Below are 70,743 nucleotides of genomic sequence, written 5' to 3'. Positions count from 1 at the left end.
AATTACCATGCAAGCAACAATGTTAATTAGATTGTGGTTTTGTGGCTAGTTTGCATGTCCTGATCTTTGCTGTGAATGGTCAAAACACTATAAACAATTTCCCGAGATATTTCGAGTGTTCGCCTTTTTCCTAGTTGCAGTGTAAGACAGCGTTTAGAAAAACATTTACTGTTTGCAGTCCTCATAATATGCATTAATAAAAAAGACTAATACTAGTTACCTTCAGCTGAGAAAAATCAACCAAAGGCAAGAAAGCCTCCAAGTAATCAGAGTCTGTTATCATTCTGGAAGACAAAAGAAAAACATCCATTTCGATAATGTGACTTCCAAAATTTGTTGCAGACAAATGTTTTCAGGTCATGTTTTTGCACAATTATTACGATAATCATATTTATAACAATAAAAAATCAATGTTGGGGAATAAGATATTGTTCATCATGGATTCTGTATGATAGGGCTTATTTTAGCACTTTTGTCATGATAATCATTTTTAACATTCACGCCATTTCATAAGTGTACTACTGGTCTTCATCAGTTGATGCTGTCAATTTGCTGTTCTGAATTGCTGTGCTGGACTTTTAATAACACCATCGTTGCTGGTGCATTTCCAACCCCACTAGTGGTTGGTCAATTCCAATCCTTAGTATTGTTAGTGTTAAATCTGTTCTGTGCACAGTGTACAATGGTACAAACTGTACTGGTTGTCTGATTGCAGGCAGCTTCACTCCTGGAAAATAATTTCTACTGTGTAAACTAATATTCATGTATAGGATGCTGCATTAGCAGATCAAGAAACATACTTGGGTCATATAATTTTCTCAACATGCAAATATGCATAAGACCAAACACTGTGCATGTTGGGATGAGTTCAACTCAATTTCAAGACCCTCAAGGGGAAAAAGATTATCAAATTAAGACCTCACCCAAACATGATAAATATTGTACATCTACAGTGTATATACTTATTATAAAGCTTACTTAGCAAAGTAAAGACTTCATGTTTTATTTACCTGATGAAGTCATTTGATTTTTGCTGCAAATATTCACTTGCTTGAGGTCTCACAAGGCTGTTCCCAAACAACTCAAGGAAAAGCTCAGTTTTTTCTAAACATTACAAACATGAATAAAGTATTATTGTGAAAGCAATAATATTAACATTATTCTGTGGTATTTTAGCATCTACATGTATACTTAGTACTTGGATACACAGACATCTTTCATAAATATAGCACTTATCGCTCCAACAGCACCCACATTTAGTATTTTTATCTCCACTGGACTGATAAGTCATCCTGGCCCCATGCTATTAGACAGCAGATTGTTTTTACTTTTAGTTCTTTTATAGAACTAAATCCAAAGGTAATGGAAACTATGCACAATAATAAATTACATCAAAAACATCTTGTAGGAGTACACATGTATATAAGTGAACACATTGAAGTTTAAAGTTTCAAAGAAAACATGGTCTATGTTGAAAAATGAAAAGTGTTAACTAAGGTAAACTTCATGGAACAATATTCATAAATATTTTATTATTATTTGCTTAAAAACTGTCTCACAGTTTCTAAAGAGTGTAAAAATTTCCTCCACATCCCACCATTTCTTCCTCATTGACATCACTTCAAAGCTAACCTTGCAAACCCAATCTGTCTTTGGGTTCAAGTGCAATAGAAAGAAGAAGGAGGTCTCTTCCATAAATCTCAAGATTATTCTCAACAACATATATCTGCAACAATAAAAATGATAAGAATGAATAAGGCAAACCCTGGCTTTGACTCTAGACCTAAGAAAGTCAGCCTTTTTCACTGGGCTTACTGTTTTTTTAAACATGTACATGTACATGTATAGACAGTGCACCATTTTAGAAATGTACAGGAAGTAAATATACATGGCCATTGCTACTTGCAGTATCTCTAAACAAATCACCAAGGAATGCATGTACCATTTTCCCCCTAAACCAAAGGGTCCATCACATAGGGTTCTTACTAAGTCACAGTGGCTGGGGAGTTCCCTAGGCTACTATGAGCAAGACTGCTTCTACTACTTCACAGAAAACGAGAGGAAAGGTAAATCAAAAGAACTGTAAAGTTTGTCAATTCCCTGCCTACTAACTATGTACATGTATATGTCACATGTCAAAATTAAATTCAAGTTAATTTTTTTTAACATACAGGTGTAGGTTGATTCTCAATTTCCTTTGTTTCCTAGTATTCATGAATAATTAGGGCTCTGAGACAAAGAAAATTAAGAATCGACCTAGGCTTAAATATTTTAACCTGTTTCATTATTAATATACATGTGTATCCAGCAACTTAAAGTCTTACTGATAGCCATGATCATAGGAGGGCCAGTATAGTAATGTTCCTGTAACATAACAGTCTTTCTGTGATCCTCCTGCATATGTTGCCAGTAGTCACGTACAGTAAATCCTCTATTAAGCCTCCCTTTCTCTACTGAGCCCCTCTTCAAATGTGATTGAAAAAAAATAAGCCTTAAACACTAATCCATCAAGTCTCAGTTTACTTTCTCTATTATTACTCTAACAAAACTCACATTCAATGTTTTCTTAGAATGTCTCCAAGTATGTGCAATGGTCTTCAAAATGTGCCGGCAGTCTCCAGCCCCAATTATAAGGATGTTATACTTTCCTAAACAAAATTATAAATGAAATGATGAATATATGAATTTTATATATTGAAATCAATGAATAAAAAAAATGCAAAGAATATCATCACCATAACAGACACAACTTATAATATGCAGTTGCAAAAAGGAATTTGCATGTGGATATTAGGGCTTAAAGGGTTAAATTAGTTCATAATATACACAGGACAAGGGTTCATAATATACACAAGACAAAATAATATAGAGATTACTTCATGGAAAGTGCGTGCGTACGGGATTTTCACACGAGTTGGTGAAGTATCTGAAATCGAACGAGTGAGCACAGCGAACGAGTGAGATTTCTGATACAAAACCAACAAGTGTGAAAATCCCGTACAAAGCGCTTTCCATGCTGTAATTTGTTTATTTTATACATACTGAGATTTTTTTATTTATCCATTTTTAATTGGTTCTCTAAAATAATTACAAAACTCCTGTATTAACCCATTCGCTCCTGGAGATTTTGCCGAAAAACGCGTTTTGAAGCTAGTCGAGTGGTTTTCTGGTCACTGTCGTGCTTTAAAGAGCTAAAACTTACCACAAACTGGTTTACAGGTCGAACACTTCGCGGCCTTCTGATCCAGATGCAAAATATCAGCTTGTGAAGTTCGGGCATGCGCAGAAAGCAAAATTTCGACATAGTTTTTGGGTTTAAAAGTGACACAGCAGTCTTGACTTTTACTTTTCGCTTTCTCTCCTCCCTTCTTTTTTTGCTTTTCTTGCCTCATTTTTTTTTTCTCTTGCTGGGCATTTAGTAGGCTTGATTTTGGTGGGAAGAGTTTTTAGGAAAGCTTTTAGGATCTTAGGATTAGACGAAAGGAAAGGTAGGTGGGTAATGGAACAAGATTTTCATGGAGATTTTCAGGTCAATGTCACGTGGTTTTTTGCTTGTTTCTCCGGTGTCCTTGACTGAATTGTGCTCATTCTGGTATGGTTTGAAAGATCTCTTCACTCTGCACAAGTTAGTGAAGAAAGTTGTCCTTGACCGTTAAAACTGATGACGTCACAATGGGTAGAAAGGACCTGGATCCGCACGGGCGGTTACGGGCGGTTCAGGGGCGAATGGGTTAAATTCTCTTCGAAAAATTAAGTTTTTACTAAAATCGACATGTGAAAATATCACCAATCAAAAATCATAACTGGTGCAAAGGATAGCAAACATTTCAATTCTTAATTAAATAAGGAAATAATGAAAGAAACAAAGCCAAGTCAAGTTTGTCACTGCGTAGGGCTGTCTTCGTCTGATGATTCAAACACGCGCTTGATACATTTGAAGCTTCGTGTAATCCAAGAACTATAAGTAATCTTAACTGTTTGTTCTCAATGCACAATTGAAAATGAGTGAATTTGAGTAAAATAGCCAGTTTCAATTATAAGCTTAAGCTTAAATGGTTAAATGAAAGGCAATGTAGCTCCAACAAAAAGCACAACAAAAGCTTACGTCTCGTTCTGTTTATCCCTTTCCGCTGTTGTTTCGCCGGTTCTTGTTTTTTTGGTCTTCGATAAACTTGTCTATAGGTTTGTCTAGAGACACAAACCTTCTTGATTGTTCAGCCATCCTCAAAAATACCTCCTAGCTATTGATAAGTTTGAATTACGAACAACTCGAGTACACCGAAAATATTATCTTGTCAAAGCTGCCCGACAAAGCTCCCCGCTTTACCCGAAACATCAAATTGACTGGGACTATCCCTTTAGTGATTAGAGTGAGGCTCTTATTTTATCAGTGGCGTGCGGAAATTACCAAATTGTTACCTTGCTCTGTAGTTTTCTTCTCTTCAGAGAGCTTCAAATTTTCCAACTGTGATGTCAATACTGTAAACAATAAGGTTAAGGTTAAGGTTGCACTTATTCGATTGTAGGTTTACCTCTTAAAGTGCTCACTTCATACTACAATACTTGTTTGGAGGAAAAAGGTTCTCAAGTGTACAAAAAATAATGCTCTGTGAAAAAAAAATGCGAAAAAAAAGTAAACAAACATTCGAACACCTGGCACATTCTGTCTAGTAGCTAGTCAGTGTGCGACAAATGCAGACTCAGACTGCAGACTGGCAGGTAAACAAGGTAAACATTGTTGTGAAATGCTCTAACAGATTACCTATCCCTAAACTAGACTTTTAGAAGACTTAAAGTTTAGGGATAGAGTATCTGTTAAAGCATTTCACAACAATGCTTACCTCGTTTACCTGCCAGTCTGCAAGTCTGCAGCCTGAGTTTGTCGCACACCGCTAGTAGCTACATGTAGCAAAGCGCGCGTAAAAAATGGAAGACGCTAACCAACTGTAAGTGCAGAGTAAAAGCAGGTAAAAGACAGTAAGCATAGCCAAAGTGGCTGAATTTGCACTTACATTGGCAGCTCTCCTGCAAGTCTAGAGCGGGACTAAATCCCCACCAGGTTATTGCTCCAAATCCGTCCGCCATGTCGGTACTAACCAACTAAAAACATTCAAATCTCTTTCATCCGGATGAGTCCGCCATTTTACTTTTTCGGACAGAGGGGACTTGGTGCTGGTCATGCGCAATAAACTCATGTTTTCCAACATGGCCGCCCTGAGAGTGAAGATGATGAGCTCGGGGAATGTACGACAAATCGCTCTGGTGAGGAATTCATCAAACGTGAAAGTTTTTCCGTTCTCACAGCTAATCATAGTTTAATTGTTTCGTTCTTTGGGTATGTAATCATGTCCGGTAGCGCTGAGAAGGTAACAGGTCGTTTCGATACAAAGTCGTTTCGATACCTACGAACTCTGGCAAAATGGTACAAAAATTTCGATTACTTTAATCTTTAATGATTATACTCCTAAAACAGTTTTAATCGGCAATGTTTCCGTATAACCCCAGACATTAATTATGCATACATCAATTGTTAGAAGAAAACAAAAGAAAGAACAATATCAAGCCTTTGGGATTTCAGTATCATAAAAATGTTTGAGCCATTACAGCGTGCACTGTCTCAGTTGGAAAATTATTGTAATATTTAAAATAACTGGAACCAAATTAAAACAATTTGAGAAAAGAAAAGTCCATGTGAATGATCGGCTTTCCCCAAATTGTCTTGTTTTAGTAAGGAAGGTCACAAGAGATGAGGTCGTATTCCTTTGTGTTCCCACGTTCATGTCGGACAGAACTCTTCGGAGTATCTTTGGAATGTCCTCGGAGATATTCAGATATTATGAGAATCCTACGAAAAATCCTGGCACTCTCAGCATAAAAATGCCACACCTATAAATTTAAAATAGTTGGCAGGTATAATATCTAGCCAGAGTTTTTGAAAACAGGCTTCAAAAAAGGCCCAGAATATTGGCACGGTTTCTGGTGACTGCAGTGAGAATTTTCATTGGGGGCTTGCCATCTTGGTTAATCTCATTATCAAGCTCAGTCCCGAGCTAGCTTGCCATGGGGTGGGAAGGGGTCTCCATGTCAATCCCTAACAGGAGGAGGGTGCTATAAAAGTGTGGTATGGCTAGTTAGTCTGTCTGGAGAATCTGTTCATTGATCATGTATCTGCTTTAACTTTGTCATGCCAAATTCGTCAAATGCTTCAAGCCAATAGGCCAATGAAAGGATTTCCCTCACTGATGTGCTCGGCTGGGAGGCTGTGTCAGGTCAGTGGGGGTGATGTGGCCTTGAATTCTTTGATTAGAGATGTGGCCTTGAACCTCAAGCTGCCCCTGTCATATAGGACCTTAAAACAACTAGAGTGCATGGCCAAGTTGAGAGTGTCCTTTTTATAGACTTGAATATTTCTTTGCTAATCTCCAAGAAGAGAGTCACCTTAGAAGGCTTATGGGTAAGCAGGGACCGCGGAGGGGGAGGGGCTGGTAGGGCCGCAGCCCCACCACTTTTTTGCGCCCCCGCCCCCACTTTTGGAAAATCAAATACTATGATTTTATTCTTTTTTTCAATTTTCAATATGAAAAAATTATTTTCAATCGTCAGCCCTCCCACTTTTCACCTTGTTCCGCGGTCCCTGGTAAGGGCTGAATTTCTTTATAATATTGGTCATTGGCCCTTTATTTAAGTCAAGTCAAGCTGTGTGGCCTAGAGTTGTCAGCTGGTGCGGTTTTCATACATTTGGCTAGGTATATACAAACACAAATGAGCACACAATTAAATGGCCTCATAAAAGGAATATGAATAAAATATAAAAATACAATACTTCAAGTATACTTTGCTTGTGAACAAGAAAAACATTTTGAGCAACAATTCTTAAAGCCAAGTACATAACACTATTTACAACTTGACTGAATAAACTTGTATTGAAACGACTTGTATCAAAACTACTGTGTATCACAACGACCAGTAACTGTTGAAAATTGTTAAATCAGGAATCTAATCAAGATCGGAGTGTGTCTCCTGGCCCTAATCCCCAACTTTTTTCACATAATGTACCCAAAAGTAGAGAAAGTCAGTCTGCTGGACACTGAGTATTTTGATAGTTTTGTCCGACTGACCCCCTATCAATGCCGGACATGGACACACTTTGTTACTTACAACTCAAGGTGAAGGGTGCTTATTTAATAAAATAGGTGTCAGATGATGTACTCTTTGGGTTGCATCAGCTGGCTAAAGGCCAAGATGGAAACTATATAATCATTGATTGGTTCCAGAAAAAATTAGATGCCAGTGATAAGTGTTCCTCTTCCCCCCATGAATCATAGACAAGCCAGACCACTCAACTCAGTTCAAGGTCCCCCACTCTTTTTGAACAGTGGGGATTCTCTTGTGTTTCCTTTGAATAAGGAGGAATTATTATTAAGAAAGGATGAGGGAGAGAAGGCCAATGGCTAAACGTAATCACCCAATGAAGGGCGTGGGCCCAGTTCCTCAAAGGATGGTTAAGTTTAACCGAAGATTAAGCCAAATTTGAAGCACAGTTTTCTTGTCTAAGAGTGTGTATCTCAAGCCTACAAAAGACTGTTTAGCCTTTACTCTGACATACAGTAATAATAATATAAAATGCTGCTCTACGCAAGGAACAGAGGGTAAATACAAAATAGTGGAACAAAATTTGAGTCCTGGATTAGTGCTAACAGCCTTTCAAAAACCAGGCCCTGGTTGGTAGTCTAGCCAGTGTTCAAACCCAGTCAGCAAAAACCAGCAGTTTTAACCAGGGGCAGTTCAATGCTGCTTGTGCAATACCTCAGAGAATATCATCACTCTTAATACGGCATTTATACCTAGAAAATCTACTTTCCTTTGGCTACAATTTATTACAGGTACAATACTCTTTCTGTCTATTATTTCACAGAGAATACCACCAGTAATATGTAGATTTATGTCTAATGGCTCTGCAGCAGGAGGAGGTGATCCTCAGAAGCCAACTTCTTCAATTTCATCACAGGATACTGGTGAGTTTTATAAATGCCAGGAAAAAACGATGAAGATGCATTTTGTTTTTTGAAGTGCTTCACAAGTTTCCCTGTCAACAATAGTTATTGTGACATTTACCCTTGGAGCAGAGGCTACATTTTTTGTGAACTGTGATGGGAAAAGTAGCCTAGCCTTCATTTGTATGCAAGTTCACGCAAAGAAAGTTGTCTCCAATAGCCCAGGACTAGTGGATTTTTTCAGGCTAGCAAATTCTTTTCCTAGCTTGTCCAAAAGGCAAGTGAAGTTTTTTTTTTTGAGGAATCCAAAGTATAGAACTACTGTAGTCAGTCCTGCTAATCTAAATATTGTTTTTGGGCGAGTTAAAATGACTCTTGGGGTTCCCCGATGGGCAAGCTAAAACTGACTTCATGCACCCTGAATATCTGACATTTTGTATCTCACCCCAGAAAGATTTATCTCTCAATCTATGACTGCTCAATGTTAGCAGAGGTAATATACTTTGTCTTGATTTGAAGTAGCAGGAGCATCTGGACTGATAGGTTCACTTTTGCTGAGACTTACTGGAAATAGTGAATAAGCAAAAATGCTTTCACAGGTCAAGAATATAGTCCAGTGATGATTGAACAGTGACGTTTCTCAGCACCAGCTTCTGGCAATGTTCTGCTTCGGGGAAAAGAATAATCTCCCAGGGGGAATTTTTTGAGGACGTTTTGGGTGGGGATATACGACTGGGTCCCAGATAACCTTAGCCTATACCAGGTCTTGTTCAGCTAAATTTTGATACTCCCTATTAGACTAAAATCTTTAAGTGCCTCCCTATCTTCGAGTTGCTATTTTCCAGAAGCTGCTAATTAAGTTGAAATGTTCTTTGCCAACTCCACTCTTGAGTGTTAATTCCCAGTTTTCCTAGTGCTTGAATTCCCTAAACTACTTCTTATAAGTCCTGGGCTTATGCATCTTCATAAGGGGTTTTAGGAAGGCTTATAAAATTAATGGAGGAGGGGGCTTATAACCAGAATAGAAAAAAGACTTTGAAACAAGCTCCAAGAGTGCTGATCAAAATAGGTTTTACATTTACTGGTTCTTAAATAAGCTTCAAAAGGTCATAATGAATGTAATTCATTTCAATACAAGCTAGAGTGGGGCGGGGGAGGGGGGGGGGCTTTTAATTGGATGTACTTTTTGTTTACAAGTAAATGGGCCTATAACTAGGGAAACTTATAAGCAGCAGTTTCAGGATTAGTTCATTGACCTGAAAGAAGATTCGACCCTCGAAAGGTACTACCATATTTTGTTTTTTTCCTGACGTCATAATGAAAGTGATTTAATTCAATACAAGCGAGATGGGGGGAGGGGCTTTTCATTAGATGTTTTTTTTGTTTACTGGTAGATGGGCCTATAACTAGGGGGGCTTATAAGTGGGGAGACAGGGTTATAAGTAGGGGGACAGGGTTTTAAGTGGTAGTTTCCAGGATTAGTTCATTGACCTGAAAACCGATTTGACCTACAACGGCTACAACTAAACCAAATATTTTTTCCTTTTTTTGACCAACAGCACCCAAGCCAGAATCCTTGGAGAAAAGCACTTACAAGGTTCAGGAGTATTATTCATACAACGATTATTCATTCTATGATTTGGAAAATGTGATAGACTCCTCAGGACGGAGACAAATCCAGCCTGACCCAAGACAGCGTTATAATCATACAGATCCGTGGTCCAAGAAAGAGTCAAGTACAGCCTAGCTCCAGGAAGGAAATGCTGGTCATAAGACCACTTTTTCTCTGACTCTTGTTTCTTGTAAATTTCAGGAGATGGTTTTTGTATATTAAAAAGGTCACTAGTTTTATGTGGATATAAACGGTTGCAATCACAAGTATTGTTAAGGGTAAAATGTATACTTGACTTGAATTGTTTAATAAACATTAGAATAAATTATGCTGTTCTTGGGCTGTTCATTTGGCTTCCCTTCATCAACCTCATTCCCAGGGTCCTCTCCTACTCGCTTGTCTCTCACTGGGAACGAGGTTGTTTGTCCGACCGCTGTCATTGGGTTTGATTTTAATTTTTGTTAAGGTCGCTCAACCCAGTTTTTTTGTAGGTACACTTTCCATCTTCGAATCTCATAGACTTCAAAAACAAATTTATCTTTATTTTAAAACCATTATAACACATGTATTACACATAGATTAAACTTTATTGTGATATCATTTTTTTGTATCGATCGGAATAAATATCACGTGACAGTGACATCATAATAGTTTTAAATGTAAATCGAATGCCGCCATATTTGCCGTAGTTTTGCTTTCTAATAAACGAGACGCCTATTCCTGATCTTGTCTGCGTTTTTGTACATCAGAGTGAAATTATTTGTTCTCGTTTCACTGCAGAGTGATTAGAGAACAACGGATGTTTCCATTTACATGGGCAAACCGGTCAGTCCATGGTTTAGGTATATGGTACGCAAAATTCAGGACTGGTAAATTTAATTCCGGAATCGCGTTTACCACTTGTACCAATCAGTACATTTCCACTTACTGAAAAATAACCGCGAAGACCTGAAATTGGTATCAAAGATGACTGCTTTAAAGAAATGGAACACGAATACATGTATTCCATCCAAAAAAAAAAAACAAGACTATCTTTTCAGATGTTCAGTTGCTCCTGGAAATTTTCCGCTAGATCGAACCAAAAACGCGCGTTTCCGATTTACTTTCCATTCGGATTTCGTGAAACCTTTTGGTAAATGGTAAAAAACCAACAACTTTACACGAGCAGAACTCTTTTCTGTACATTTATTGGCCGTCACTGCACGGCCAGTACGAAGTGAAAGCACCAAAAGTCTTGTATATTGGAAAACATAATCACGCGACGAAGAAAGGTGCTTTCTTTCTGAAATTGCATATGGTTCTTAGTAATTTAATACCGGAGCGTTGAACACTGGTAGAACCCGAATTCCTTTTGTAAGCGACGCCCGTATTCCCCGTTGTTTGCGCTCTCGGATTTTAAGGGGAGATTCTGGTTAAAAAAAATGCAATACAATACAATGAACTTTATTTGAGTGTCAATGTATTTGACACGAAAGTACGTAATTGAAGACACTATTCTTACGTCTCCTACTGCAGGCTAATTGGTACATGTGTTAGGGTTTTTCTACCTTTATTTCTTCCATTTTCAATTTAACCCCATCCCCTCACCCGGAAAAAAAAATAAAACAGACTACCGCCTTGAGGTCGGTCCCTTATACTCGTCGATGAAGTGACTGGACTAAAATGACAATCGTTTATTGACCATTCTGCAACTGATACTATAATATCCAAAGGTTTCACAAACATTTAACCTTAAACATGTAATTGATTTTACTAACTGTAACACCGTTGTTTTTAAAACTAATTATTTCGAAATATTTCTCATTTTAATTAAAAGCGTTTCACAACGCTAATTAATAACAATAAACTGTCCCCTCTATAAATGTAAGAATTAATAAAGACTTTACAACGAGAAAGTGATTAACATTTGTTGAAACATTATGCTAAAAATATTCATAAAAATGACTACGATTATGAAACTTGCAAACGTCAATGCAAAAGACAGCATCATTCTGCAACTGGTAGTATCAATCCAAAATGTTTAACAAACATGTAACCTTCAACATGTAAAATATTTAACTGTTACACTGTTGTTTGTTGTTTTTAAAACTAATTAACTAATTATTTCAAAATAACTTAACCTTAAACATGTAATTGATTTAACTGTATAACACCGTTATTGTTACAGTAAAACTAATAATTTTCAAATAATTCTCATTATTATTATTAGAGTTTCACAACCCTGATTAATAACAGTAAACTGGAGGCAAGATTTCATTCTGACTTTACAACGAGAAAGCGATTAACATTTGTTAAAAGCATTATGCTAAAAATATTCATAACAATCAGCGAGCACTAAGACCAAATTAAAACGGAACAATTACATTTGAAACTTGCCAAAAATATGCCCTATTTTAACAGGTAAAAATTTACTTTAACAGGGGTCGATTAGTAAGTGTTTCAGAAACGTTGAACAATATTGAAATAACTTGAACCGTTGATGCTTTGTTCATTTGCTGGCCATGTCCATAAGAATCTGCGCAGCTGTATGAAGCCCACAGTACTGAAATTCCGGATTCCAGAGGATTGGTGTAAGCGCAACCACAGGTGCTGAGAAGAATTGGCTTCCAATAGCTGTAGAATGACTGCAAAGAAGCAGAACAAGGAATGGGTAATTTCAAGTTCTTCAGTTTTCTTCGGTGGCCTCTTTATTGAAGGCGTTAGGTCGGTAGACCAGAAATACTTAATTCTACCTTTTTGGAGGAACAGGAACAGGAAGAAAATTTAACGCAACCAGATATCGGGCTGGGGAGTAGTGTGTGTCTGTGTTTCATGTATGGTGTATGATCGAATATGACACCAGCCGAATTCTACGTTTAGGACAGGACACAATTTTGAGAGTTAGGACTTGATCAGAGTTTAGATCAAGTAAGTGGTGGCCTAAAAAGTTTAGCAAAGGCTGTTGATAAGTGAGGCAAAGAATACACTAAATAGAGAGAAGAAGTCGTTACGTCACGTTGCCACGGTAGCAAAATTTCTGGATGACAACAAACCAAAACGTCACTTAAAGAGTGGATTCGCACTGTTTCACTGAAAAATTTATCGATCTTATTCAATTTCATTTAATTTGTCAAATGTTGGCGAAATTTTCAGGGTCAAATCTGAAGAGACCGTACTTAAGTTAAGAAAAAGAAAAAAAAAAACATTTTTGTGTTGTGTTTACCTACTCCATCAGTGCCGGCGGGCGAGTGAAATTAGGAAGTTTCGGTCGTGCAACAACGGCTAAGAAATGTACAAAGAGCGTGATGCCTGTGCTAAGTTTTTCTTTTGCCAATCTAAACCTATTGCTTAAATTTTGCTGTTCGCGTCGCCGTTGCAACAACTCCCTGTTGTTGTGATCCACAAATTTTGCTACTGTGGTAACGTGACGCCACACTTCTGCTCTCTAATGTTAGAATTAAAAAATCCCCTAGCACTCAAATGAGAAGAAGGAGGAGGAGGAGGAGAAGCCGGAGAAGGCCGTCAGTTAGAGTGTAGTATTTCATTTATCCACATGCCAGTAAACTACTGGAAACGTTACGATACAGCATCAGTACTTTACCTTGATGGCAGCCAGTCCGGCATGAACGTCCGGTCACACATCCCTGGCCAGTGGTTCGATGAATTTGAACCTGTAACAGCTATACATCAAATTGGAAAACTCGCATTTAAATACTCTGGTCAATAATATGATTTATTTTATTTACTTTGAATCTACCTAGACCTCCTACGTATAAATCTGGCATTCCGCTTTCATACTGTACCACGTAAAGTTTAGGGCAAAAACCGAAGGTAAATTTAACCACAGGGGCAAATATTCCGATTACGTTTCGCATTCTGTTCGTTGCTTCTACAAAAAAGGTTGTAGTGTCGGGGTAGTCTTATCAATATCACAGCGGTAAAGTGAAAATATCCAGACTCGTAGTCATACTTACCCAGGGATGGTGCTGCAATGTTCGCGCCTGAGAATGGTTTGAACGCTGATGTAGACGCGGTTGAAGGAACTAAAGGTACTTGCTTATTCCACGGCTGAGGACTGATATAGAAATGCGTCAGTACGGCTTAAAACAACAATCCTGATCAAAACGTTTGCGACACTTTGCGTTTTAGGTGAGGAAAATGTAAGCCAAGTTGACCCCCCTCCCCCCGGTGAACAGTGTTGGGTGTTACAAGTCAAACACCTTTTACATATCTTGTTCACTTTATGGACCTCAACTTTGTTTAGGGGGGGTGGGGAAAAATCTTGTTGAGGCCGAGTTTATGAGTGTGTAACGCAGGTTAGCTGCAAATTCCATACAAAACCAAGTGAAAAAGGGGAGGTGTCTCAACACCTTTTTGCCAGGATTGAAGGTTGGCAATAGTAAGTTGTTTCCTCCCCGTTACCTAAACATAAGTTATGAAGTTGATTGAGGGGCAAAGACTGCCGGAGGTGGAAGCCTGTTGTGAGCTAACCTGAGATCACGCTCTATTTTCGTTTCGCTTTATAAATTAAATTTCGGCGGGCAAGGCGGAAGTTTAGCGCGACCACGTAAGAGAGAATTTATGAGAACTGCTAAAATTGGGCCTGATCTCAGGTCACTTGCAAGCCTGCCACTTGAATCTTTGGAATCGCGTGTGAAAAGTTCTACGCAAGCACGTACGCAGCAATAATTTTTTTCTTACGTATATTTTCCTTATTATTTTTGTCAAGAACCAGATTCGATTTTCAAGCCGGATCATCTACAAAGAATATAAGTCCCAGTCCAAGCTTACAGGACTTTAAGGCTTGGACTGTTTGCTCCACTGCTTTTTATACATTTTCAGTTCACTTTTCTTATTGTTAGTTAGTCCTTGCATAAAACACAACACCGATGATGTAACTCACCTTTAAATTATTTGGGCTAAGATTTATATTCATTCTTGGACAACCAATAAAAACTTTCCAGGAAACTAAATTCGAAGTTGAACAAAACTCAAGGACTTTTCAAGGACTAGCACAGAAATATAAGCACTTTTCAAGAAAAAATTAAAATTTCAGCGCTTTTCAAAGGCCCACATAAGATTTTCAATTAGGGACTCAGTTTCAAGACCGTGTGAACCCTGGGTCATAAGTGGAATCGAACGCTGTTTTCATGACATAATAACACTCTATACTACTGATTTTACTCCGACTCCATCGCTAGTGAAATATAACCTTTATCAAGCGCAACGTAGTAATACATATACCGTGTGGCAGGAAATTTTGCGGATTAGCGATTTTTTGTGTTTTGCGGGAACTAATTTTTGCGATTACGACAGATTGGTTTCTAGCGGGGAATTAATGTTTGCGATTTACAGAAAGTACCTTGTACCCAAAATTGATAATATTATCATTTTTTATTGAGTACGTGCAACAGCAATACATATTTTCAAACAATAAACCAGTACTGCGTTGTTTCTTAATGAAAGAGACAAGTTGTGATTGAGCAAAAACGATTTCTTAGTACTGTATTTTTGTGCAGCGAATTTAAGTTAGAGAATACTTACTATGGAGTTAATTTTTGAAGGAAAAATGTTTGCAGTGATTTTTATTTGCGGATTGCTGGAAAAACCGCAAAAATTAGAACCCACAAAAATTTCGTGCCACAAGGCAGGCAGTGTACACTCAGTGTGTACACTGAGGTTGCACGTACCTTGTCCTAGTCCAAAACCGTTTATTTTTTGCATCATCTTCTTTTGGCACTTGGTTCTTGGTACGCTTTGCCCGCATTCTCCGTCGAGTGTTAGCGTACCAAGTGTTCACCTGTTGTCAAACAAAAGAATTGCAAGGAAACTATGCTGTTCTGTCGAACAATGTTTCAAAGTACTGACTAAACTACTAACTCCGGCAGACAAACATCGTTATCTCCTAAGCTACAAACGTCATTCACTTCTTAGTAAAAAAAATACTATTTCAATTTGGATTGACACGAAGGCAAAGAAAATTCCAAGAGTGAACTGTTTAGTGCTTCAACAATACTGGCGTGAGCTGGCGAGATGTGGCGGGTAACACAGGAAAACTGCCATGTGTACTTTCATTACTTTCTCTCTTAATTCCGGATTTAGATTTGATCATAAGAAGCCAGATTATTTAGAAAGGTAGAATCTATTTTTCACAAAGAAAGACACGCTGCCATATCTTAAAAGTCATGTAAGCTAGTAACAGTCATTCTAGAGGGCAGGTCGTCAGGCAAGACTGGAGGGAACATAAACCTGCGGGGGCAGGGGGTGGGGAGTCCTCGTTGCCTAAGTGGGGGAGGACAAAGGATGGAACTCAGAAAGAAAAGGAGAAAGAAGTTACTGGAGGCGGAATAGGAAAGATCGGGACGTAAATAGGGACAATTACAACACATTGCTTAATATTTCGCAGTCGAAGAAAGAACCAAAGGAAAGAAGCCAAGAAAAAAAAGGGGGGAAGGCGGAAGGTTTGGACCTTCTGTCACCCCGATTATACATTAATTTTGAGCCATATACGTTTGCACAACGCCAAAGGGTAAGTGTTCCCAGCCGTTTTGGTCTGAATTCTGTCATAGATGTCATAGTTTTCGACTTTTGTTTTGGTGTGGAATTTGGTCTGGATGGGTTAGGATGCGAATTTTTTTTTTCACTTTTTTTTGTTTATTTCAGTAAGTATGCGTTGACCGATTTGAAACCTTTTGATATCCAAGCACACAATCAACCCCCAACCCAATTTTCCTGGAGTTCCCTTCCCCCTTCCCCTCCCTCTCCTGCGCTGGATCGTACGGAGGTAAGCGCCGGGCTCCACATCACAAAAATGATATCAATCAGTTGTGGAAAGTTCTGCCGATTTATTACGCAAAATGAAATCATTAAGTTTCGTCATACAAATAGATAATAACAGAGAAGGATGGGCAAGAAAACGGAACACATTTCCATGAAAAAACTTTAAGCCTCTTTTTAAACTACGGCGAGGGATAGTATGAAAGACCATGAAAGAGCACACGACACTGGGTAAAACGCTTCTGGGTTGAGACTTTCAGTTCAGTTAGTATAAAAGTTGCATGGAAATTCAGTAAATCAGCTGAGCTAGAACATTGATGAGTTATCAATAACAACATGACATCCTTTGAAGTATTTTACTTTTCGCGTTTTTGGACATTTTTAGCTTTTCTCAGCTGTCCACGTAAAATGTCAAAACATACCTGTAATACAGTTAGCTTTGTCATTTTGGCCAAACTTTCCTTTTCTTCTTTTGTAGGATAAGGTCTGTGGCTGTTAACGTCGAGCCATTCACGCAAAATCGTAGTAGCCTCTTTAGGTAGAGTCGTCTTCTGTCTGCCCGAAGGAGCAATCGATCTTGGTGGTATATTTCTGTGGATGACAAAAAAATGAATGAAATTTAAAATACATGTTACAAAAATGACTTCGTTCTATACTGAATTTGCTTTTCGTTAATTCCCATGTTTTTACGGAAATATAAATTTTCCCAACTTGTTCACCACACTGTTTAAATGATAGATAAAAGACGTTTGTTGCCTGTTTCCTTTACGTGGTCTTGCAAAGTAATGCTATTGAAAAGCATTCATGAATGAGAGTATGGTAACATCGGCACACTGAATTTTGGCGCCATGCCGTGTAAAAGTTTGCATGCTCACTTTAAATCGATTAATTGTTGCTCAATACGATGCAGCTATTTGTCGCTGTTGTTGTTTGCAAAATAAAAACATTGTAATAAATGAAATACACCTGGATTTTTTTAATGTGAAACGAAAAGGACAAGGAATCATCGAAAGGTTTTTTGAGTTGTTAAAAATGTATGTCCCGGAGCGAGCGCCTTGTTGCCCAACCGGCTCGGTGAAACATTTATCGACATAAAACTAAGTCAACCTTTTGCACTTCGAAAACATGAAATACCATTGTTACACATTGAAGGCGATTTCTAGCAAGACATAACAGAGTTTTCAATGTTTTAGAGCACAGTTTTTCAGACTTACCGCTCCCGGATTCTAAATCTAGCTAAAGCAGTAAGCGGCTTTCGGCTCTTCTTCGCCGCCTGATAATAGTGTGCTTTGTCCCAATAATCAAGGACTTTTTTCTGAATCTTCTCACTGGGGAAAATATTCTCCTGATGAAAAAATTGAATTAACGATAAGGAAATAATGAAACAGAAGAAATAAGAGCTCACAAGAAACTTTTGATAACTTTACTTCTCTTGCTGTTAAACAATTCAAAAAACTCAAAGGATGTTTGACTACAGGCTTACCTCTATGAGCTGCAACATTTTTTCCACGTCGCGAACTTGCCAAGCTTCGTCAATTCTTTGCAATGTAATGTTTTCGTTCTCTGCAATTTCATTAACAAACGAATTGAAATATACATTGTTATGACTTATGCTTTTTTTGACACCATTTGAAGGCAGAGTTATTGAAGACATCTTCATGCTATTTTAAAACGCTCGAGTGTAAATGTCATTAATTTTTTCGCGCGATAACCTGACACTTCTTTAAACGGCTTAGCGCCTTATGACCAAAAGGTTTTTAGACTGAGGTACAAAATTTTTGTAAAACAACCAGCAGTCAACCACAAAACGAGTGGAAAACAAGCCGTTGTGCAGATACTCAAAACAAATGTGAATGACACACGTGCAAAGCCCTTGCAGTCGTCTGTCAATCAAATGTCAAAGCACGATTCCCGCAAAAATTTAAAAGAAGCAAAGTTTTAGAATTTCTTTTTTATGCTAATTCTTTACTATCATGACGGAGTGACGGGGATGATCGAAGGGTTTTTTCGGGCTTAAATTTGCGATTGCGGTATTTTTTTGGGTAGGAAAATTTGGCAAGTATTTTTTTTTTGCGTGGCCTTGAAGATTTTTCCGTGTTAGCGCCCGCGTATGATAACTTCAGATAGTATGATGAAGAAACAAACACAAGCATTTATTTTCGTGTTATATCATTAAACGCCCTCTGGAAATTCTTAAGGCTTTGAAATATGGCATGGGGTTTTTTGGGGGTTAATTTTTGGTACAGGAATTTGTATATAAAATGAACAACACTTGTTGGTGTCAGATGAAGGTTCTTGGCATTCAAAATTCTTCTTAAAATGTGGAAGGTGCATCCAGTTTTAGTTGTTTAATCTTACCAGGGCACGTGAATTGTACTTATCCCACTAATTATGGTTGATATCCAACAAACAAGCTACCAAACCGTGAACAATAACAACACAATTGTTTGCCGGATTTCAAGTCATTGCGCGTTCTACCGTGGTAGTAGAAAAAAAAAAATGCTTGGCCCTCAAAATCACAAATGTGTTTCCTAAAACTATAAAAATAATGGAAGAAACTGACCGTTTTATAACCAGGAGACAATTAGAGCAAACACCTGCAATGAAATCACAGTGTGGAGGTGTGATGACTCGTACAGCAGGAATGTCTTAAGGAATTCACAAATTTTAAATTTACAAGACCTTTTGGTCATTTTTTCGGAGCAAGGTAAAAATGGTGACATTTATATTTCTCTTTCTGGTCAACGTAACATTAATCCTCAACTCATAAGTCACACTTCTACCAATGTGGCAAGTTGCAATTTCTATGGGTAACTTTCTCACGCTTAAGGTCAATAAAAGGTTAGGGATTTCACTAGTTTAACTAAATAACCTAAAGGATAGGGTAATCTGTCATTTGGGTCTGTAAAAGGACCTTAAAGGGCTAACAGGCGCATTTTAGGGACCTTACGAAACCACGATGACGACGGTAATGGGAACGTCAAAAAAGCAACAGCCCTAATGAGCAAAACAACTGAAACAACAACTCTGCACGTGCATGACGCGTTCTCGCGAGACACGCTTCGCTTGCCCAAATAGGAGAGCTTGCTCGCAGGCTAGTTTGTTTCCTTCCTTTCTTCCCCACCCCCTTCCCGCTCTTTTGCTTGCGCCATTTTTCGCGCGGTCTTTGACTCTCGTTCCTCGTTCTTTGCTCCTATTAAAACCGCACGGAAACGCTTGCTACGCGGGCTATTGGAAAGCAGGAATCCAGAGTTCCCCAAGCCCCTGGCCCAGCCCCTCCTCTTCGAAGGCCAGGCATCCATGTAACTTGGTAACCACGCATGTTCCTTTCGCAATGGCGGGCAATGTGCTTTGAATTTCTTTTTGAAAATCTGTAGAAAAATCAAAATCAAAATGTTTGGCCAACAGAACCAGCAACAAACTCCGGGAGGATTATTTGGGGCTAGGCCTCAGCTTGGACAGAGTACTGGAGGCTTTTCGTTTGGTGCGCCAACTGTTGCAGGAGCTGCTAGTTCGGCTCCTGCGACTGGTGGATTCACTTTTTCGGCAGCGACACAGCAACCAGGTGATTTCAGATTATTTTAATTTGACCTATGCTTTTTCGCAATTTAAGTCACCTGTAGTGTAAATATTTGCACGTTACAAGCTAATCCGGCAACGGAAGATCAGAACACGTTCTATCGGGACCCAAAAACTGTAGGTAAAATTGATTAGCTGGGGGGTCACCGAGGAATTAACTGGAACTAGTGGACTATTAAAGCTCAAATAAGGCAAAATAAAATCATTAGTTGCTAAGGTAGAATTTCGTTACACAAAATGAGAACAAATTATTGTTTTAGTGTGGTTTATTTGAGGTAAATCTGTATTCAGGTTTTCTAATTAAGACAGGAAGTGAATGATCTAGATCAGATCGGACTTAGCTCTCTTCCCATTTTCGCCATATCTGTCAAAGCTGGCCAAAAGGAGCAATTTTTGGACTTGTAACTTTCTGGAAACTTGACAAATTTTGTGTCGTTGGCAAACTGCAATTCACTTCATGAACTACACTTTGGGTGTTAATCACTATCAGGGGTTTAAGATAAAGTTGCCTGAAAGTTATCCTGCCGGAAGTATTTCACCCGAAATTTTTAGTTGAGTCGCCTGAAATACTGAGTTTTGTCACCCACAATTTTATTATGCTCAGCAAAATCCTAACATGGTTATTGTGCTTGTGTTGTTTCATCAAATCTTAAAGAGTGAGATACATTACTCATTTACTGCATTTGTTTCATTTCATGAAGGTTTAAAGGACGAGAAATTTATCCTGCTTGTTTTGTCTCATCATCACTTACAGAACGAGATAAATTATTCATTTACTGCATTTGTTTCACTCCATCAAGGCTGAAAGAATGAGATATTTTTTTGATCTTGCTTGTTTTGTCTCTTCATCACTTAAATATGGAGATATATTTCACATTTATTCCACCTGTTTCTTCTCAGTATTATACATTGTACAGGGTGACCACCACATACAGGGCCTTTACATTGTATTACACCAGGTTTGAATGTAAGCGCTCTCTCCTGCTTCAATAAATTTGCATAGCTGTTAACCACCTGAATGAAAAAGCATTTTAACACTGTCTTTTACCAGCCTCTACAGGGTTTTCTTTTGGCGGAGGTGGTACGTCAGCTGCAGCAACACCAGGAGCAAAACCGGGGTTCAATTTTGGAACACCACAAAGAAGCACAGGAGGGGTGTCCTTTGGTACAGCACCGGCAGCCACAGGGGGGTTATCGTTTGGTTCAACGCCTTCTACTCAGACGGGTGGATTTAACTTTGGTGGCAACAGTACTGGTGGCCTTCAGTTTGGTAAGCCTGTGGCAACGGTAGCATCTACACCACAAACGGGAGGACTCACATTGGGTTCTGGAACCACAACAGGCTTTTCTTTCAATGCTGCTGCTACTCCTTCAACAAAGCCAGCTGGTACTACTATTAATGATTGAGTGTATTTTTTAAATATAGTTGAATCTACATTTTACAATACAGGGCAGGGTTAAGGTCAACTTGACCCCTGTTTTTTGGTAACTGAAAATATTATTGATAGAAGTGGTTAGAGGTTGTGAGGATTTTGCTCTGTCATTATATTTAGCTGTGAGGATCGCCATTGTTGTTTGGTGCGTGGCCTTCTGTCTGAATAGGCTTGAGGTCAATTCCCAGGTGTCATCGGCCTTGTTTCAACTTCTTTAAGTAGCTTTACATACCATGTACATATGAAAGGGAACACTGTTGGATGGAGGGGGTAAAATTAGAGAACCATCAGTCTCAGACATAAAGATAAGGACCCTTACCCTTTTGATTCTCTATTTAGATATAAAGGATATACCTAGATGGCATTTAAATGTTATATTTCTTACGACACATACATGTATGTAACAAGGTGAACATCCTTTTCTTTAGATAACAAGAATCCTAAATTCAGGTATTGCGTGTCTTTTGTCACCTATTAATCTCTGTGCTATTTTCATGATCCCAGCTACAGGATTTTCATTTGGGAGCTCTGCTCCTGCTCCCACATTGGGTGGTACCACCGCTGCTGCTGGTACTGGTACTTCTTCCTTCGCTGGTGGCCTTACACTCGGCAAACCAACAGCAGCAACTGGGTTTAATTTTGGTGCTGCAACTTCTCAGCCCACTGGAGGTTTAAGTTTGGGATTAGGGACTCCAAAAACTCAAGCAGGTGGCTTAACACTGGGAACTACACCATCACAAGGACTTACACTGGGTGGAAACAAACTAGCAGCTCCTACCGTGACAACTGCAACACCTGCATTTGCTTTTGGTTCAGGAACTGCCACTGCTGCAACTACATCAGCCGCTACTGGGTTTACACAACGTGGCACTACTTCTGGTCTTACCCTGGGAGCTGCGCCCACGACGACACCTTCTGGTGGGCTCACTCTGGGTGGTGGGACCAGGTTAGGTGGAGCTGCAGCTGCTACTAGTTCTGCTGCTCCTGGACTTTCTCTTGGCTTTTCAGCACCAATAACCAGCACTTCTTCTTCAGGGTTAGGGTTATTGTCGGGATTAGCCAAAACCACAAGTGCTCCCACTGCAAGTACTACAGCTACAACTCTGATACTTGGTGCAAGTGCCACAGCAGTAAGTTCATCAGCACCTGGGCTGTCTATAACTGGTACAGGAGGGCTCAAATTTGGTACAACACCAATAACAACATTATCAACTGCAACAACAACAGGTCAGAATTTTTACTACAAATACACCTGGGCTGGTTTCCAGGAAAAATGGATGCGTTTAACCCATAATTAAAGCAAATTTAATCAGCAAAGTTTTCTTGTCTAGGAACATGTAACTGGAAATGAGAAAGTATTATTGAGCCTTAACTTAAGATGTAGCTATGACGACACAAAATGATAATTTAATCAATCTCCAGGAAGTTTAATGAAATCGAGGATAAACAAGGCTGTGCTCTTAGGAAAATTGAAGGGAGCCCAGTGCTCTGAACCTGCACAATCCAGGGTGCCTAGCATATGATTTGTATGAAAAATCTGAGATTTTCTAGTCGCCCGAGAGCAAAAGTTTGGTGCCAGGGGCCACTGGGCTCTACTAGAGCACAGCCCTGATAAAATTTTAATCCTGGATTAGCGTTAACTGGTCTTTCAGGAACTGGGCTCAGTACATCTCTCACAAAGAAACTTGTACACCACTTGAATTTTTTGTGAATGTATGACTTGAATGTATTCATTGTTTCTTTTTATTGTTATTATTTTAGTGGCTGCAAGACCTGGGACAATAGCAAGCACAGCAAGGTAACAACTGCTAACCAGTTAAGTCTTCATTCAACACACATTCCTTGTTGCTGTTGTCCATGCAGTTCTTAATAGTACCTGTGAAAAATCAAAACAATTCTTTGTATTATAATTTTTATTACGTCTAAAATACATGTACTCATCAAATCAAATTCAATAGCACAAGCATGCGTTGTATTCACATTGAATGCCGTGATGTTGACAAAAAACTAATACCTTGAGTTCTTGTGAGCTAAACACTAATCTTAAATCAAATAAGTGATCTTTATTCAATAGTACATATTTTAGCATTTACCATGTGTTTTATATTGTAATCTAGAGAGGAGAACTTTTGAATTTGCTACTGCATGTGCTAGCTATAATGCATTGCGGTTTGATAAAACCGACAGTCGGCCAGCCGACAGTTTTTTGACAGCTGTTCTTTACGTTTTCCAGATATTGTGTACTTAGGAAGATAGGACTTGAACTCAAGACAACTCAACTGTTTTTATATTTATGAATTTTTCAATTTTTAAACAGTGCACCCAGTTCAACAGCAGCTGCTGGAGCTTCAAGCAGTGTGCCCCAGTTAACTTACAGACAACTTGAAGAGCTTATCAATAAGGTATGCATATTTATTTGACAAAAAATTAATAAGCCATTGTCTTCTTTATCTGAACTGACTATAATTTTGTGCCATCACTGAAAACAACTTTTCTGTGTTAGTGGGCTGTGGAGCTCGCAGACTATGAAAAAACATTCCTTAATCAGGCAGATCAAGTCAATACATGGGACAGACTTCTCATGGAGAACGGAGAGAAGGTGAGCGTAAGAGATGTCAATAATATTACTGTATCAACCAACATATGACCTGACTCCAGAGTTTAAAACATTTTCAAAGTACACTGTAGCACTGTGAATTATATAATAACGCAAGGTGCTCTGTATCAATTTCTTAAGTGTAGAGAAAAGTACAAATATGCAAGTAGTACATGTAAGTTGATGTAATGAGGAAGGGTTGTAACAATATAAATCTGTGGCCCTGAGAGCAACTTCTAGAAAAAGATCTAAACAATGGATGAAGTTATTTTTGTATGTAACCTTTTAGATCACTGAATTGAATGGCAGTGTGGAGACTGTGAAAGCAGAACAAAAAAGGTGAAAATATGTCAATAAAAAGTCTTATTTTAACTTGAATTATAAAAAAATAAATTGTCTTTCAATTAATTTTCTCCCTTAAACCTGGTTTCCATCTAATGGTCTGTATCATTTTGATCATTTTGACGTTAAATGGGGAAGTAGATGTGTATTTGTAAACCAGCCCATATATTCTTCAGTTGTATTCAGGCAATTGCAATAATATTGTCCTGATCATACCACACTGTAGGAGAGATGATACAAACTGTATGGACACATTTTAAGATGACTTTGGCCATCAAGACAATCCTGATGAGCAATGAAAACCAATTATTTGTGCAAAATCGTGTTATTTAATACAGGAAAGTTTTTTTACACAACGTAAGGTAATTGGAAATTGTTTTGCAAACTAATAGTGGTTGTCACTTTTGTCAAAAGTTTTTTTTTGTATGCAACAGTGGCAGCAACCAAATAAGGTCAGAAGTACAGACACATGATCATGGTTTTGATTATACACAGAAGTGTGGTACCTGCACCCCCCCCCCCCCCATCCAACCCCCAATAAAGAAGAAGGCTTCTTTACGATGATGACCCCCCAGTGATGAACTTGCTTGACATCTGTGCTTTTTTAATAAGATTATCCACCGTAAAATCTTTTGCCTTTTGTTAATTCTTGACTTTAGACTTGACCAGGAGTTAGACTTCATAATGGCACAGCAACAAGAATTAGAGGAAATGTTGAAGCCTCTTGAAGAGGCTGTTAATTCAAGTAATCTGGGCAGCAGACAGCTCCAGCAGGCTGATAAGGAGAGAGATTTGACGTAAGTAGATTTTTAGATAGGTGGAATAGTTCCCCAGGAGCACACAATTAGTTTTAATAGGCTATGTTAATGTCACATGACATATACAGCTGTTACTACGTATTTTTTTACAGTATAAAGTCACTGGCAAAACAGTGTACTCCGAAATGTTGACAGATTTTGTTTCCATCTTGTAACTACTAACAGAAAACAGATCACTAAATGACAAGTTTCTCCCAAAACTGACGAGATCTGCTGCAGCTATATCTAGCAATGACGGTTATTCAGATTTTCTTTTATCCAAAACCTTCATCAACCCTTCCACATCTATTCCCACAGGTTGTTCCTGACAATTCTACAGTTTTTTTGTTGCTTATCCCCTTTTTTGTTTGACTTATAAGAGACAATTAACTCTTTTAAAACCACTGTGTAGTTAGCTTAGTTAGCCAATTGTGGGTTGTTGAGCCCCGCAGAGGCCAGGTCAACCACCAACAAGGTTCTTTAAAAAACTGCTAAAATCGTGCTGACTGTGTTTAAAATCCTTTCTCAGTTGACATTATTGCTTTGTTGGTGGTGCGTTGGCCCTATCTTCTTCAGCCTTCTTTAACTAGTTAATTCAAAGAGGACGGAAAAGAAACCACACTACTGTTTGAAAAGAGTAGAGGAGGTGACTGCCTCTACCTCAGTTATCATTTCATTAAGTAATAGACCGCACTTTTTATGGGTTTACTGACGTGGACCCACGCAGGATGTTGGGAGAACACGAGAAAAGCTTGTAAATCACTCGCCTTCGGCTCGTGATTTACAAGCTTTTCGAGTGTTCTCCCAACATTCCAAGTGGGTTATCACGCTGGTAAACCCATAGAAAGTGTGGTGTATTGCTTTTATAAAATAACTTTAAGTTTTCTATGAGTTTACCGGCACAATAAACCATAGGTTTTTAACCAATCAGAATGCGCGTACTATCTTAGTTATTTCATAAAACATCATAAATATCATGGGTTGGGTGGAATACGGTAAGCTCATAAATGGACCGATGATGACAGCCAGTGGTGCCTTTGTATGTTTTAAAATATCCGAGCTTAGTCTAGATAAATAATTTGAAGAGGATATGTTCTGTTGTATTCTCATTTAACATGCATTATATCACCAACAATGTTTGAAGAATTGATCTTGGACATCTGGGAATTCTTTAATTTTTAGCTTTAAGTTGGCAAAAGACATTGACGGACAGTTGAAACAGATGGTTCAAGACTTGAAGTCGATCATTGATCATCTCAACACTGCTAATACACAACAGCAGGACAATGAAGACCCGGTAAGAACTTTAATCACTCTTGATATGTTACAATGGTACCAAAGCAAAGAACAGTGCTCCGAATTTGGAATCTGGTTTTTTCTTTTCCAAGTCATTTCCATACAATTCGTTTCGATACGACCTGAAGCACTGAGATTACACGAAAACTTCGATCACTTCAAGTATAGTTTGCACATTTGGGGTGAATATTCTTCGTTCTTTAAGCCAAGTGCGTGAAACTTTTTACACCTCGACTGAATAAACTTGTATCGAAACTACTTGTATTGAAACGACTTTGTAAGGAAACGACCGGTTACCCCAAATTTAAGGCCAGTAGGAGATGGGAAAATAGCACCCCCCGCCCCCAAAAGAGAAGATAAAATAAACAAACAGTCTCCACCAAGATTTGATTGAGGGGAGGGGGCATTGAGATGTGCACGTGCCAGGCGTTATCGCAACATGTGGTGATGAGCAGTGAAAATGTTTTATTAAAGAAACCATACAGCTTTCTCATCATCAGTGTAACCTCTTTTTTTAGAAACCAACCTTTTATATAAATCGCGCGCGAGAATAAGAAATCGTTGCATTGCGTTTACAATACCTTGCCAACTTAACAACTCCGGACAGAGTTTCGTTCCAGAGTGAAGTTCGTACTGCATTCACATGATGAAATCGAACAGGTCAGCCGAAGGCGTTCTGGCTTGCGGGGTTTTCGCGCCAGATTAAATATGCATGCGCCACTCGACCCAGAGTACAAAATTGCGATTTTCAATCCGGAACAAAGTTCACTTTCATTTTACATGCTACCAGAATGAAATTCGTACCAGAGCGAGAATCTCGTTCAGAATGAAAACCGGAATGAACTCATTCTGGAATGATTTGTACGGGAACAAAATTTTGTCTCGGTAACATCTGAACAGATGCGAAGAAATATAAAGAATGAACTTGTTCGGGAATGAAATGAAAGTCACTCTGATGTCATGTAAACAGCTGCTCAATACTAGAGAAAATCTGTTCTTCGAAAATTAGCGATGGCGCTGAATAGCAGAGTTCATGATTACTTATAAATACTGCAAATACAGTACTGATTTGAAAAGAAACTGATTAAAGCTAACAGTTTAAGCTTCCCGTTTTCGTTGCAGATTGCACAGATTGCTAAAATATTAAATGCTCACATGAACTCTTTACAGTGGATTGAGCAAAATTCTGGTAAGTTGGTTCTTTTAGAAATGATGTGATTTTTTGTTTTTTTTCTTTCAACATTGAAAACTTTCTAACCTGAGATCAGGCTCAATTTTCGTTTCGCATTGTAAATAACATTCCGGCGGGCAAGGTGAAACGAAAAGATTTTATCGGTAGCCGTGGAGGGGGGGGGGGGGGGGGCGCGCTGGGGGATGTATGAGAACCGCTAAAATTGGGCCTGATGTCAGGTTAACAACTTCCCATCTTTTTTAAAGTAACTTTTAATATGTCTGTGTCGTATTTCAATTTTTGAGTCCACTATTTTTCCCACTGAAGAAGATTTGGGGTCTGTTTACAGACGTTATTTCATTTTTTTTCGACGAATTTGGCGAGCGCGAGAAACAAATTTTAAATCTTTTTTCTCCATCCTCCAACCCCACCCCCTTGGGCGGGCGGTTAATAGACCCTCCGCGGTTTCCATTTCCGTACACGCGCTTCTAAAGAGAAAAAAAGATCTGCGAACAGACAAAAAGATTTGTTCCTTGTGGTTTTGAAAAGTTTTTGGCGTGCAGCGGCGAGCACAAATATATTTTTCTTTTTATTAGGATTTCTTCAGAGAAAAGTTGATGAGATCGCCAGACTCAGTGAGACACGAAGAAAAGAACAGGAACGAAACTTTCGATTGGTGAGTTTAGAAAGAGGAAGTAGCCATCGTGGCACGGTGGTGGGAGCACTCTCCTGCCACCTGGTTCGAGTCCTCGTGGGGACGCTATATGTGGGCTGAGTTTGTTTTGGGTTCTCTCTCCTATTCAGCCTGATAAGCAGGGGTTCGAAAGGAAAGGGGAAGGGAATTCGCGCGCGAGGGTGAAGGGAGGAGAGGTTCCCTCCCCTCGCACGCACTTCGCGCTTCTCGCGCGTCCGAAGACCCCTTTACCTTCCCTTCGGAAAGCCTGCCACGTAGGCTATTTTCGGCTCAAAGAAGTTTTTCTTTTGGTACTCACGTTTTTGCTCTTCTCGAAACCAACACTGTCAAATTCTTATTGAAGTGTCTCAAGTCAGTTGGGGCAGGAGGTTATGGGCTCCTGGTTGGTGACACTTTAAGAAGGCCTCAGGGTCATAAGTTTTTTTAACTGTCAGGTGTCATCCATCCTCTCTAAATAACGTTAATTTGGTTTGGTTCCGGTAGTTTCAGAGTCAGTTTTTGCAATGTTTAAACCGCTTTTTTTAGGGGAAAGTCGTAGCTTGAGAAAACAGCCGTCATTTCGCTGCAGGGAAACCCACCTGTGGCGTCGCAGAAAATCGTCTTTCTTCTTAGGCTAGAAAAGTCGTGGATATGCTTTTTTTTCGAGACATAGAAAATCAGGCAGTTATAAACTTCGGGCCACAAAAGAGCCGAGATTATTATTAATATATCCTCCCGTGCAGATGTTCTAAGAGCTTTTCAAGCGTTTGTGGTGGGGGAACGCTTGACGAAGCCCCGAGAACGTCTTTTATTAATTGATTAATGAATTAATTTATAATTATTCAATGGTACGAAATTGCAAGTTTAAAAATTAAAAAGTTTAATAAATAAAATAAATAAAGATGAATAAGAAAATTTAATAAATAAGATAAATAAGATAATAAAAACGAGGAAAAAGCCACAGGGATAATCTGTAAAAGAGTGGATGAGAGACTAAGAATAATATGAATAAAAACGTTTCGATCCAAGGAAACCGTTCTATATGCAATCGAGTTTGATGCTCTAATTCCCGTGGGAAATTAACAGGAGGATAGAAAGTAAAGAGTGTACTGAAAGGTGAAGTCAGTTAGAGTGGTTTCGATATCGAGGGAAGTCGGATGTGCGTTTTTTTTTTTCACTTAAATGATGACACCCCTGCGAGTTTCTTTTGTTCTTAAACTTATCTTTTATCTTTTTCGTTTCCTTACAGGCGTTTGACTGAGGATTATTCATGCAGGATCATTCATGCAGCACAACTACTAGTGTTTTGTACAGAAAAGCCGGCTTCTAGCCGTGTTATAGTAGCCAGTTGTCCATAACGTAGTTTGCTTTCCAGTCAAAAATATGTATTCTGTTTAAAATAATAAAAACCTAACAACTTAGTAAACTGCACAATAAACTGAAGGTAATTCAGAGCTTTTGTTCCGCATACGCCAAACTCCGTCGACCGTCTTTCAACCAACAATGAGGGAGCTATCAGCTGTAAGAAATTTGAATGAATAGTAGAATTTCAGGTTGAAAAAATACCAAGCATGGGAGACCATGATTCCTTATCTAATTTACCTCATAAAACTGCGGATAAAACCAAATTTTTGTTTGCCGGTAATCCCGAGGGGGAGGGTCATGGAACAGGCCCATTTTGTCAGTTAATTGGGGTAGCCAATCCTAACACAGGATTTGCTTCCTCTTGTCGAATGTCCGCGTAAGCAACGACGAGGGCGTCGTCAACGAGAACGGCAAAAAAGCAATAGGCTTAGATTGCCAAAACGACAGCTCTGCAACTGCATCACGCTATTTTGTACATTTCTTTGCCGTGACGGCATGTCTACGACATGAAAATTGCCTAATTTCACGTTTCGTGGAGGACGTGAACACAACGACTTACTTTTTCTTTTCCTGAACTTCGATACAGTCTTTAAGGATAAAACTCCACAAAAATTGTCAACATTTGACGAATTGAATTCGCTCCAGTTTTGTGACGTTTTCGTAGCCGTCGCCGTCGCCGTCGTTGTTGCCTGAGCTCTCTAACTACAGTACAGTACGACTTGCAGACGGCCAAATGCTACGTCCCTGACGACCCATTGCAGTTTTCATGTATACTCTAATCAAACCTAACAAAGCTAATTTTAAACACATTTCATTAGCATTAACAGTATAAGGGATCTGGAAGTCCAGGGTTCAAGCCTCGCCCGTCGCATCATTCCCTTAGACAAGGAACTTTACTCCACTTTGTCTCTCTTCACACAGGTATATAAATGGGTACCGACGATATACTGCTTCGGGGTAACCTTACGATGGACTAGCATTCCGTCCAAGGGGGAGTAACAATACTCGTAGGTACTTCACGCTAAGCTCCGGCCGTTTAAGCCTTTGGCTCGTTTGCGCCTTTACCTTACCTTATGACTAGTAATAACCAAAGGTTACTGAGTGCGGGCGACAACGATCAGAGCGATCGAAATTCTCTCTCCTCCGCAGAGGCTCACGCTGGATATCCCTATGGAAACGCTTTAGTGAAACTGCCCACCTAACCCTCCCTTAAGCCAACATTTTGCCTTAATAAGGACTAAGTGTTACTGTTGGTTTAGGGGAGGGGTAGGTGGGCAGTCTCCCAGAAACGTAAAATGATCCAAAGTAGAAAGAGCGCTCTCTTTTTCTTTCTCCTCAGCCTCCCCCAACCCAAAGAGACCGCTGCGGAGGAGAGAGCTCGAAAGTCAAAATGTTTTTTCTCCGTCGCTGTGGTTTTCGCAACTTTCACGTGGCAGATGATCAAAACAAGGATGATTGGTTTACGAGTGATAGAAAGTCCAAACGCGCGTGATCAAATTGCGTTCTGTGCATTCCATTCATTCTTCGTGGAAGTCAAAACGAATGCTGAATGCTGCTGAATGCTGGCTACATAAATGCGACGCATGCGTAATAACAACCTAGAGATTAGGATTGCGGGCTCCTCTTGTCGCCCGCAACAAAAGTTACTCTCTCGGGGCCCGAGAGGAGTTTCCCGTCTCGAATATTTGGAAGCCTAAGCAACAAACGGACGGCGACGGCTACGAAGGTGAAGTCGCGCTGCTTTAAACTTTATCGCGCTTATTCCATCTCGTTCAATTCATTAAATGTTGGCAATTTTTTCTGGACTGCATCGAAGTTCAGGAAAAGAAAGAGAAAGTCGTTGTCTTGTGTTTGTCCTCCACGTAAAATTAGGCATTTTACGTCGTAGTCGTGCAGTGACGGCAAAGATTTAAAGAAATGTACAAAAAAGCACGATGCACGTGTAAAGTTGTTGTTTTGCCAAGCTAAGCCAGTTACTTTTTTGCCGTTCTCGTTGACGTTGCAGTCGTCGTTGCTTAAGCTCGCTATTACTATCAGCTGATGGCGCGGGTATTTATAAATGTCAACAACACCCGAACTGAAAAAAAGTATTACATTATGCAAGCTCCTCATGTAGACTACGCCAAACTATCGTGGACCGGAAACACTGTAGAAATATTTTCCACGAGCGAAATTTATTTCTGCTTTCCGCTGCGGAAGAAATTTGTGGCAGCCCGCTAACCGAACTTGAAACTTTTTCAAAGCTCTTTTTTTTAAAATAACATTTATTTCGCTACAAGTCTTTTTATGACAATACTTACATTTACATGGAAGGAAAATAAAAACAACGTACAAGAGAGAAAGGCAAAATACGATGTTACAGCATTTACAACTAATTAAGCCTAAAAAAGTTTTACAAATTTGACTACTAATTGCAAAATAGAACAAGATACAACAAAAAAATAAAGGGTGCGTTCGATTGGGAAATCCGGATTTAGATTTTGAAAATCTAAATGCGGATTTCCCAATCGAACGCACCCTTTGAGTCTGTCCTACTAACTAAAAGGTGCTTTGGATTTGCATTTGTTTCTAAACCACTTTTAACCGCCTTTTGGAACTTTTGGATTTATTTAATATCAGCAAGTTTATTTGTCCGAGGGGCAAAGTTTAAGGGGGCTCCATTTGTTTTTGAAGGAAGATATATCGTTATTATTAGAGGCAACCTCTTTTTCAATTTCCATGGAGGGTAACTTACATGTGTAAATATATCGTTTGGCGATAAGGAATCGGAAATATTGTCAATTAGTCCAAGACAGATAAGAGGAGAGAAGGTAATGGGTTTGTTTAATGTAGTGTTTTGAGTTATCCATTGATTAATGTCTTTCCAAAATTTTTGAGTGTACTTGAAATACCAGAACAAATGGGCAAGGGTTTCAGTAAATTCCCCGCAGAAAGAACATGATTCTGCTTTTAGGCAGATCTTAAAGAGGAAGTCGTTTGTTGCTATTCGCCTGTGAAGGAACATGAATTGGAACACTTGTAACTTTGTTTCTGTTGTACACAGAAAAGGGAAGCGGTAAGTATTCTCCCAGTTCACGTTCGCATTTCCTATTATATTTTCCTTAGACAGGCATTTTCCCCGGCTTTTAAGAGGGGTGGTGGCCTTTTTTTCGATAATTGATTTAATAATGTTTGCCCAAAGGCCTTAGGTCTGGGTCCTCCGTTGGGTTGTTGAGAACACTTTTGCCTGAAAAGTTTAAGGGCTGATACTACCTTACAGTATTCTAGGAAGTTAGTCTTGATTTTACATTTAGAAATAAACGTAGTATCACCCCATGTAATATCCTCTATATATAGAATTTCCGTCCGTATCAAGAATGTCTTTAACACCTTTCAGGCCTGCGGTGAACCAAGATTTATAGAAAATTGGTTTCTTTGCTATATTTATGAGGGAGTTGTGCTAGATCTAAGTTGACGCGAAACCTCATCATTTAGGGATGTCCAATATTCCCAGTGTGACGGATCAGACGAAAAATAATCCCGTATCCCGAAACGTCCCGAACTTCCCGAACGACAATTGCATGATACTTCGCCGCGGAAAACTGGGTTGTAGTTGTTGTTGTGGAGCGCAAAAAACTTTACCTACGAAACATGGAGGACAATTCTGGTCAACCAAAAAGGGGAATTTTGAGGAACAAATCCGAAGATAAACACCAGTAAGAACGTATTTCAAGAATTGACATTATTTAAGTGTTTTGCAAAGCCAGTATTTTTTTCCTAAACCAATTTTCTTTCACCCGTTTGCGAAAAGTACCTGATCTTATGCACGCGCTCAGCGATTCTGTCAGATCCTCATTCCACAGTTGTTGCGTTGTAAATCATTTTTCTTTATTCTCGGTGTTCATTTTTGTTTTTGCATTTTGATATTCTCGCTAAAACATTAATAACGGGTTAGAAACGATACTTATTAGTACTGTACTGGTATTACATACTCTGGTCATCTTCAATTTTTGACGCTAACCCTCACACCAGGTTTTCATGCAACTCATAAGCTTGAAGCTTCATACATTGGCGTTAAAAGATTTAATTTTTAAACTTATGTTTTCAAAATATGGGTCTCTCTTGAGTCATCTTAGTCACTCTTTTCAAAAATTAGCTTTGTATACTTTGTCGATCATACTCCGATGGACACTTCCCGTATTGTTTATAGTGATGCCAATAATTATTAGTGTCAGCCTTTTCAGCTTTAGACTTGCAAAGGTCATTCTTAGGCTAAATTTAGTCTTAACACAAGAGGTTTTGAATATAAGTTTATTTTCTTTATAGATGTTACATTGATTTTGTAAGTACAAAAAAGGTTTTCTTTGAATTTGTACTCTTGTAGGAAAATTGAGGTTGCATGACTTTGTTTTTAGATAATTTATTTAAATATTGATTTTTCTTTATTCTTTGGTTTGTATCATATGAGACGGTCAAACCCTCTTAAGAGACACCTTGGTTTTTTATGGACAAGTTTTAGCGGTAAAGTTGCTGTATGTAGATCCTCCTCAATACAGTCACACAGACAGTGTTTTCCTTTGGTATCAATAGTATCTATTATATTTGACACTCCAATTAGTGCTGAAAAGTTAAATTTAAGGAAACCAACAAATTTCATTTTTATGGAAATTGAAAATTAAAAGTAGCATGCTAAAGCACTGCCAAAAAAGGCTTTATTGAATGGCCAAGGTTGTAATCTGAGTCTAAGTAATCTGAAGGCTTAGGAGAAAAATCTACCCATTTAATATGTTGATAATTTTTGAAATACTTCATCATTTTTTAAACTAAGAATTGTGTACTTGACTGTGAAAAATTCAGCAGTGTGAAATTTATGTGCAGAGACTTTCTTATAGTTTTGTGAAATGTATTACAAAGATATGACTCATAAAAAAGGTTTAAATTTATTTTTCTTGGTGCATAAAATATAAGCCACAGAGTTAATGAGTGGGAATAAGATAAGCCAGTTTTCTCTCTTGAAGGAGAGGAAACATAGCATTATGAAATGGTGGCAACCACAACTAATTAATCACCCAATGTTTCATTGTTTCTTGTCAGCCTAAAACTTCCTTTGACTTAAAAAATAGCTTTTGCCTATAATGCAAATTCATTGGATCCAACTGATAACACAACTGGATTTTTTTTTCATTATCAAGAAAGTGATGAATGTTTAATGCCTTTCTTTGTCTCTCTTAAACTGCCTGCAAGCCTTTTGAGAAACATGAAATATTTTTCTTTTTTTTAGACAAACTTGTTTTCCTTATATATTAAATATCTGGTATTATTCTGTAGCTTTTAAATGTTTTTCTTTAGCAGAGTGTCTATTCTTTCACTGTTGTCAGTGATTTTTTCCAGCTGTCGTTTAAATATATATTTTTATGCTAATAATTTTATTGCGATCTCCGTGATACTTTTTTATAAATGCACAATTTTTCTTGTCATTTATTTTTTTCCAAATTCGTTCGTTAACGTGTTTTTTTTCTGTAAAACTGAACTGCCCACTCGTGTTGCCATACTTTTCTTTATATGAAAGTGGATGACATGTTTTTAGACTATGCAGTCATATTGTGTCCGTAATGTCTGTCAGTAGGAATGGGGACAATTCTGAAGGGCAGATACAATTAATACTCTATGGTCGAGACAGTTCCCAAACATATAGAGTCTATTATGCTCCAGTTGTTGCTTGTCATTTTATCAATTTATTTTTTCTTTTCAAAAGGAAATTTTGCAAAAAAGGTGTAATTGAGGTCATCGACATGCTATGTAACATGAAGGTGAAGTGTGATTTCTTGCGTCAAAAAAAAAATTTTTTTTCTCGATACAAGAACATTTTCAGTGAGTGATAGAATAAGCTTAATGAAATGTAAAATGTCTGCTCTTTAGTGAAGTTGAAATAAGATATAATTGATTGACAATGTAAGGTAGAAAAAGTGTGCCACATGTAATGTTACAGCTTTGTGTTTGGAGAGGAGACCTCAAGAAACTACCAGTCTTATGGTATTTTACCTTAACTAAAGAAAACCTTTGTTTAATCATTAAATTTCAGTTCAGGTATTCAGTGGGATGAAATGAACATTTTGATGACACATCACCCCCCAGACAAAGACTATGGGCACATTAAGATCAATGAGCCTCCAACGCCCTATAATAGATGGAAGGACCCTGATGACGAAGCTGGAGAGGGAAGTGTTGAACCATTCTCTGATGATGAAGCTGATCCCGGAAAACTAGATCCTGACCATTTGCATAAAAGGTAATAGCAGCCTGCAATCATAATCTCCAAGCAGCTATTACGCATGCATGCATGGTAGGTATATCTATAGCCAGCTTTGTTTGGACTCCCTTTAAGAATGAATAAAATGCACAGAATCCAATCTGATCTGATGAGTGTTCAACCTTGTACCCAGAGTCTTCCGGATTTTTGGTACGAGGTTGATGCACATTTGGACCCATTTGATCTCTCGTGATATGATCATGTGTGTTTAGACCATCTACTATGTGAGTCTTATGCAAAGCAAGGCATTGAAGCAAATGCATTTTGACCTTCAATTGATGTCACCTGTGGTCCTTAACCTTAAGTTATTACTGGTTTTTAAATAGAGAACTTGTTCACAAATTTGAAGTTTTCTTTGTACCCCTTTGAGGCAGACCAACTGTTGTGTCGGAGCAGAAATTGAATGGGTCAACCCACTGCTGACTTTCATTGTCAAGCCATACAAAATAAAAATCAAAACCATTCAAAAGATGAAGTCCAGAATCTGGTAAATGAAAGGGAATAAACATGCTCAGACCCTCAGCAAGACTCATGTCTGTGCAATTTTTTATATGCAAGATATTCAGAGAAATGATTTACCTAAATTTATAGACACCATGTTGGTGTCCCTCTAAGGGGCACCAACATATGAACTCCATAATAATGCACGCAAGACAATTTTCCCCAGTTGAAAGAATGCATATAGCAGGGCTCAAAAAGAGCTTGAATTCCAGCTTGTCTTTTGGGAAGTAGCTCCCACATTTTGCTTGTTATGGGTCACTTCTTGCTCATCTTAGTTAATGATTTTGGTAGGGAACATCTTCCCTGGACCCTTCCCCATTTGGCAAACTTTTGTGGGTACTTGTAAGTAAAAGTTACTTTCCCAGCAAGAAATTTTGCTTGTCCTGAACCTCCAGACAGAACTTTTTAAAGCCCTGTACAAGTTGAATTCTCTGCCACTATGGTTAGATTTATATACTCATGAGTCCACCATAAAGACGATTCTCCTGCAACCCAAAACAGATTTCACATCTTTGTGTGCTTTGATACAAGGATTAAAGATGCTCCAAAGAGGCGTTCTTGGGAAGATCCAGAAAATGGGGGAGAGGAAGAGGAAGATGATGAGTTATCAGAACCACAGAAAGGTTGATTGACATTCATTTCATCCTATTGTTGATCATGAATAAGGAACTGAGTATTATTATGAAAAGTTATGCAGATTGAGGAGGTTGTTGTGGGCTGAGGTGGATAATGTTTTCTAAGATGTGCATGATTCTTTATATCTTACTAAAGCCTTTGCCATAATAATTCTGGTCTCAACTTTCTTTTGCATCAAAGGAAGATCAAAGTGTTCTCAAAGTTGGCGTAAATATAGAGCAGTGGAATAGTTTTTCCTAATTTAAAGTACCATAATAATATGTAATAATGATAATATGTCTTTATTTCATAGAATAAAAGTACATACATGTATTCCATGTTACAATAACAATTAAGAAAAGGGCCAAATGTTACAAATATAAGAGTAGATAAAAAGACAAGATTGAAAGTTTAAAAAAGTGTAAATAGCTGAGGAATAAGGAATATTATATTAAAAAGACAATGTAAAAATGGTAAAATGGCATGGTAATAAACAATCTAAATAGCTAAGTTATCATTAAATACGATTTATAAAAGTGTTCATAAACCTTTTGGGTGTTAATTTTCGGCCTAAGAGCAGAACTAAAATACAGCTGGTACTTAGTCTCCTTTGCTTTGGGAAGCATGCGATAGAGAGGATGTCCTTCTGACTCAGACACTTTGCTGTAAATTCTTCTGTCTTGTTTTTCTAGGAGCTCAGGGATGTTAACTTTGTGAGAAATATAATTATGCTTGAAGCAATTTTAGGTCGTCAAAGGATGACTTTGACAAAAGCTGAGCTGGGGGACTGCTGTTGCGTTCCTTTTTTGTCACTTCTTCAGCTCAAACTACAGGTGGCCAGAGGCAATTTGTCCTGGGGTCAATTTAATAAAACTTTTTCAAGATTTTTTGTAATTTACTAGTCTAGCTATTGGTTTAGACTCTAAAACAATGGCTACTTAAATTACACTTGGAAAAGTTTCGTTAAATTGACCCCTGTGTCATATGTGGCGAGCATTTTGTTGTTCCTTTAAGTACTGGTTTAATAAACCTTATAACATTGCTGATTGTTTTGATTTAGAGGTGAAGAAGAAATTTGAAGAAAAGCGAAAATACCATTACAATGAGTATTCCAAGGTCAAACTTGCAAGGAAACTTATAGAGCAGGAATTAAAAGATTTAGAAGATGATGATGATACAGACAGTAAAAAGGAACAACCAAGCTCATCAGCACAAACTGATGCTGATACACAGGTGTGATAATAATAAAATATTAATGTAGACAAAACACTATGCAAAGAGGCCTTGGGAGCGGGGGGTGGGGGGTATGCTTTCACTTTGTCAGTTCATTGTTAAGAAAAAGAAGAAAACAGAAAATGTTTGGAAATAATGAAAGAGAGTTTGTATTTTGCTGTCAGTTAAACAGCCAAAGACAGTACAAAGACAGATGTTGGTTTCACTACTCAAAAAAGGTTGTTACCATCGCTTTTCTTTCCTCCTTTTCTGTTGATTGTCAGTGCTTTCTGAGAAGATTTTCACCATCTTTCAGGGCCATTTTGCAAAAGCCACCAGTAGTGCTGTATTATTTGGTGGCCACTGCGCAGGGTTGTTGAGATGTAGTATGAACCTTAAAAGAACTTAATATTAACTTACACGTAGCATTGTCATTTTTTGGAAGTCTTTCAACAGAATTTATTCATGAAATGAGGTTTGCCCATTGCTCTGTTTACGTTTTTTTCTTGGGTTCTGCTCGTGTTCCTTAGTCTATTAGTCATCATTTTGAATTTAAGGGCTTGTTTAATGAAGCAGAGCAAAGGCTAGCACATGAAAACAGACTTTAGCTACCACAATGCAAACACAATAACTGTTTTTAATTTCTTGTCTGGGCACTTTGGCCTGCGTTTGGACTCATATACTTTTCAAACTTCTGAATTGGGACAACAAAAGCACAAATGCTTTGTAAAAATTTCTTGTCTACCATGTTGGGATGCAGGATGCTCAGATGGTTATGAGCATCTCACTGTGCTCACCTTTGCATTGTTTGCTTTCAATTAGTGAGGCCCTCTTATAGGCGAGGGATACATGTCCCTAGTCGATCTACAGTCGTTTCATGTTTTGATGAGTAGGCCATGTCTCTGTTTATGTTGTCTGTCACCATTTCATCTTTTGTTATGTCACTGTTTCAAGACCTCGTCGCTTGTTGGAATTTTACTCTAACAAGGTCTCATTAGTTCACTTATTATTATTTTTTGTTTTAATAGTGTATTTTGTATTGCTTTCAGATGGATGAGACATGATTATCAAGTATTTTATGTTGTCGCTTAATGGTACAGACTTTTTGTAATCATGTACATTCAAGCATATATTATTGGTCATCTGGTGGATCCAAGAGGAAAAAAATCCCTCCTTCCTTTGGAAAAAATAGTGACATAAAATAACAAGAAAAGGGCCAAACATTTCTAGTCTTGTCCTTGAAAGTAAAAGGCCATCAGAATCCCACATCTCTTTCAGCTGCAGTTTGTTTCTCCACTCAAATGTACAGAAAGTAATGGACTAACTTAAAATGCAAAAAAGAAAATCAACCATTTGATTAAGATATGAAAGTTATATTGAAAAGATATAAAAGATGGCTTGTATTACTATAAAGCAGTGTCTAATACAATGTTACCGACATTATTATATAGTTGTGTGAGCTGACTGATTTATATAAGACTTTTCAAACTAATGAAAATACCAGTATTCTCTTCTCCTATTCTTGATCATTTGTTCATTGTGCATTTTCCATTCAACAGAAAAGATTCGATCTAAAATACCCAGAAATTCCGTGTGTTCTAATGTTTCCCAGCTTTTCAAAGTATTTTCCGTCCCCTCGAGTTGCAAACTCCCTTGACTCAAGAAGACGACTGAAATTCAGACTAGGAAGGATCTAACTCCCTCCTACATGTATTTTAAGGTCTATTACTGAAAAGCCAGCAAAAACATATAAAAAATAAACCGAAAGGATGTACCCTGGCTTCCAGCGGTTTTTTGGATCTTTCTTAATTCCTGATATAGGGAGCTTAAGCAACGTTGACGGCGACGTCATACTCTGGGTTCCAGAGTTAATTTTTTTCTAATATTCGTGATAGGCCGTGACAGCGAGGCGCGAAGCGCCAAGAGGAAGTATTTCGAGAACGGACCTCTGGAGCCAGGGTAGCGACTTCAACGAGAACGGAAAAAAAAGCAATAGGGTTATCTTGGTTTAGCTTGGCAAAACAACAACTCTGTACGTGCATCACGCTTTTTTGTGCATTTCTTTGCCGTCACTGCACGACTACGACGTGCATGAAAGTGCCTAATTTCACGTTTTACGGTGATGTTACACGAGACGATTCGCAACGACGATTTTTAGCGCAACACACTGTTGCAACTTTGTTTCGAAAAGGTACAACATTGTTCCAACATTGCAACGCTGTTTTGCGCTAAAAATCGTCGTTGCGAATCGTCCCGTGTACGGTTGTAACATCACCTTTATGGAGGATATGCACATTTTTCCCCACAACCTTCCTGGAAATAGCCGTATATTGATCATAAAACTGTCTTCAGATTCTTGAGAGTACAATTGAACTACAGTACTACAGTCGACTCCCGATAACTCGAACCTTCAAGGGAAATCGAAAAAGATTCGAGTTATCGGGAGTTAAAAGAAAATAGCCGAGAGTAAGGTAAAAAATAGTTTTTACTGCACAGTGAACCTTTTAATCACATTAATTGTAGAAATGTTAAGCGAAAATTAAAAGATACTTCTAAATTATAAATCAGAACGTAACGTAACAAAACATGCGTTTTACTGTTTTGAGAAGAAAAGCTGCTTCACGTTAGCCTGTGACAATCAACATCAACCTCCACTAGTAAACTATACTCCTACAACACGTCAATAGGAAATCCAAGATTCAGTGTTTTGGACGCCTGTAGACGGCCTTTTTCCCGACTTTTTAAGGACTCAAAACATGGTTCGAGTTATCGAGGGTAAAATTATATTGAAAATGACCTGAGGGGAAACGAAAATTGGTTCGAGTTACCGGGAGTTCGAGTTATCGAGGGTTCGAGTTACCGAGGGTAAAATTACAGTGAATGTATGACGGAAATCCAGGGGAAATCGATTTTAGTTCGAGTTAGCGAGGGTTCGATTTATCGGGAGTCGACTGTAGTATGAATGAAGCCGTCAACATCTTAAATCTGAAGTTCATGTTAATTTTTAATATCCACACCATCTAAGCAAGGAAATGGTGTTGGATTTTTAAGAAACGATTTTGGTTCACGTTAACCTACAATAGTGGCCTTATCTCCAACGAGTGTCTTGTAGCTCAGTGGTAGAGCATCTGGTTTAGTTACCAGGTCATAGGTTCCACTCCTGTGTGGAGTACACAATTCGAATGTCTCAAACTGGAGTTCACCGAGAGGCTTAATCCCCGTCGAGAAGAAGAAGGCTGAAAGTAAGGTTCGCCAATAAACTCAACAAGAATAGAGTAACGAATTCAATTCAGATCAAGGTTCCTCATCAAAAGCGTTTTTATTGGATTTGTTGGACAGAGTAGCCACATTCATTATAACCCCCAATTACCCTTAATTATAATACTACACTATTATATCAGTTATTAGTAAAATCCAACTAGTGGTCTATTATCAATGCTGCGTTCTGATTAATTGAGCTACTAAAAGGCTATATGTTATAGTCCAGTAGTAGCGAAAAGCGCCGGATTTTTGGCGGCAAAAAAGGATTACAGTCTTCCTTTAAGTTGTTTTGTCTCGATTGTTTTGACCAACTTGTTGGATTTTACTATATCAATTATTCCTCTCGCCCTCATGGCCTCTGAGGTAATAGCCCATTCGGCCTTCGGCCTCATGGGCTTAGATTTTTAAGAGGGCCTATATCCAACAGGGCTTATCATCGGAATAGAAAAAGCGCGGCGAAATATGTTATAGCAGCTTTTAGACGTCATAATTAAATCGAGTTTGTTTACAGGTTTTTTGGCGTATAACTGGGAGGTGGCTTATAGCGACAGTTTACGGCATTCTCAGTTAAAAATACACACATCTATGAACTATGAACAGCAAACTACGTCCGTTTAACCACCAGCGAAACTTTGACGGCAAAAAATGTTAAATATGACATAGCTACGGCAGCTGTAAATAAATAAGTATTCAGTTTTATCATGTAGAACGCTTCTTGCTCGTCAAAAGGGTTTTTATTGGTCAAAGTAACATTTGGTGTTTTTTTTTGCAAGATATGTCGGACGGTAATTAGCATTGCATATTTTATTCCGCGCTTTTGAATTATTTCCGCTGAATTTGTTCCAGTAAAGTATTGGATTTTCTACCAAAAATAAATAGTCCACAAAACTATACGTTATTGAAAGGCTACAAAAGTATCCTTTTTTGCATTAAAAATAATTTACTATGATTACGAAAATATCTCAGCTCAGAATTAAATCACTCCCTTCTTTTTCCCAACATCAACAAAGGCTTCAACACAACGTTCAATTTCTTCTGTGCTGTGAGCTGCAGAAATCTGGACACGTATTCTGGCCTTTCCTGTATTAAAAAAAAATTCATGTCGTAAAATACGATGTCGAGTAGCACTGTAGTACTCACCTTGGGTTTAAATTCTATCTACAGAAGTCACAGAATCAAGAAGGAATAAAGTGCAGACAAAACGAAACACTTAAAAAAATTAAAACCACTTTACTCCACTTAGAAAAACGATCTACTAGTACACGTTTGAATAATTGACTCTTAGTTAAGTATCGATCCTATATCTGCAATAGAAGGACTCAAGTTTCTCTGCGAATTATAAGAATTTAAGCAGCGCACAGCCTTCACGCTTTGTTTTTTCATAGAAAATTGTCTATAAGCCTGGTTGTTGAATTAAAAAAGAAAGGAGAGGGAGTTCGTTACCAACTTAGACCGTATAAACAGGGCCTGGGAGAGGGGTCCTGATCCGGCATTCTCGCTCCTTTTTCACGATAATCCCGAACTTCTGTCATTTCCATCCCTAATACCGTTTTTCTTCCCGATACCGCATCCCGTTCCCAGATTTTCACGAATCCCGCCACCCGAGTAGCGGTCAAATCCCGTATTTTGCGTTTTCCTGAATCCCGCACTATAGTTTCGGTCAATCCCGGATCCCGAGCCGGTACCCTTCCAGGCCATCTGTAAAACGTGACCCATGTACTAACGTCTTAAATATTCTCACCTTGAGGAACAACAGGGAAGGTAAAACCAATCACATAGATCCCACGTTCTGAAGAAAAGACCAAACAAAATAAGATCCTGCATGTGAAAAGCATAAAATATAGTGGAGAGTGTGCGCCTCAACTTGTGCTCTTCCCGGGGATGTTTTGAGTTCGAAAAAACGAAGCCTTCTCATGCGGTTTGCTGGACAATTCTTCCTCACTTATTTTTTAGGCCTTGAGTACCTCCAGCTCTGGGAGTAAGTCAAACCTATGAAATCACGCTCCGTCGACTAGCGGGGTTCTGTTAACTGAGCTTAAGATTCCACCGTAAAAAAACAAATGATATTGCAAGCTCAAAACCAACAAAAAAGGCATAAAACTAAAAAGAGAGAAAGGAGAAAACAGTCGAACCTGCGATCACTCAGGTTAGTGCTCGCTTGCGCAAAGCAAGCCACAAAGGGTCTCTGCCGGGAACGGGTCTTGCAAGTCTAGTGTCTAACTATTTGAAGAGAATTTCTCGGGGAGAATTTATTGCATGCGATTTCTCAGGCACAACACGAACAGTGCCATCTTCCTTGTATACCCCAAGTTGTGTAGCGCATACTGCGGTCAGACGGTGTGTCAAAAAGGTCATTTAGCAACTGCATGACTATAGATGGTTTTCACAGTGACGTCATCAAATTGTAAAGTCAAAATAGCGAGGATTTACGAATTCTTATTCACACTAGGTTGAAAATAAACAAAAAGTAACTCTTTGTACAAGTTTCCATGTAGCATGTTTCATTTCGAAAGTACAGCAATTTGAACTTCCGAGTTTTCACAGTGCGTGACACCAAAATAGGAATGCTGTCTCGTTGAAAAAGAGTCTCTCCTCTTGATTTTCAGCAGTATAACCATTTCAAGTATTAGAAGATATGTTTATGCGCACGTATGCTAGTTATCGAGTGAAAAAAAAAAGCTTTTATAGGACAAGTGAACTTCAGATGTTTTTATTGATTTCCGGCAGCCATATTGGTGCACCAAAACGGTGCACCAATATGGTGTCTCCATACAAAGCTCTAGAAAGGTGCGTGAAACGTTTCGGTAAATAACTCAGAAACTGCAGGCCACAAAGACCTGAGATTTGGACAATTTGTTTAAAAATTAGTCCTTTATAACATTTCATTTTCCAGGCTTCTTCTACTGGACGGTTTCCAATTTTTTTTGTTGCGTGACAATGAAAACGATCTATATTGACTTTAATATGGGAGGTCGAATCGGACGAGGAGGTTGATAATGTAGTTGATAATGGACAAGCCATACATAAGTTTCATTCCCTTTATTAGCACATACCCAACATCTCATCAGCAAATTCAACAGCGAGGCGTGCATCTCCTAACATGACTGGTGTGATAGGGTGACCATCACCCTACAATATCAGAGTAAACAGGACAACGTATAATTTGTGCACCATATCATTACAAGCACTAAATGGCACCTCTGTCAGCTTATAACACGCATGTCGACACTTATTAAGGTGACTCGACCCAGTTTTTTTTGGGGGGGGTACCATCCTACTTTGAAGCTCTCTGGTATCCCTACCTTTACTTTTATCGTAAGTCTAACACATAGAATGGATAACATATAGATCAATCTACAATATAACATAAAATTTTTGGCGATCGGAGTAAATGTCACGTGGTTATAATGCCACGCCCCTTTGAGGTCTGAGTCGAAAATCTGCTGTTGCCGGCATTTTTTCGTGAAAATCTCTCGGCTACACATAGTGCGCATTAGTGCCTTGCGCTGAACAGAGTTTCACCAAAATCGCAAAGACCCAATTCGAGAAATTCAGCGGTTTCCAAATTTAGGTCATAATTTATGCGAAAATGATAAGCAAACTTTACACGGATTATATCTAATAAACTATGAGATTCATCTCTGTATTTTGGGCATCCTTATAACAGATGGGTCCTTGCAAGTCCGCAAAACAATTTAGGGCCTTGTAAATGCGCGCGATTTCGAGCAAAGCAAACATATAGAAATTATAGTTTTCGCAATTTGTTGACGTTTGTCAGCGTTTAAGAGTCAATCTCACGAAAAAAGCATTTTCTTAAAAATTCGTAGTTTTTTTTCCTTCAAATTTTTTCAGGGCCACAATTGATTAACTAACTACCCGGACTCTGAATTTCATGGTCATTGAAAAACTGTGACATTATCTTCTATAAGCTCAAACTTGAGTAAACATTGAAGATTTTTAGCGTTTTGGCTGAGTTTGTGCTTTGGGAGTTGTCTATTGTTTCTAGTCTGTCATTATACAGCATTCTTGTTCAGCACTCGTGCAATGACCACGCTTGGCTGACTTCCGAATGCTCACCGAGATATTCCCGTCACAAGTTGGTTTAATTATTGGCTTGCATTAAACCTATGAAAAAACGATATTTTTGTAATAGTATGTAGACTTAGTGTGTAGCATTTCTTGATTTTTTTGCAAAGACACAAGAAGCACGAGAATTGATTAAAAATTGTTAGTTAAACCTCTATGTATCACGCGATGGCCTGTTTCACTGTACCAAAATTATAATATCTCGGTGAGGACTCGGAAGTCAGCCAAGCGCGGTCATTGCACGCGTGCTGAACAAGAATGCTGTATAATGACAGACTAGAAACAATAGACAACTCCCAAAGCACAAACTCAGCCAAAACGCTAAAAATCTTCAATGTTTACTCAAGTTTGAGCTTATAGAAGATAATGTCACAGTTTTTCAAAGACCATGAAATTCAGAGTCCGGGTAGTTAGTTAATCAATTGAGGCCCTGAAAAAATTTGAAGGAAAAAAAACTACGAATTTTTAAGAAAATGCTTTTTTCGTGAGAAGGACTCTTAAACGCTGACAAACGTCAACAAATAGCGAAAACTATAATTTCTATATGTTTGCTTTGCTCGAAATCGCGCGCATTTACAAGGCCCTAAAGCGTTTTGCTGACCTGCAAGGACCCATCTGTTATAACGATGCCCAAGATAAAGGGATGAATCTCTTGGTTTATTAGATATAATCCGTGTAAAGTTTGCTTATCATTTTCGCATAAATTATGACCTAAATTTGGAAACCGCTGAATTTCTCGAATTGGGTCTTTGCGATTTTGGTGAAACTCTGTTCAGCGCAAGGCACTAATGCGCACTATGTGTAGCCGAGAGATTTTCACAAAAAAATGCCGGCAACAGCCGATATTCCACTCAGACATCAAAGGGGCGTGGCATTATAACCACGTAACATTTACTCCGATCGCCCAAAATTTTATGTTATATTGTAGATTGATCTATATGTTATCCATTCTATGTGTTAGACTTACGATAAAAGTAAAGGTGGGGATACCAGAGAGCTTCAAAGTAGGATGGTACCCCCCCAAAAAAACTGGGTCGAGTCACCTTAAGGTGATGTTACAGGAGACAATTCGCAACGACGATTTTTAGCGCAACATAGCTTTGCATCATTGTTGCGACATTGTTTCGAATGGTTGCAATATTGTTCCAATATTGCAAGCTGTAAGCGCTTAGCACTGAAAAGTATAAGCGCTATATAAATATTTTATTATTATTTTATTATTATTATGCGCTCAAAATCGTCGTTGCGAACCGTTCCTTGTAACATCACCTTTAGAGGGAGGTTATTATCTGTTGATGTTTGACTATTTCAAGGAAAGCTACTTAGCAGTATTGCTGTTGCTGTCAGTGGTTTTGTTTTTTATGCAGTAGAAGATAGTTCTAACTTTTGAGTCTGTGGATGAAACCTTATGGCGTTACCATTCAAATGAAACCTCTTCAGCAGTACTTTTTTGTGGTACTATTTATTTAGTACAGAGTTCTAACTTTTGAGTCCGTTAATAAAATCCTATAGTGAGACCGTTCAAATGAAACGTTATCAGTAGTACTTCCACATGGCGCTGTTCGTTTCTCGATATTTTATGAAATGAAGCCTGGGATTTCTGGTGAGTCTTAATTTTGGCCACTTCAACGGCGGTGAGTGGTGGGATATAGGCTGCGAGCAGGCTCACCTACGCGAGATTGGAGAAAATTTTGGTGGCGGTGCTGCCAGTGTGTTCAGCTTGTTGTACACAGTACAGATTCTAATGATGTGGTGAATTAAGGTTTTATGATTTGATGAAGAATGGTCTACCCCATATAAATTTTGTCCCTGCAACAGGCTGATTGAGATATTTTAGTGTTTCTAAATGTTTTTGGTTATATTATATCTTGGCTTCAGTCATGTCTTTTTGTCAGTGAAATTCAGACATCAAAGTAACTTTTTGATAACCAGGTCTGTCTTGACTTCCTTGATTAATTGCTTTACTATTTGTTATAATCTTCACGAAATTATTCTATAAGTTTGGCTCACTGTATACCAGATATGAAATGTATATTTGAAGCTATTAATATTTATTAAATAATTATACTCACGATTATATCAAATCCTGCAGCTGTCATCCGTGATCTGAACAAGGTTGTATTTTCCTGCACCTTTTTAATCAGGTCAGAGCCATTCATTAACAGATCAAAAACCTGGCGGATCAGTACAGAAAAGCAATATTCAGAACAAAGACACTTTTAGAAAGTAAGAAAATTTTTCAAAGGTCGTCGAGCTGTGTCCTCGTGAAGCTACGGTAAAACGAGCAACAAAAACGGACAACTTGTTCTGCGATACTGCTGCCAACGAATTGAAAAGCGAGGTTTTGTGTTCTACTAACCACGAATGAAACCTTGTCTTGCAACAAATCAGGTTGTTGGGTGAATGCCCTCTTCTGATTGGATAAAATTACGCGGGAGTGATGCCTTTCGTGGAAGTATCGTTACGTTTGCCTAGGGGCGGTAAAACGTGGAACATGTTTTTGTTACAAAAAGCGCAACTACTCTCTTCTTTTTGCAGCAACTTTTCGCAACTTGTAAAAATCCCATTTGTTGCAAGACAGGTTTAATTCGTGGGTGGTAAAAAGGGCATCATTGCAGCCATTTTTTTTTCAATTAGTTTTGCAGCAAATTTGCAAAACAAGTGGTCCTCTTTATCGTAGCTTAAATTACGCCAAATATTTGTCTGGTGGTCCTTACTCTAGCTAACATAACGAAGTTCGAACTTTTACCGGAACAGTGATATTACGCAAGAGCCGGATCCCACGATGACTCCTAGTAAGACTTAAGCTGTCTACTATTTCCTTTCCCAGATCCAAGAATTAGAGGCACTGAATGACATTGTCCATGTAAGCAAATTTCTAGGAGGTAAATTCTCTATAACCACATCCAAGTTCAAAAGGACTAAGAAAATTTTGATGTTACTCGTTCACATTGATAATCCTATATATTAAAAATGCACGTCCCACAAGTGGAAATGTTACATCATAGTTGTGAAAGAGAGCAGTAAAGAGCCAGTAAGTGTGATGAACGTGAGGAGGTGCTGTTTTGGTGTTTTATTTTACATTTTTTGGTAATTTCCTAGAGCAATTTAGTTTGGTAAGCTCCCTGTAGCGGTATGTTTTAGCTCCAGACGCCAGCAGATTCACTTTTCTACGCTTTGTTGACCATGCATCTAGCTTCTGAGCAAGCTCTCCAGGGCGCGCCGGGCGGGAAAAGGAAGGAGAGCTTGTAACTACGTCTCTGGAATTTGAATATCTGCATCGAAAAAGTCGATGCGAAATGCTGATTGGCGGAAATGACATTAGTAATGATGTCATTACTCCTTGGCACGTGTTTTTCAATGTTCGTTTACATTCGCACTCGTTTCAACTTCGCGCTGATTGGCGGAAAACTCTAGTGAAAGCTCAGTCGACGGGGAGCTACAGGGGAATTGGAGGTGGAATTCAAATTTCAGCGACATAGTTGCAAGCTCTCCTTTCTTTTCACGCCCCGTCGCCAGAGTGCCCCGAAGAGCTTGCTCGTAGGCTACCATGCATCTAACCTTGATGGCGCCACCCACTACAGCAGGGGGAAGGGTGTTAGAGAACAGATAAGGACGGGATTTCTGACGAAGCATCTGGATAAGTTGTTTTGGTCCTGTGGTGTAACCACCTAAAGACAGTTCATACGAACACAAAAATAAAATTATTAAATGAAATTTGGTGTATTAATAAATCACAGCCAAGGAGGCATGGGGTGAGGGGGGGGGGGGGGGGTGCTTAACAGAGTTTTATACAGGGAGGCTATGCCCCGAGGAACAACCCCTTACCCTTTTATATACCATTTTTGACAAAAAAGGTTGCCCTATCGTATACCTTCTAATGACAAATGGTACCCCTTTTACATACCCAGTTTAGAACTTTCCATCCCTTTTAACTGATGTAAATGTACTGTATTTAAAATATGAATAAATCACAAGACCAGGACCTCTTCTTGACTTTTTAACAGCCATAAAATGCATCTGTTAGCTTCATTGCACCTTTCTACAGACCAAAGTGACTGAAAAAGGTGCCCCTATCGGGCGGAGCCTACTCGTATAGGACGTACACCCTAGACAAAAAGAGTATTAATGCATGATCACCTGCAGAACCACCCAATGCTTTTCCAAGAGTAGTATTGATGATATCTACACGACCTTTGCAGTTCAAATAGTCCTCTGTTCCTCTAAAAAAAATATAAATCACTTTCAGCATATCTTATGGATAAACAAATGAAAACTGATCTACAGACTGACTTTTAAAACTCATAAACTTCAATTAACATCATTTTCAAATGATTCACAAAAGGTAAGTGTTAATTTTGCTTTGTCAGCTTCTGTTTATCATATGGCAACTCTCCCGCAAGGTTCACACCCTGAAAGTAGAGCTGGTGAATGGTACCTATCTAAAAAATCTTTTGTCTCACAAAATTTTGATCCAATCTGCAATCTCTGAAGCAACTTTGATGTGTCTTATCAAAGGTCTCCATGTTGTTTTCTTCACATCTTGAACAAAGGTCTCAGCAACTGTGTCCGATTTTACCACTTGCCACCCCTATAATTAAATTTGACACTCGCAAAGGGGACATCCCTGAAATGAGGACACTCCTGTAATGTAATGGACAGCCCTACAAGGAGAGCACCCCTACAAGGTGAATTCCCTAGTAATGTACTGGACAGCCCTTTAAGTGGACTTCCCTCAAAGAACATTCCTGTAGATCCACTGATATGGCTCATTTTAGTGACACCAACTTTAATAAACAGTTGTCTTTAATTAAAAGAATTTCCACCCTGTACCTTCCAGTTTCACCTAGGAATCCTGTAGCATGACACTCATCTATGAATGTAAGTGCTCCATATTTTTCTGCTAGATCACAGATCCCACTATAGATGAAGAACTGAAAGTTAGTTTTAACCAGTGTAAAATGTTTGTAATAAAGTGCTCGCAGAGATGTCTAATTTTTGTTTCTTTCTTTCCATCTCAGGGTCATGGGTTTTTTGCCCCGTAGTCTTCAGGGCTTGAAGTAGCTGCCTGCCAATCAAAAATGGCAGGCCAAATTTTAGGCCTGGCAGGCAAAAATAATAATAAGAAGGCTATATATATTTAGTAAAATCCAACTAGTGGTCTATTATCAATGCTGAGTTCTGATTAGTTGAGCTACTACTAGGCTATATGTTATAGCCCACCAGTAGCAAAAAGCACCGGCTTTGAAAACCAAAATAATGGCCACTGAATTGCATTTTGCTAGCCAAAGTTGTTTTGTCTGGATATTTTTGAACAACTAGTTGGATTTTACTAAAACGGTTATTCCCCTCGCCTTCATGGGCTCGAGGAATAATGGCCTTATATCTCTGAACCATGGTCTTATCAGTTACTCAGTAGGTCTGATCAGAAAGTAAACTATTGTACTATTAGCATGCCCTATTGATACAATCCATGCAGCTTCTTTTGAGCCAGGAAATCGGTGGCGAATATACTAAATAGGGGGAGGGACAGGAGGGTCCAAACCTCCTGTCTCCCGTCCCATTTTCCTTGGCTTCCTCCCTTTAATGCCATTTTTGAGTGGTTTACTTTTTTTCATTATTTTTTTCACCTACTTTAGGGGAGCCACTTTTCCATCCATGCTAAAAACACCATCGGTGACTATCAATTTTAGACGAGCTCCTTCAGCTTCTTTGAGCTTTTCTTCAAGGTCTAATGAAGGATACAATGAATATAACACACTGGTAAATCAAGCAACTCATACTTGGTCTGGTGATTCAAAAACAAACAAGAACTACGCCTGTAGAAATGGGCAGGCAAGAAGCTTTTAAAGAGGTGAGAACAAGAGCCAGAGAGAGACATAATCTTGCAAGAATTTTTCCCACTTCTGCTATAATAGTTATTTATACAAAGTAACAACAGCTTAATTAAGGTTGGTGAAAAAACTGCACATTCAAAAAAGAATTGTGGCTAGGAAAATGGTCTGAAATGTGAAGAAACATGCACGACTACTTTGGACGACTTTAAATCAATTATTGATTTGGAATCTGATGGCAACAGGTCTCTCATAAATGGTGACTTGTTAGTAGCTAGGACCAGATTGTATACTGTTGGTTGCATTTAAGCGTGGACACAAAAGATAAAAAAAAATGTTCTAATAGGGTGGCAGCCGTTAAAGCAAACTGTCGTGCCAAAGGTAAGTTGTTTATATGTTTCTGACTATCAGCGCCTTCGGCTCATATTTCATTTTTTGCAACTTTCAGGCATATGTCTTGTTCAGAAACAGCACAATTGCCTCCAGTAATTATCATTGATGTCTAAAAATTCTTGCAAAGAATATTTTGTTGAGCAAAAACAAAGCAAGTTGACAACAGCCCCATACTAAAAACTTTGAATGTTTGGCAGTAAAACATGTCATGTTTGGACCCGATTACAACATTTTTTTTCCTTATGTGTGCATGTACATGCAGCCAACGGTATATCTAGTAAAAATAATTTGGGCAGGAGCAAACTTTCAGTTGCAAACTTTAGATTGTTTTAAAATTTGTGTTCTTAGAAGATCTTTTAACAGATTGAGTCAATTGAGTATTGCCTTTCCTGGGACGAGACTTAACATATACTGATATTATGCCACACACAACTTTATATAGACATGCACAATAACACTTTTCCAGCCATTCTTGTCAGCTACCTGCCATATCCTTATTCTTGTATTTGAATTTCTTGGCTTTACAGAGGCGTATTCCATCAATAATAGAGGCATGATTAAGTTCATCACTCAAGACAGCATCATCTGGACCTAATAGAACCTCAAATACACCAGCATTTGCATCAAAACAACAGGCATAGAGTATTGCATCCTCACGCTCATGAAATCTTGATATCTTTTCCTCAAGTTCTTTGTGAATATCCTGCGGCAAAAAATAAAATGCTCAATGGAGATTCCATTCCACCCCTTTGTTCATTTTTGTGACATGATGTACAGATGAGTAATTTCACATCCCTCAGACACGTTTTTCCCCCTTTAACTTTAAATATGAGGCAATTTGTGTTATATAATGTGTTTTTGTTTTAAAATGGGAAGTTCTCTCTGCATATTCTTGTACATTTAATTACTAAAGTATAGTTTTATACAGTGTGTTAATGTCTTATAAATTTCTTGCTTCTATTAATTATTGGCTGTTTCAAGGTCAAGTGAAAGAAACTTTATTCAACTGTATTCCCGGAAGGCAATAATATTGATGAATTAATACACCATGCACAGGATATAATTTTAAATTCACTTTTGGGGAATCACAAAAGTGACAGAAATTTTGGTCATATGCAGTCCACATTGTGAGTTGCCACCTCTATTCATAGCAGGCACCTCCAGCAAGAAAATACTTTTATAAAAACTGAATGAAAACTGACAAAAAAAACCAACGGGATCTAAAAAACTGGCTTTGGCAATGTTGGGCAAATTTTGTAATGAATTAGAGTCACCAACAAATGATTTTGTGCCATGACAAAAAAAAAACTCCACTTAAATGTCTCATCCCTTAGTAAACAGTTTTCTTTTTCCTAATCTTAATGATTTCCCCAATGAACATTAAGAATCTTGGGAAAACAAAACATTTCCCTTGATGGGAGGAGGCATTGTTTTTTTTTTTCAAGTGTATACTTTTAGCTTAATGCAGTGTTAGGCTACCAGTAATTAAAGAAAACACTACCTGTGTTCCACATATGAACCGTACAGAGCTCAGTCCATTACCATATTTTTCCAATGCATTTTTGGCAGCTTCAATAACTTCTGGGTGGGACTAAAACAAGTTTTAAAAATGTTGAAACCAAAAGTTTGATAGCAACGTCACAACTATTTTTAATGGCTGTACTGCATTTCCTTGAAAAAGTTTGTCCTTGAGTCAGAGGGGTACTTATTTAAAATTAATACAAATTAGTGCAAAAGAAGCTCATTTATGTACTAAAGCCTAAAGGGAAAGCTCAGACACTTGGGGAACATTATTCCACATTCTAATACGCTGAATCTAATAACTGGAACTGCATTAAAAGGAGAGAAAACTGTTTTCTAGCTGGTGAGGAAAGTATTGAAGCTAATTTGGTCATACATTAAATGTAAAGGAAGAGGCTTTCCTAATAATATCCTTACTCTATTTAAGAAAGTGAGGAGGAGGGGAGGGTACTTATTCAAAAGGAGTGCTAATTTGCTTTCAGACCCTTCCTGCATTCCTAACAATAAAGGTACCAACTCAACACATGGTTGACAAAATACCGTGTTTTATACAAACTTATTTGTCCACCCGGGCCTCCAATTTGTTTCAATATATAGGCTCACCGCATATGAAGGAAAAGCTCTATTATTATAACTGAGGAGGAACACATTTTTTCCTCAAAAAAACTCTGTTTGTTTACTATTATTTTTTTAACTCACCGACAGTCCCAGATAGTTGTTGGCACAGAAGTTAAGTAGCTTATCATTCCTTCCTATAACTCCAATCTCTGAAGCTTGTCTGGTGAAAATGACTCTTTCATCTTTCCATGTACCAGCCTCTTTTATGTCATTGATTTGAGCATCCAGGATGTTACACAAAGCTGCCTGTGCCTTACTTGCATTACGAACAGAGACATGAACTCCTGGACATCTTGAGAGAAGTGATTTGGTGGCTTTCAAAATGGAAATTAAACAGACTTCTATTAACTTTTTGTCTTGAATACAAATGGTGTTTTTTGTTCAATAATTGAACAAAATATAACTTTTATTTTGAATGAATCAATATTTAGATTCAATTTAAAAACACAAATTTTATAAATTTTATGAACAATCACGATATGGGATAAGGACAGTAAAAACATTTGCAGGCTTTTACAAGGTATAGTCCTCCATTTCTTACTAATTATGTCATAAGCCTCAAGTGAGGATTGATATTCAACAAGACAATAAGATTTTCAATCATAAAAATTGCCTTGTAAATGGGTAAATGCTCCTACAATAATCAATATAAACCTGCTGCCTTTTCCTAAGTCAAATGCATGTGCATGATTTTCATATCCACATTTCCTGAAAAAATCTGATGAATTCTGACAGTGAGTGCCAGACATTCTGCTGACTTGCAATATTCAAAAGGTTTTCATCCTTATCAATCAAGCTTGGTCAATAAGGGATTCAATATGCAGCAAGACTGGGACTCTTTTTCTTTTCACAATTGCATCGACGATCATTTCTTCAGTTTCACTCTTTTTCTTGTTGCAATAAAGTGAGCAAACAAGAAAGGCTCATCTTATCCATCAAGTAGCTGATGAAAGCACAGGAATTGCTTTATTTTGCCCACTTGTAACTTTTCATAATATACGTTGTGGTTCAGTCACATCCTTGGTTTGAATTTTATTTTCCTTTGTTTTTGGCATGGTAATGCGTGTGAGATTAAAATAAAGGAAAATAAATTTTGAACCAAGGATAAAATTGCACTTTTACGTACACATATTTATTCATAACAAAGGCCACCTGTAAGCACCCGCCCACCACACACCTACTGAATTACGTCACAATATTCGTCTGTCTCCTCGTTTTCGAATGGTCAAATGCCACATCTAGTTATATAACTGGGTTACTAAGACAAGTAAATGACTTGAGAAACCTTTGCCATACGAAGAGGCCTAAATTTTTGTTCCCACGTGAAAAATGGCCAGTCTGTTTCGCGTTCACGTGAACAAATTATCATTTTGTGATCGAAAAAGATGAAACCTTAATTACGCACCTGACACCGATATACAAGGTAGGGAGGTCTTCAGCGCAGCCATTTTGCAGTCATAAATGTAAATCGTAGTCAAGAATATTATAATTCGTGAAGTCAACCCTGCGAAAATGACGATTATCACGATCACAATTTCCGCGACTCTCGACTGAGTACTGTGACTTGATGTTATTCTTTCACGAGTGTAGTCAGCGGTATGCTTCGAACCATGATTGCGTAATTCATGTATCGATAAATGTACTATAGCACGATGACACTTCGTTTCAGGGTACATGAGTAACATATTCAAAGTGGCTGAAAAAAAAATCGTAGATGACACGTCGTTAAAAAATACATCAAGGGATTCTTCGTTTTACCGCATAATTCTTGCATTTTTGTCGCTATGAGACGAGCCCATAGTGGTATGTGAATTCAGTTAAATTTCAACGTTATTTTTACCTTATAATAGCCTTTTGTATTGTTCTTTTTCGCTTCAGCTTCTGATTATCAAGGAAACATGAGCCAACGAACAGACCATCAAATGCTCGAAGAGGAAAACGATCGAATGGTCGACCATTTGTCAAGCAAAGTTCAGGCACTGAAATCGGTACCACAGAAAAATTACTTTGTACAAGCTTGCGTACGCTTGTATATTTATTAGTACAAATTATGATTATGTTTCACAGTGAGTTGCTGTTTCAGCAGCTGAATTATCATCTTCATTTTTTGTAACTTGTACAAGACTCTCTAATTTCAAGATTTCTTATTTCAGGAAAAAAGTTTAAAACAAAACATAGAATAAGATTTAGTTCTCGAAAATTCAAACAGCCTGTTTTTTGTTTACAGAAAAAAGAATTCTTATCCTATGGTTTGTTTTAAATTTTTGGCGTAAAATAAGAAAACTTTTTCTTAAATTGAGAGATTCAGAGCAATCTCGAATTTAGAGTGAGAATTAAAAAAGATGTGTCTCTCTCCTACTCAACGTAAAGTAGTCTAGCTCATTCTGATTTGATCATTAACCTCTGATCATGAATTCTTCTGACAACAGCACTGTTAGATCAATCTCGAGTTTAGAGCTGTGACAAAAAAGGAAATGCCCCAAAGATAAAATGATTAGTCAATTTTTCCTAGTAACTAAAGAAATGTATAGAAAATAGTGTGCAGATTTTATACTTGTTTATAATGGGTGATATTATTATTAATTTAATGAAAACAGTAATTACCGGTACCGTTAAAGGATGGAAGTAAACAAAAGTAATTACAGTAGTAATTGTCTGTTCGTTCACATCCACGGCAGGATTAGCTCAGTCAGTAGAGTGGTGGACTGCAGAGTGGGAGGTTGCAGGTTCGATTCCCAGGGCTGGACCAATACTTGGGGTGTTAAAATAACTGAGAAGTGAAGGTACCTCCTTTGGCCTGCAAACAGCTTGACCTTTGCATGGCTCAGATGACAACGTGATGGCAGTCCCGTCTCCAGTTGGAGATGTAGAAATAGTGTCCCCCAGTACTTTCGTGCTAAATACATTGACACCCAAATAAAGTGTATTTTATTTGTTTTTTTACTCGTGAATTTTACTTCAATAACGTATGTGTCAGTGTATAATATTGCTGGTTTGTCTTGTTTTCTATCTTGCAGCTTACAATAGACATTGGACATGAAGTAAAATATCAGAACAAAATGCTTGGCGAAATGGTAAGCTTGGCTTTTTCAGTAACTGGCAAATTTGTGTTCCACTGTAGATACAGTGTAGTATTCTCTGTCATCATGATCACAACCTGACTCTCTAGAGCTGAAATGGTTCTCAAATTTTAAGAATGCAATGTATTCATTTTCTGCTGTCATGTGGAACCTAAATCCATACAAAAGTTCCAAGGCATAGGATCCAAGAAGGGTAATCTTGTCGATCTTGTGTAACTTCCGTAGATATGATTTTTTGTGTTGTTGAAATGGAACCCATGGCTTTAGTTGTGTGTACTTAAGAGAGGTCGGTTTGAGTGGGAAGTTAATGGAAATTGAAGTATGTAAAGAGCAGCTGCGAACAAAGTCTTGGGGACGGGAGAGCACTATGTCACTCAGGCATGAACATATGTGAAGTAGGCTGCAGAGAGACTGGGTATGAAAATTTCCAACCTGTTCTTACCATGGGCTGCCTGTGGTAAATTCTGATACCGTCAAATTCTGAAAATAAGCCCCGGGGCTTATACTTTTCAAAGGCCCTTTTTTGAGGGTCTTAGTTTTGGAGGGGCCTATACTTGGAGGGGCTTATGTATGGAGGGGAATTTGCATTTCAAAATTGATTGGGCTAGTTTCTGATCTAAGGCGCGCCTCTTGATACTGCGTAAGGGCCACCATCCTTCACTCTATTCAGTATTCCTGCTCAAGGTGTTTCAGGTGGCTTCTTTTCTATTATTTTCTTTTCAATAACTAATGGGACAAGATCACCATGCTGTAGGGTATGATCAAGCCAGACTCTCTCTCTTCTGTTGATAACAGATATGATGGCCCTCTCCACACCAACATGCCTCAATACTTCTTCATCACAGACCTTGTCAGACAAATAAATGTTTAAAAACTTCCTCCAAAGCCACTTCACACAGCTCTCCATCCTTCGCACATCCTCTTTCTTGAAGGTCTACGATTGGCTTCCATACAGAACAGTCCTCCATATGACAGTCTTTATAATTCTTTTCTTTTAGTAAATAGATGTAACAGGCATGCACTGTTGTTATTTCACTCGGTTCTTCATTACAATAGTTTGGTCAGTTCATGATCTCTTGTTAATGTGAGAGCAGGTGTAACAATAGCTTGTGATACAGATGGGCTCTTTATTTCAATGAATGGTTTTCCTTCATCGCAGAGCACTCAGTTATATACCACATATTGGATATTTCCTGTCAAATTATTTCCTGCTAACTGGTAATTGTTTTTTGGAGGCCCTGACACTCAAAAATGGAAAAAAAACAACCTTTGGCCTTGGCTGGAGGTTGGCTTGTTGTTGGGTGGTGGCTTATGGTTGACTTGGGCTCAAGTTTGGCTCCTGAAAATATTCTCTTTTGAGAGTGATTTTTGAAAACCTTAGTGGAAAGTGGAAAAGTATAGACTTGGCAGTGGACAACTTGCCTCCCACAAAGACATTCTTTTGGCTCGTCATGCAATCCTCCTCACGAGACAAACCCATAAGAATATCTGTGTGGGAGGGAGGCTAGTGTACAACTTGAGGAACTGTGATCGGGATGGGTGTTACACCTGAGACTGTCCATATGGTCATGTGATGCTGTTCAACAGAGTCCTGAAGTGTGACATCATAAAAAATTAAATTTGTGAAATTATGGGATTTGTTGGAATATTTTGAAAGAACAACATCCAAAAGGCCTACTTGCCAAAAACTAGCATTTTGGCGAAAATCATCTTTGAGATATTAGTCCAGTTATGCTCTGATGACTCCACACAAACCCTTCTAAATTTGACTTGGTTCATAGGTTAAGAACATAGGCAGGAGTTGAGTATACATTAGTCAGGTTGAAGGAATATTTGAGACACATTTACGGTAATTTGTTGGGTCTGTTGGGGGCTCAGAACAGGGATATTGACCCTACTTTGCAGACATCACAAACCAGGGTTAAATTAAGTCTGTAATGCAGTCTAAGTCTTACCTTGTTTTGTTGTGTTGCATCATGTTGATGTTCTGTAAAGCCAATGTTAATTCAAAGTATCAGCCTTCCTAGTATGTATGTTATCTCTAATTACTGAACTCACTTTAGGATCACACATTCAGTTGTAACACTGATGAAGGGCCAGGCCCGAAACGTTTGGATAGGAACTGCATCTGCAACACAGCACTTTTGTTCATCATTACTTATTATTGAACATTCAGTTGTCAGCCTGATAACTTGACGTTTTTCTCCCAATGTGTTGTAGGACACAGATTTTGATTCTGGAGGCTCACTGTTATCAGCAACAATGGGAAGATTAACAGCATTGACCAAGAAAGGCCATCACAGGGTTATGCTCTATTTGATTCTCTTTTGTTTGTTTGTTTTCTTTGTTGCATGGTACATTATTAAGAGAAGGTGAAGAAATTAAACGGATAAACAATTATATAATATACTTAACTATAAAAAAATCAAATTGTAAATAAATTTTGTCTATTCTTATACAGTTTTCATGCCTCTTTTCTTCAATAAAATTGTTTTGTTTGGTTCTTATACACAGTCCTTGAGTCGCTACACTTCCCGGGTCCAAATCGTCTGTGTTTTTTTAGGTATGAATCAGTTCTTGATGATAAGTTTCACGGTAAAGATTGTCAGTGAACACATTATGACGCTCCCTTGTTGTTTAGTGATGACTACATTTCAAGTTGTTTTTTCACAGAGAACGTGAACAAAAAGATGATAAATCTGATAAATCTTATTGTAATTACCTAAACTCGGATGCTGTTCCCTCCTTTCAGCTCCCAACTAATTACATAACTGAACGAGTTGGAATAATCGTGACGAAGTTTGAAAGGACGCGACAAGACTTTCGAAAAAGTCCTTCGTCCTATTTGATGTGGCTCGTGGCTAGCTCGGACGCTTTGCGGCTTACAAAGCTTGCTCTGCTCGCTCTCTGCTATGAAAATGAAACTCGTGAGCTCGTTTTTTGGCAAGTCTTTAATAGGACGCGACATGAGTAAGTTTTTAAGAGACGTCAGTGTTCATTGGCGTCACCCACTGTTCTCGGATCGTAAGCTCTCTTATAATTTCCCGAGATAGATTTAGATAATGTCCTAGAAGAGAAAAAAGTGTCTGTAATTGTCCGTTGTAGCCTTTGGTAGGCTAAAATCATAGATAAACTATTATTCCACGTTAGCCAGTTAGACTAGTGTCTAATCCTAAGTTACTTACCATTTAGTATAGTACATGTAAAATAATCACAAAACCCAAATCATTGATACACTGAAATGTCAGCAACAGGGGTCAGTAACACAGTCGTGACGAACCGAAGGGGTTCAGTTGCCCAGTAAGCCGCGCTTTCTTTGCATCGTTTCTATCATGTTTAAAAATATTTGTTTTAAACTCCAAGGTAGGCTTAACTGGAATTTATATACTTGCTTCTTGCTCTTTAGTTTTGTACTTGTTCTGCAGGGCTATTTTTTTAAAAATTTGCCGCCCCCCTCCCCGGTTAATTCTCCACACTGACCAGCTGGCTGGCTGGCTGGCTGGTATTGACCACATTTGGAAGACGTTCCTTTTCAAGGTGTTCAAGGGAAATATAATAGTGATTGCCGTTAATCGTAAACTAGGGACGGGGAAACAGGGATCACTGACATCGCGCAAAGACAACGGCCCGATGGCTCAGCTGTGTTGGCGAAAAAATGGCAAAAGATTTCACAAGAGAAAGAGGTCGAAGAGACTGAAGAGAGAGGCCCCTAGCCGTGAAGAAGGTTGGCGAAGATGAAATAGCTTCAAAACACAACTGCTTTTTGAAGAATATCTGCAACCAAAAACATATTGTTCATTTCTTGACATCCTCACCTAATGCAGCTGTATCTAATGATGCTGTACGATACAGCTTGTCTCTGACTGGCAGAAAGAAGCGGGCTTGAAAAGGTTAAGGTGGCTCGATCCAGTATTTTTGTCGGCATACCTTTCACCTTCGGACCTCTTATACGTCAACAGCTTGGTCTTTGTTTTTGTCTTGTTATGGCTTTTTTCGTGAAATTAGCCTTTCAAATTGCAAACTAAGAGCTCAGCATTGTGTTTTACCCTTATGCACTTACTTTCCTGTTTTTCGAAATCGCGCACGTCTACCTGCCTCTAGCGGTTTGAAGAATGTACAAGGGACACAATCTAAAATATGAGCGGCAAAACTTTCCAGAAACATCCAGGAACTAGCAAATTTACTTGCATAAAATCCAGTATTCAATTAACGTAGAAATTCCACAATATCTCGAAATTCCTCTGACAAATTTTTGTGAAACTTGGCACAGCAGAAGACAAGCACTTTGTGGTAACGTAGATTATTTTTTTGAGAAAATGCAAATAAGGGCTGAAATTCGATAAAAGAGCTAAAACCATTGTGACGTCATTGTCGTGATATTCATTCCGACTGCGAAAAAAATTAACGTAATAAAATTCAGTTTATGTGTGTGTTACTTACAATGTGTTAACAATAAAGACTAAGCTGTTTCTGTATAAAAGGTCTAAAGGTGAAAGGTATGTGAAAAGGTCGAGCCACCTTAAGCCGGTAAATATAAATTTCGGCGATATTTTTTTGCATTTAGGTTCAAAAAGTAGTGACGGAGGGTTTCTTTCTTCGTCCATTATTTTATTCTAGTGTTTTGCGTCAATTTTAACCCTGATTAGTTTCTATGGATAACTACCTATTTTTAACACTTTTGCTATTTTTATGACGAATCTGACAATTGCGCGTTCTTGTTTGTTCTTTTTCTATTTTTTGTAGTCGCTGGCTTCCTCAAGTCAAAAAGATTACCATTTAGTAGTGACATACCTAAAAGGTTATCACGGCTTTTCATGGCAAATTTTGTTTCTGAAGTGTTTGGTCGTGATCAATCGTTTGATCCTATTTTGATGTTTACGTAAAAGTTTAAGACTGTTAACGTCTTTTTAATACCCCCTATTAGTCGCCATGGGTACATATGTAATCAAAAGACAATCCTGTTTAATCTTAACATTTCTATGACTACTGCTGCTTCAGACCTCTGAGGAACCTGTTTAAAGCTGCGTTTGGCCACACAAAAGCGACAGCTAGCCCCTGCCAGCACGATAAACTCTTGATTCCTGAAGCTGCTTTTGCAACACAAAGTGATCAACTTGAAAATGGCTACAGGCTGTCTTTCACTCTTCGGCAGAAGGAAGAGCAGATCTAAACAGAAAAGGAAGCAAGATAACCTCACATTATCCCTCGAAGTAAGAGAGCCACTAAGCCCAGCTTCAGAGACAAAGAATTACAACAGGCTTGAACTTTCACCGCCTGGCACAGTTTTTACTTTCGACAATTTCAACGTGATGGCAAACTGCTCTTCTATTCAGAGAAAAGCTCTAAAGGAGATGGAACCAGGCAGTCCTTCCCCACGGATACTTCTTCCTATTATAGTGGTTTTCTCGGACCAAAGCCATGAAAACGAACAGTAACTCAGAGATCATAGAAGAGGATCTAAAGAGCACTGAAAAATTATGTAATCAACCATTATTTCGAGACTACGAAAAATCACTGCTACATAGACACAGGGACAAAAATTGAGTTAGAGACTGATTTCAAAGTAGGATGAACAGCTGTCGTTTTTTATTGCACCCGTCAATGCTGATACCTCAATTACATAACTTATGATTGATTAAGAAAGGCTATTACAGTGTTATGCTCTATTTGATTATCTTTTTTTTGTGTGTGTGTGTTTTCTTCTTACATGTTTTGAATAAATTCAAAGGAGAAAAAATTATGTAATGTAATGACATGTTATAAATCAAATTGCCAATAAATTTTTTCTATTGTTGTCTAATTTATGTGCCACTCAGTCTCTTCAATTAATTTTTTGTTTTTAAATATACTTTAATACAGGTATCCCTCTTGGGGCCACCTATTTAGGCTCTTTAATCGTCAAATATCAGTTCAATATCCATATACAAATTCACTAGACTGATCTAAAAAATTTTTTTAAACAATTAGTTGTGAGAATCAAGATCAAGGAATGCTTCCTCTGGCGGTAATTTCATTAATACTCGTAAGCTTTCCTTATGATTATGTACTGATATTGTCAGGAAAGGAGAACATTGATGTTGATCACATGAATCAGTCCACTCCCGGATGATGATCAAACAAATAACGGAAACATTCCCGCTAAGCAGCGTGGGATATATCTTTGAAAGGTAAGTAAACGAACTGTTCATTAAGAAGTAAAGTATGAACAAAAATGCTGTGTTTCATATGGAGATGCTTTCAAAACGTTTCGGTCCTCCATCAGCGCAATTACAAGTACGTTAGAACCGGTGCTGGATGGCAAGTTTCACGGTAAAGCTTAAGATTAAGCTTAAGCTTAAGCTTCATTTGGAAGACGTTGCTTTTTTTTTATTTCACATGCAAAATAAAATAGTGATTGACGTTAATAAAAAAACTAGTAGACTGAAACAAGCTTTACGTAAGTGTAAGTATTGCGTAACGGAGGGCGAAGAGGCGAGGAAGGTAGCTTGAATTTCAGACATTCCTTCGAGTCTGCGCATACCGTACTGTCAATGGCTGAAATTCAGGCTGGCGAGGTACGTAGGTGAATATTTTAAGATTGTTACGTCAAGTGTAATATCCCCTCAGTTTTAGTTGTCATGGTTACATAAATGACTTCTCAACTGATAATCCTCTTTTATTAATTTCTATGACTACTGTTGCGTCACACACCTGATCGGTCTTTTTGATTCTGCGTTTTGCTGGACAAAAGCGAAAGTCCGTGCTAGCAGGATAAACTCTAGTTCTCGATTCCAAAATGTACTGTTCCAACACAGCGTGAACCAGCTGAAAAATGGCTACAAGCTGTCTTTCTCTGTTCAGCAGAAGGAAGAAAAGATCTAAACAAAAAGGAAAGCAAGATAATTTCACCTTATCCCTTGAAGTGAGAGAGCAACCGGGCCCAACCACAGAGACAAAAAATTGCAAAAACCTAGAACTGTCACCGCCTGGCACAGTTTTTACTTTCGACAACAAGTTCAACGTCAGTGCCAACTGCTCTTCTATTCAGAGAAACGCTCTAAAGGAGATGGAACCAGGCAGTCCTTCCCCACGGATACTTCTTCCTATTATAGTGGTTTTCTCGGACCAAAGCTATGAAAACGAACAGTAACTCAGAGATCATAGAAAAGGATCAAAAGAGCACTAAAAGATTATGTAATCAACCATTATTTCGGGCATACGAAAATCAATGCTACATGGACGCAGAGCGAAAATATGATATAAAATGGGAATGTTTTGAGTTAGAGACTGTTTTCAAAGTAGGGTGAACAGCTGTCGTATTTTATTGTAACTGCCAATGCTGATACCTCAATTACATAACTTATGACTGACAAAGAAAGGTCAGCTCTATTTGCTTCTTTTTTTTTTCATTGTACATTATAAGAGAAGGTGAATGAATTCAACGGTGAAACAATTAATATGTCATATACTTACACGTAATAAATACACTGTATAAATCAAATTGTAAATAAATTTTATCTATTCGTATAAAGCTTGTGTTTTGCTTCTCTTCAATAAGTTTGATTTTTTAAATACTTACTCACAGGTATCGCTCCTGGGGCCACCTCCGAAGGCACTATAACTTTTAAAGCTCCAATATCCGTATAAAAAATTTTCAGACGGATCGCCATACATTTGTTGAAAAAATTAGTCGCAAAAAAATTTACTGAAAAATTAAGGCATTTCACCACTGGCGGCCATTCAATTAATTCTTATAATGCTTTCTCTTGATAATAACATTGATGTTGATCACGTGATTCAGTCCACTCACCTGGATGATCAAACAAATAACGGCGGAAGCAATCCCGCTAAGCTGCCTGGGATGTCACTTTGAAAAGTAAGTGAAGGAAATGTTCATTAAAAAGTAAAGTATGAACAAAAGTGCCGTGTTTTATATGGAGTAGCAGTTCCAAACGTTTCGGCCCTCCATAAGCGGAATTACAAGTACGTCAGAACCAGTGCTGGATGGTACGTTTCACGGTATTATGACGCTTACTCCTAGCTTGTCGATAATTTTTGAGAACGTGAACATAAAGGTGATAAATCGCACTGGGTCTACCTATTAAAGTCCGGACGCTAACCCCTCCTTTCAGCTCTCATGACAACCATTTTCATAACTAAATGAGTTGGAATAATCGAGATAAATTTTGAAAAGAGCGCGACATGAATCAGTTTGTAAGTGGTGTTTTCATTGACGTCACTCACTGTCCTCGGATCATGATGTCCCTTAATTCCTTGGGGAGACGATTCAGATAATGTTCTCGAAGGGGAAAACCGTTTGCAATCGTCTGTTGTAGTGTGGTGGCCTAAAATCATAGATAGACTTGTAATTCGGCGATCGTTTCTTTTGGTCACGTGGTCTTGAAACACCTTTAGAAATTAAGCCGAGCGGCTCTGGGGACGAGACTAGTCCCTCGACGTTCTCGGCTGAATCAAAACATGAACTCTTCAAGAGAGTACGCCTAGGAACTAAGCAACTCGACATTTGCACATCTCCCATGATGCACCTTGGTTGCCCCTCCCGCACCCTCGCAAAAAAATGCATAGCCCGATGCCGTTTTTGATTTCTCCTGGGTATTACAGCCGTCCCAAGAGAAATTGAAAACAATGCTTTTGCAAAATTTGGAGGGCAAACAAGGTGCATTATGGGAGATGTGCAAGTTACGAATACAAATCCCAGATGAGAGACAGTCCCCAATGATCTTTCTTTCTCCATGTTAGCAACGCAGTGTTGACGAACGAAGGACTTTAAAATCCCAGCAACCAGCTGCTCCTCCTTGGCAACCTTTTCTATCATATTTTAATAAAAAGTTTCGTTTTAGACTGCAATGAAAGGTAAACGGGAATTTCTATGCTCGCTTACTCTTAAATTTTACACTACTTCTGAGTGGTGTTTTTTTAAAGTTACTACCCTTTCCGGCTTATTTATCATTCTGACCAGGTGGCATTGACCTCATTTGGAACTTGTTATTTTTTTTTTCAATGCAAACTAAATCGCGATAGACATCAATCGAAAACTAGAAGACTGAAACAGGGTTAACGTAATTATATGGTTGCGTAACGGACCGCGAAGAGGAGAGGGAGGGGTAGGTAGCCTGAATTCTAGTCGCATACTCCCCTCAAGAGTATGCGAATCGAAGTTAGAATGTCTGAAATGATTGAGACTAGCAAAGGGGGGAGGGGGGGGGGGGGAGTGGGTAGGTAAAAATTTTAAGATTTTTTCAAGTTCAAGTTCAAGTTTTATATCCCCTTAGGTTTAGTTGTCATGGCTAGATATATGACTTCTCACGGATAACCCTTTTTCATTAATTTCTATGACTACTGTTGCGTCAGACACCTTATAAATCTTTTAAAGCTGCGTCTTGCCACACAAACACGACATTCCGTGCCATCACGGTCATAAACTCTCGATTCCTGAGTCTACTCTGATCTCGCAACACAACGTGAACCAGTTGCAAAAATGGCTACAAGCTGTTTTTTACTGTTCAGCGGAAGAAAGAGAAGATCTAAACAGAAAAACAAGCAAGATAACCACACCTTATCCCTCGAAGTGAGAGAGCCAATGAGCCCAGCTTCAGAGACAAAGAATTACACCAGGGTTGAACTTTCACCGCCTGGCACAGTTTTTACTTTCGACAATTTCAACGCGATGGCAAACTGCTCTTTTTTTCACAGGAACGCTCTAAAGAAGATGGAGCCGGGCAGTCCCTCCCCACGGATACTTCGTCCTATTATAGTGGTTTTCTCGGACCAAAGCCATGAAAGCGAATAGTAACTGAGAGATCATAGAAAAACATCTTAAAAGCTCTGAAAAAAGTGTAATCAACCATTATTCCAGGAAAATCAGAAAACCAGTGCCGGACGCTGGGACGAAAACTATGACATTAAATGGAAATATAGTATGATTTACAGCTTTCAAGGTAGGGTGAACAGCTGTTGTATTTTATTGTACCCGTCAATGCTGATACCTTAATTACACAACTTATGACTGCGCATTTGTGAGCCATAAGTTACTTACCATTTTTCACCAGTCGAAAGAGCACCGGCCCAAGCCTGAGGGAGTCGAACTCAAAGTTTGCAAATTGCATTTTTTTGTTTCTGAAGTAAGGCCCGGTTCAGACGCCATACTTTCCATGTGCCGAACCTAATTAAATAAGTTCGACTTTGGATCGACACTGGCGCGACTTTGATTCAGCCGGACGGCGCAGCGTGTGTTAATTTCGACAAATTCATCAGTTAGGTTCGCCACATGAATCGGGCATAATATAATACATAAAAGCACAAAGAAAGAAAGAAAACAATAATATCATTCAATTTTCGCTTGGTTCAAAGCCTTTAATTTGTCAAAAGTGACAGTGAAGTAATTAAATGAAAGATTTTCTGAAAAATCTCGGGCTAGAAGATAGCCATTGAGATTTTTGTTTCAATAGAAATCTTGCGCTGAAATAATTTAACCGTTTTTTTGTATTCACATGAGTTACTGCGATAACGTTGTCATGTCGAAATAACCTTTAAAAAAGAAAATTTGATTCATTGCTTTCAACTGAAAATCTGATACCGAAGTCCAGTTCAACGGTTTACGAATTTCATCTTACTATCAACATTAATTTCACTGTTGAGAGAACGGGAGAGGGATTAACATTCCAGGAAATGTTTTAAAGGTACAAAAGTTACAAAATTCTCATTTAAGTTTTGTAATTTTTGTACCTTTTTTTGTTTTATTGTTTTTCATATATATGTAAATGTGTAACAAAATGTTGTAATAAAGTATTTTAAAAAAAATAATAACGATGAAAAAAAAAATTCCAGGAAATGGAAGAAGAAAATGTTGGCAAGTGTCAATGGCACAGAGGCGGCCTTTCTTCACCCACGATGCCTCTACCTTTCATTCGTTTTTAGCTGTAAATTAACTGAATCTAGATTATTATAAAATGTTTCATTTTTGCTAGTCTGCAATTTCACGATGGGTACAGTATGAACAAAAATTTGATGAATGTCTCAGTATGTAAAAAAAAATTAAAGAACATACGACATGTACAAAAAGTGATTTGAGTGGACAATACAAAATGCAGACTGCAAAATGACTGCAGACCATTCTTTTCAGAGTTAGGAAACAATGGGACTATTGTTATCACGTCCATTTGCATAGGGAAAACAATGGTCTGCAGCAGTCTGTACTGACCGGTGATGTGAGCAGAACTCACACTCTTTATTTATAGTCCATTTTCCCCCTTTTCCCCCCAATGCTGAGCTTGGTCCCAGGCTAAAGGTGAGTTTGCAGTACGGCATTAATTGTGTGGCATACACAAAGACCATTATCTTCCTAACCGTATAATATTATATTATCTTCCTAACCGTATAATATTCGGCCGATATCTGGGTAGAGGAGAGCCGCTGACCCTGTTTAGGACAAAAAGACCCTTAAATGCATAACCTGTTTAGGTCAACACCCTCAATTTTATTACCCTGTGTAGGAAAGGGGACAAAATACACGCTTTCTTGTTTTAAAACCATTCATTGGAAATCGCAATAGTATACACAGTAATTTTCAGGGAGTCATAATAACTCCTATAGTGGGGCTAATTTAACTCCTTACAGTGGAGGTATTTTTTGGGGAGTTATTTTAACTCCAAAAAGGAGTTTAAAGAACTCTTTTTCAGGAGTAAAAGTGACCCCAGATATTGAGGAGTTAAAATAACCCCCAAAAAGGAGTTATCTTGTACCTAAAATTTTTACTCCACTTTCAGAGTCAAATTCACTCCAAAAAGAGTAAAAACAACCCATGTAAGGAGTAAAAGAAACCCCATTTCGGAGTGATTTTAACTCCAGACTGGGAGTAAAAAGAACTCTTTTTCAGGAGTAAAAATGACCCCAAATTCGGAGTTAAATTAGTAGTTAAAATAACCCCCAAAAAGGGGTTATCCTGTACCTAAAATTTTTACTCCATTTTTGGAGTTATAATAACTCCCTAAAAATTACGGTGTAGTCATTGCTTTATACTTGGACTATGGCCAGAATTCATTAAGCAAATCATATCAACCGTGCAAGCAATACCCTGTTTATAATTACGACAAACTCACACGAAATTATATACCATCTTCAGGACAGACACGCGAAAAAACATATACTGTTTCGGTACAGAGAGGAAAAAAACCGCACCCCGTAGTGCAGCATATCCCCACATAGGCCATAAAGAGGACTACACATCCCGGTCCTTTTACCCTCATTGCATTTTAAGTCGATGGTTATCCGCATTCAATCAAATCATGATTGAGTCTGTATACAAACGCCACAAGTGAAATCTCCTCAGAAGTACTTTTCCATGGTACTATTTATTAGTTTGTAATTCTCACTCTTGAGATTGTGGCCAAAAACTTGTGTGTTACCATTCAAACGAAACCTCTTAAATTTATCACTACTTTCCCCTGCACATGAGCCGGTTCTATCTATTAAGTATGTAGTTTTAGCTTTTGAGGAGGCGTGTGTGGCCGAGTAGTTAACACCTGAAACTCCGGATCTGGAGGTCCGAGGCTTAAGTCTCACGCGTCGGGTTGTTTCCTTAGACAAGGAACTTTACTCCACTTTGTCCCTCTTCACCCAGGTGTATAAATGTTAACCTGAGATCAGGCTCAATTTTCGTTTCGCTTTGGAAATAACATTCCGGCGGGCAAAGGAAACCGTAGCCGTTAGAGAGAATGTATGAGAACCGCTAAAATTGGGACTGATCTCGGTCTGGGAGGTAACCCCGCGATAGACCAGTATCCCGTCAAGGGAGGAGTAGCAATACTCCCAGGTGCTTCATGCTAATGAAACCGGGATAAGCTCCGTCCGTTTGGGCCTTTGGCTTGTGTGCGCCTTTACCATTAACTTTTGAGTGTTTGGATTAAATCATTTGATGTGACCAATCAAATTAACCCTCTTCACCAGTACTTTCACGTGGTACTATCTATCTATTTTGCGAGTACTCTATGATCAGCCTTCCAGAAGGACCTTGGCAATCGCGTTGTCATGGTCTATTCTTACTTTTCGTTATTGAGGTTATGTTTTTCGAAAGGAAAAAAATGTTTTTTTTTTTTCGGGTGGAAATTTACGGTTCATTAAAGGGATGTCAATGTTATTTAGTCAAAGTGAACAAACAAACAAACAAGAACAAACAAACATGAAACACCAGGACTAAAAGAGGATACTTCAAAATTTTAATAGATTCACTTCCACTTGATTATAAATTTTGTAATCTCCAAATTTTTGACATAAAATATATTAACTCAGTCATGTTGAAAATGACCGATTACGAATTGTATAGAATTAAAATAAAGCAAGCAACAAATTCATTAATGGTCGCTTAAAGGGTATTCTTGAAAATGAAAAGCTTGGTTTCTTGGTTGATTTCTGGTAATGTATTCAACCAAAAAGCTTTACGAACATTATAATCCAAAATCGTCGAATCATGGAATTGCAGTCAATATCTTTGGGTGTAAAAGGACACCACTGAATAATCAAAAGTCGTTGAGCATTTGGTAGCTTTGCTGTTAATGAGGTAAATATATGTCCATTCAAATGAAAACTAGCCTGTGTAGATGGCGGTTTTTTGTGTGTGCAGGCTGGTGTTTTGCTTTGTGATTTTCTCTCTCTTTTCTCGAATGACCTCGTGCGTTTTCTTGTTTGACATCGCACGCAATATCTCTCGAACAAACAAACAAG

General features: G+C 38.3%; 6 protein-coding genes across 7 annotated transcripts in view; 4 read left to right on the top strand and 2 right to left on the bottom strand.

Moving 5' to 3' along the window:
• The window catches only part of LOC140928816 (dynein axonemal assembly factor 3-like), an 11,567-nt gene extending 6,433 nt beyond the window's left edge, over positions 1 to 5,134 (bottom strand). The window contains exons 1-6 of the mRNA XM_073378596.1: positions 5,013 to 5,134; positions 4,420 to 4,479; positions 2,554 to 2,648; positions 1,633 to 1,726; positions 1,011 to 1,104; positions 221 to 284 (exon numbers count right to left, since the gene is read on the bottom strand). Coding sequence (XP_073234697.1) covers positions 221 to 284; positions 1,011 to 1,104; positions 1,633 to 1,726; positions 2,554 to 2,648; positions 4,420 to 4,479; positions 5,013 to 5,085 — 480 coding nt within the window. The 5' untranslated portion in view covers positions 5,086 to 5,134. The remainder of the gene's footprint in view (positions 1 to 220; positions 285 to 1,010; positions 1,105 to 1,632; positions 1,727 to 2,553; positions 2,649 to 4,419; positions 4,480 to 5,012) is intronic.
• The window catches only part of LOC140928817 (uncharacterized), a 113,211-nt gene extending 103,277 nt beyond the window's left edge, over positions 1 to 9,934 (top strand). Inside the window, exons 2-4 of one of the 2 annotated variants that reach the window (XM_073378598.1) lie at positions 5,238 to 5,262; positions 7,916 to 8,015; positions 9,554 to 9,934. In XM_073378598.1, coding sequence (XP_073234699.1) covers positions 5,238 to 5,262; positions 7,916 to 8,015; positions 9,554 to 9,741 — 313 coding nt within the window. In that variant the 3' untranslated portion in view covers positions 9,742 to 9,934. Of the gene's footprint in view, positions 1 to 5,136; positions 5,263 to 7,915; positions 8,016 to 9,553 lie in introns of those variants that run through there. The other variant, XM_073378597.1, reaches the window with a different exon arrangement.
• Positions 9,935 to 19,683: 9,749 nt separating this feature from the next.
• On the top strand, positions 19,684 to 29,726 carry LOC140928808 (uncharacterized). The gene is made up of 12 exons (XM_073378587.1): positions 19,684 to 19,927; positions 20,993 to 21,328; positions 21,879 to 22,601; positions 23,136 to 23,172; positions 23,692 to 23,776; positions 23,878 to 23,973; positions 24,260 to 24,309; positions 24,972 to 25,109; positions 26,292 to 26,406; positions 27,528 to 27,594; positions 28,173 to 28,252; positions 29,499 to 29,726. Exons 1-12 carry the CDS (start codon positions 19,756 to 19,758, stop codon positions 29,508 to 29,510), a joined length of 1,911 nt encoding a protein of 636 aa, XP_073234688.1. The 5' UTR covers positions 19,684 to 19,755; the 3' UTR covers positions 29,511 to 29,726.
• A 3,427-nt stretch (positions 29,727 to 33,153) lies between these two features.
• On the top strand, positions 33,154 to 39,677 carry LOC140927088 (protein phosphatase inhibitor 2-like). The gene is made up of 5 exons (XM_073376748.1): positions 33,154 to 33,309; positions 35,676 to 35,882; positions 36,936 to 37,027; positions 38,080 to 38,252; positions 39,281 to 39,677. Exons 1-5 carry the CDS (start codon positions 33,245 to 33,247, stop codon positions 39,293 to 39,295), a joined length of 552 nt encoding a protein of 183 aa, XP_073232849.1. The 5' UTR covers positions 33,154 to 33,244; the 3' UTR covers positions 39,296 to 39,677.
• Positions 39,678 to 41,531: 1,854 nt separating this feature from the next.
• Positions 41,532 to 55,502, bottom strand: LOC140928806 (2-amino-3-ketobutyrate coenzyme A ligase, mitochondrial-like). The gene is made up of 12 exons (XM_073378584.1): positions 55,350 to 55,502; positions 54,026 to 54,258; positions 53,307 to 53,396; positions 52,289 to 52,508; positions 51,213 to 51,309; positions 50,412 to 50,498; positions 49,719 to 49,801; positions 49,140 to 49,249; positions 47,651 to 47,752; positions 44,546 to 44,621; positions 43,234 to 43,281; positions 41,532 to 42,572 (listed from the first exon to the last, which is right to left on the bottom strand). Exons 1-12 carry the CDS (start codon positions 55,390 to 55,392, stop codon positions 42,466 to 42,468), a joined length of 1,296 nt encoding a protein of 431 aa, XP_073234685.1. The 5' UTR covers positions 55,393 to 55,502; the 3' UTR covers positions 41,532 to 42,465.
• A 97-nt stretch (positions 55,503 to 55,599) lies between these two features.
• On the top strand, positions 55,600 to 59,480 carry LOC140928807 (BET1 homolog). Its single transcript, XM_073378585.1, has 4 exons — positions 55,600 to 55,747; positions 55,823 to 55,932; positions 56,962 to 57,018; positions 59,245 to 59,480. The coding sequence occupies exons 1-4, from the start codon at positions 55,729 to 55,731 to the stop codon at positions 59,398 to 59,400; spliced, it is 342 nt and encodes a 113-aa protein (XP_073234686.1). The 5' UTR covers positions 55,600 to 55,728; the 3' UTR covers positions 59,401 to 59,480.
• Positions 59,481 to 70,743: the final 11,263 nt, after the last annotated feature.

The sequence above is a fragment of the Porites lutea genome, chromosome 2, assembly GCF_958299795.1.
Source record: "Porites lutea chromosome 2, jaPorLute2.1, whole genome shotgun sequence".
Classification (NCBI taxonomy): Eukaryota; Metazoa; Cnidaria; class Anthozoa; order Scleractinia; family Poritidae; genus Porites; species Porites lutea.
This window is presented reverse-complemented; position numbering and strand designations above follow the sequence as displayed.

Excerpts from the sequence above, each read along its gene's own strand:
- LOC140928808 (XM_073378587.1), top strand. The coding sequence starts at position 19,756 with ATGTTTGGCCAACAGAACCAGCAACAAACTCCGGGAGGATTATTTGGG. Across the intron at positions 19,928-20,992 it reads GGCAGCGACACAGCAACCAG|CCTCTACAGGGTTTTCTTTT; the intron begins GTGATTTCAGAT and ends GTCTTTTACCAG. Across the intron at positions 23,974-24,259 it reads TCATGGAGAACGGAGAGAAG|ATCACTGAATTGAATGGCAG; the intron begins GTGAGCGTAAGA and ends GTAACCTTTTAG.
- LOC140927088 (XM_073376748.1), top strand. The coding sequence starts at position 33,245 with ATGGAGGACAATTCTGGTCAACCAAAAAGGGGAATTTTGAGGAACAAA. Across the intron at positions 33,310-35,675 it reads AAATCCGAAGATAAACACCA|TTCAGGTATTCAGTGGGATG; the intron begins GTAAGAACGTAT and ends ATTAAATTTCAG. Across the intron at positions 35,883-36,935 it reads CCTGACCATTTGCATAAAAG|GATTAAAGATGCTCCAAAGA; the intron begins GTAATAGCAGCC and ends CTTTGATACAAG.
- LOC140928806 (XM_073378584.1), bottom strand. The coding sequence starts at position 55,392 with ATGGCTGCGCTGAAGACCTCCCTACCTTGTATATCGGTGTCAG. Across the intron at positions 49,802-50,411 it reads TTCCTAGGTGAAACTGGAAG|AGGAACAGAGGACTATTTGA; the intron begins GTACAGGGTGGA and ends TATTTTTTTTAG. Across the intron at positions 43,282-44,545 it reads ATTTGCTGATGAGATGTTGG|AACGTGGGATCTATGTGATT; the intron begins GTATGTGCTAAT and ends TCTTTTCTTCAG.
- LOC140928807 (XM_073378585.1), top strand. Across the intron at positions 55,933-56,961 it reads AAGTTCAGGCACTGAAATCG|CTTACAATAGACATTGGACA; the intron begins GTACCACAGAAA and ends TCTATCTTGCAG. Across the intron at positions 57,019-59,244 it reads ACAAAATGCTTGGCGAAATG|GACACAGATTTTGATTCTGG; the intron begins GTAAGCTTGGCT and ends AATGTGTTGTAG.